Here is a 72089-nt window from a genome sequence, read left to right as displayed (position 1 = left end):
TGCTAAAAACACTAACAACAGTCCCAATCCAAAAACGGGTTTGTATACAATATCTTCATACACTTCATTCTCCCAAATTGAAGAACAACAACTTATCAACAACATCAATAACAATATCAACAATTATTATACATCATAACTCCATTAATTCCACTCATTTAAATCCAACAAAACAGCCCCCAATCCATAAATTGCAATAAGGCAACAAACGAGTTTATAATGCTATTTTCTCCGTTCTAATCCGTTAAAACTCCAAATAAACACTTTAATAACATAAAATAAATCTTATACATACCTTATCAGTAGCTCAACCACGAAAATATCCTTCCCCAAGGTCAATATTTAGCTTAAAATGACGATGACAACTCGCACTACACTTTTCTCTTCACGAGCTTTGGGATTCGGAGCTCAGATTTTGATCAAATCTTGGTTGTTTTTTTCTCTCTACTCTCTTCTCTCTTCTCTCTCTTTCTCTAGGAGGTTCTGGAAATTCTTGGTCTGGAAATGAAGAAGGGAGGCTGAAAATATCCCTTAATGGGATAAGGGGTTGGGCCTGACCCGACTTGGAATCGGGTTGGGCCAAATTTTGCTGTCCAGCTTGACCTTTCTGTATTAAAATGTCCTTACCTCTTTATCCAGATGTCACCTATAAGCCCATAATATATGGTTGGAAAGGTACTTCAATTATCTACAACTTTCATTTTATGAGTTTTCCCAAATTCCCAAATTCGGATGGGGTTACGACCTCCCGAAGTCAGGTCACCCGAAACATAACTAAAAAAAAATATATCTTTTTTTTTCTTCTAAAAAAAATTTGAGGTGTTACTTTCAAAAAAAGAAAATTTTGGGGTGTTACAACTCTCCCCCCCCCTTAAGAAATTTCGTCCCGAAATTTACTTTATACTTACCTCAAAACAACTGTGGGTATTGAATTCGCATATCCTCTTCTCGCTCCCAGGTAGCCTCTTTGCCAGAATGATTTCTCCAAAGGACTTTTACTAATGGAATTTTCTTGTTTCTAAGTTCTTTTGTCTCATGCGCCAAGATTTGGATAGGTTTCTCTTCGTATGTCAAGTCAGGGCTGACCTCAATGGATTCAACGGGAAGAACATGAGATGGATCTGAGCGATATCTTCTAAGCATAGAAACATGGAAGACATTGTGGATCTTAGCCAATTCCGGTGGAAGAGCTAATTTATATGCAACTGACTCAATCCTCTCAAGTACTTCATATGGTCCAATAAACCGAGGACTAAGTTTTCCTTTTTGGCCAAATCTCATAATCTTCTTCCATGGAGAAACCTTTAAAAATACTTTATCTCCCACTTGATGCTCAATTTCACGCCTTTTAAGATCAGCATACGACTTTTGTCTATCCGAAGCAATTTTTATACGATCCTTGATAACTTTTACTTTATCCTCAGTTTGTTGTACAATCTCAGGACCAACCAATTTTCTTTCACCGACTTCACTCCAACAAAGGGGAGTTCTACACTTTCTCCCATATAAGGCTTCGTAGGGAGACATGCCAATACTTGCTTGGTAGCTGTTGTTGTAAGCGAACTCTATCAAAGCTAGGTGTCTGTCCCAACTACCCTCAAATTCCATAATTCAAGCTCGAAGCATATCTTCCAAGATTTGAATCACCCTCTCGGACTGGCCGTCTGTCTGAGGATGAAAAGAAGTACTAAAGTTCAACCTAGTGCCCAAAGCTTTTTGCAAGCTAGTCCAGAATTTGGATGTAAACCTTGGATCTCGATCAGATACAATAGATACAGGGACACCATGTAGCCTCACAATCTCATTAACGTACAATTCTGCTAAACGTTCAAGTGGGTAGTTCATTCTGATAGCCAAGAAATGAGCACTTTTGGTTAGCCTATCAACTATAACCCAAATTGCATCATGATTTCCTTGAGTGTGTGGAAGCCCAGAAACGAAGTCCATAGTTATTCTTTCCCATTTCCACTCAGGTATCGACAAGGGTTGTAACAAACCAGTTGGGACTTGATGCTCGGTCTTTACCTGTTGACAAATTAGGCATCTAGAAATAAATTCCGCAATGTCCTTCTTCATACCATTCCACCAGTAGTGTTCCTTGATAGTTTGGTACATTTTAGTACCTCCAGGATGCATTGCATATGGTGAAGTATGTGCTTCATTCAAAATTTCTTTTCTCAAGTTGTCATCTTTAGGGACACATAACCTATTTTGATAAAGTAGAACACCATCCTCCCTTAATTTAAAATTAAGCTTTCCTCCAGTTTGAACTTCTTTGATCAATTTCACAAGCTTATCATCTAACTTCTGTGCTTCTTTCACTCGTTCAAGTAGAACTGCTTAACTTGTAAACTAGCAGCAATAGAGCCATCAGAATTAAATGCAAGACAAGCATTCATGGCTCTTAATTTCAGAAACAAAGGCAAATGACTTAGAGATAGACTAGCAAAGGCTTCGCGACTTAGAGCATCTGCCACCACATTGGCTTTACCCGGATGGTAATCAATCGTGCAGTCATAATCTTTAATGAGTTCAAGCCATCTACGTTGTCTCAAATTCAACTCTTTTTGTGTACCCAAGTACTTCAAACTCTTGTGATCAGTAAATATGTGACACTTTTCGCCATATAAGTAATGCCTCCAAATTTTCAAAGCAAACACTATGGCAGCGAGCTCAAGGTCATGAGTAGGATAGTTCAATTCATGTGGTTTCAATTTTCGGGAGGCATACGCAACCACTTTCCCTTCTTGCATCAGGACACAACCCAAACAATAATGAGAAACATCACTATATATCACATATTCTTTTCCTTCCGTTGGTAGAGTAAGTATAGGAGCTTGTGTCAATAAAGATTTGAGCTTTTCAAAACTCTCCTGGCATTTGTCATCCCACACAAACTTGACATCCTTTCTCAAGAGTTTAGTCAAAGGAGAGGCTATAATGGAGAAGCCTTTGACAAACCTTCTATAGTATCCCGCTAAGCCCAAGAAACTCCTTACTTCAGTTGGACTTTTAGGTGGTTTCCATTCGACAATAGCTTGAATATTACTAGGATCCACCTTCCGCCGACACAATATGTCCCAGAAAAGCCACCTCACTAAGCCAAAATTCACATTTGGAAAGCTTAGCATAAAACTTTTTCTCTTGCAATGTTTGCAAACCAATTCGAAGGTGCTTTCTGTGGTCTTCACTATTCTTGGAATATATCAAGATATCATCTATAAAGACCACCACAAATTGATCAAGATAAGGCTTAAACACGCGATTCATCAGGTCCATAAATGCCGCAGGAGCATTCATCAACCCGAATGGCATCACCAAAAATTCATAATGGCCATATCGTGTCCTAAAGGCAGTTTTAGGGACGTCTTGTTCCCTTACCCGCAGTTGGTAATACCCAGACCTCAAGTCAATTTTTGAGAACAAACTAGCACCTTTTAACTGGTCAAATAAATCATCAATCCTAGGCAGTGGGTATTTATTCTTAATTTTTACCTTGTTCAGTTGCTGATAATCAATACAAAGCCTAAGAGTCCCATCTTTCTTTTTCACAAATAGAACAGGAGCTCCCCAGGGAGAAACACTCGGGCGAATGAAACCTTTCTCAAGAAGTTCTTGCAATTGATTCTTCAACTCCTTTAATTCTGTTGGAGCCATTCGATAAGGCGTTATAGAAATAGGAGTAGTTCCAGGAACAACCTCTATAGGAAATTCAACCTCCCTTTCTGGGGGAAGTCCGGGGAGATTTTCAGGGAAGACATCAGGAAATTCACACACCACTGGTATATCCTTAAGGCTTGGACTTTCCAGGTGTGTATCAAATATATGAGCAAGATAAGCTTCGCAACCCTGTCTGATCATCTTCCTTGCCACAACCGCAGAGATAATATTAGATGTCAATGATCTTTCACCTTGAATAATGATGTGTGAAAGTGAAAGAGCTCTAAATGTCACATGCTTCTACCTACAATCAACTACCGCATGGTATCTATAAAGCCAATCCATACCGATAATGACATCATAGTCTTGGAAAGGCATTTCAATCAAATCAGCAGGGAAGACTAAATCTTGAATCACCAAGGGACAACCTCGATAGATTTGATTGCAAATAACTTGTTGACCCAAAGGACTTTGGACAAGCACACCACAATCGAGTCTCACAGATTTCACATTTTCAGGAAAAGCCAATGATGAGCAAATATAGGAATGTGTAGAACCAGGATCAAATAATGTAACAACACATAAGTCAAATAAGTGAAATTTACCAACAACCACATCTGCTCCATCTTGGTCATCCCTCTGTCTCATCGCATAAGCTCGTGCTGTAGCTCTTGACCCACTAGCTTGGTTGGCTCCACCTGCACCTATTGCTTGTGTGTTTCTAGATCTTGCACCTCTATTCCCTTGAGAGGGAGTGGTAATAGGTTTTTGAACCGAGCCTTCCGTACGCGGAGAAGAAGTGGGGTTAGGATTAGGACAATCCTTCACTTTATGATCGAAGCTCCCACAATTAAAACAAGCACCAGAAGCTCTCCTACAAGTACCAAAGTGATTCTTTCCACATTGTGCACAAGTGGGTATACGAGTCTTGCCTTGGCCATAGCTTGGAGTGCTGGCAGTAGAGGAACTTGATCTATTTTGCTTATGTTGGGCTAACTTGCGAACAATATTAGCTTTAGAACTGTCAAACCTTCCCTTTTTTTGATGGACCTCCTGAATCTGCATCAGCTTTCCTGAACTTGTGTTCATTTCTACTAGCTTGTTCCTTGTCGACCCTTTCCCAAGTGAGAGCAGCTGAAACTAATTTATAAAAGTTTTCATGTTGTAGGACCGCCACAGATTTTCTGATGGAATTATTCAAATCGTCTTCGAATCGCCTGCACTTATCTTTTTCGTTATTAATAATACCACCGGCATAACGAAATAGCCTGAGAAACTTCTGTTGATATTCAGCAATAGACATACTCCCTTGCTCTAAATTCAAGAACTCTTTTTTCTTTGCATCATGATAAGCAGGTGGGACATACTTCATATGAAATTCTTTCACAAAATCATTCCAAGTAAGAACAGGAGGTTTTGCCCTGGCATTCGGTACACTTACCCACCAATCATAGGCATCTTTTTGTAACAATGAGACAACATACTTAAATTTGGCAGCGTCTGAACACTCTAATTGCTCAAAAACTCTTTCAACCCGTTCCAATCACTGCTCGGCATCTGTAGGGTCAACAGTACCTTCAAACTCAACTCCACCCATTTTTCTCATTTTCTCAAAGTTCATTTCATCAGAGGCAGACATTCTTCTAGCCATGTGACGAAAGAAATCAGCCATTTGCTGAAAAGGGGGATCAATAGCAGGAGCACTATGACTCATCTGAGGGTGTGGCCCAACTCTTGTACCCTGATTATTTCCCGCTTCAGATCCACTTGCACTAGGAGGATTAGAATCAGCAAAATGTTCTCCAACCCCTTCTTGTAGGTCAGGTTGGGCATTGGAGTTATTTAAATCTCACGAGCGGCTTCCATAAGTCTATTAAAAGTAGAAGATGCCACGACTTATTCCTACATAAGGGAAGATCACATTGCATTAGGTACATGTACATGATGCATATGCGCTATATACTAAAAAAAACATGTGACAAAAAGGAACAGTATACCAACAAATCACAACAAAAGTCCTAGAATCACAAACCTAGGCTCTGATACCAACACTTGTAGCACCCCCCTTTGGGAGGATACCACTTACGAAACAAAAGATAATTTTACACTTATGTCGTTTATAAAAAAAACTTATGCCAAAAGATATTCGCAAATATATTTAATAGCGGAAAAAGGGCCATGCGAAAATATTTGAAAGTACGACATTTTTTTTTTCATTGCGCTCTCCGAAAAATTTCTGAGATGAAATACAATAACAGAGTGTCATTTTAAAACGGTAATTCCCTTCTCAAATAGTCAACACATTTAAGAAACTTCGTTTTGAAATTTTATTTTCAAATCAACACCATTGCGGGTCCATAAGATACACAAAACTCAAACTAGGGATTTTCACAAAACTAATATCATCCATTGTACATAATTACAAGACAAAATGCAAATTCAGTATATGGCATGACTTGGGTGAAAACACACCCTAAAATAGCAAAACAAGTCACCAAGTTTAAGTTACAAGCACATGGTCTTGTTTTCCACAAGCCTTCAAAATTTCATACATACTTGCCACACATGTATCATGTACAAGTCCCAAAAAATTTACAAAAACTAGATGCATATGCAGATGTGATCTTCACTAAGGCTCCCAAAAGTATACTCCAAGTGGCCATCTTCATATCTCATCTCGCACATTACCTACGATAGAAAACAACTATCGCTAAGCATAAAACTTAGTGCTGTATAAACTTTGGGCTTGGAGCCATTAAATTCTCCAATTCCCTTGTTCGCCGTAAGTGACTCAATAAGGTAACAATAAGCCCAAGTGCACAAGTATATCAAAGTATCGAATACAAACCTTGGAGAGTTTCAAAATATCATTACTAATATACTAAGGCTCAAGTATCAAGAAAGCTTATAATTCAATTCAAGAAAATTTGTCAAATAACCAATTTCGCCCAATATGTACGTCATGCCATCACACTACGCACAATTAATATCAAGATGGGACGAAGCCTCGAAATCAAGAAGGACCGAAGCCCATATCAAGAAGGGTCGTCACCCAATATCAAGAGAATCAAGAACCATGTTGAAAGTGACTTTCCACTCGTACTAAAAAATGGACGAAAATCCATCGTCAAGACGAAATGTAAATCCAAAGTCAAGATGGGCAAGATCCGAATCGAGGGGCATGCCAATGTCGATGACTAGTCACCATAACAAAAAGGACAAAGTCCCAACAAGAATGCAAAATGATCAAGCAATTCATACAAGTGGGCGATTTAGCAAAAGTCTTGCAATACTTGAGACAATAACCATACAATAATATAAGATGAAGAGTAAAGAAATAACTCATCAAGATACTTCAAAATTCCAGAAAAATAAAGATATTTTAAGTTCAAGTTTATACACAAACCTTGGCGTTTTACCACACAACAAGTTCTACCACAACTCGAGGAGTTCAAATCATCTACGCCATAGACCAATCAAAGTCCACTTCGTCAAATAATTCCTCTTAGCTTGTACAAGAGCATATATACCTTAAATACACAAATAAATATCTACTTAAGTTCAAAAGTACCAGCACATCACAACTAAACACGAAATCAACGAAAATCAGCCCAAACTATCAAAACAGAAATTCTGGACAGCGCTACTGTCTTGTATTGTTGCTCAGTTTCGAAGGGGTAAATGGAAAAACTGGACTTTGTGTCCTCAATGAAAGTTGTATATATATATATCTTAGGGTCTCATAGAAATTTGAATCACCCCTACAGCAATTTTGTACAAAAAGATATGCTCAAAATACTAACAGCAGTCCATGTAGAATGTTCAAAACAGAAATCTGGACAACACCTCCCCCTGCACTTCATCACCCCTTTCGGGTAGCTAAAGGAAAAACTGGGTTTTACAGCCTTAATGAAAGGTTTAGGTATATGAAATAGCTTTCCATAACATCTTGAATCACTCAAAACGGAGCTGTATACAAGGAGTTATGCTAAAAACACTAACAACAGTCCCAATCCAAAAACGGGTTTGTATACAATATCTTCATACACTTCATTCTCCCAAATTGAAGAACAACAACTTATCAACAACATCAATAACAATATCAACAATTATTATACATCATAACTCCATTAATTCCACTCATTTAAATCCAACAAAACAGCCCCCAATCCATAAATTGCAATAAGGCAACAAACGAGTTTATAATGCTATTTTCTCCGTTCTAATCCGTTAAAACTCCAAATAAACACTTTAATAACATAAAATAAATCTTATACATACCTTATCAGTAGCTCAACCACGAAAATATCCTTCCCCAAGGTCAATATTTAGCTTAAAATGACGATGACAACTCGCACTACACTTTTCTCTTCACGAGCTTTGGGATTCGGAGCTCAGATTTTGATCAAATCTTGGTTGTTTTTTTCTCTCTACTCTCTTCTCTCTTCTCTCTCTTTCTCTAGGAGGTTCTGGAAATTCTTGGTCTGGAAATGAAGAAGGGAGGCTGAAAATATCCCTTAATGGGATAAGGGGTTGGGCCTGACCCGACTTGGAATCGGGTTGGGCCAAATTTTGCTGTCCAGCTTGACCTTTCTGTATTAAAATGTCCTTACCTCTTTATCCAGATGTCACCTATAAGCCCATAATATATGGTTGGAAAGGTACTTCAATTATCTACAACTTTCATTTTATGAGTTTTCCCAAATTCCCAAATTCGGATGGGGTTACGACCTCCCGAAGTCAGGTCACCCGAAACATAACTAAAAAAAAATATATCTTTTTTTTTCTTCTAAAAAATATTTGAGTTGTTACTTTCAAAAAAAGAAAATTTTGGGGTGTTACAGTATGCTTTAAGGACTGTCATTTATTTGCTAAATTGAGTTCCTAGTAAAGCAGTTCCAAAGACACCTTTTGAATGTGGACTGGTAGAAAATCTAGTTTGAGGCACCTACATGTTTGGGGTTGCCCGACAGAAGTTCGAGTTTATAACCCACAAGAAACTAAACTGGATTCAAGAACAATCAGTGGTTTCTTCATTGGTTATCCAAAAAAATCAAAGGTTTGTAGATTTTACTATCCTAATCATAGTACGGGAAGAGTTGAAACTGGAAATGCTAGGTTCATTAAGAATGGTGAAGTTAGTGTGAGTGAAGAACCACCTAATGTGGAAATCAAAGAAGTTAGGGTGCGAATTCATCTACCTTGCACTTCTTCTAAATTTGTTGTTCCTGAAATTGTTGTACCACCTAACAATCAACAAGAATAACAAATAAATTATCCTGCTATTCCGGATGAAGCCATAGCTTATGAACCCAAGGTAGATGAATCACAAGGAGTAGCATTACGAAATTCTCAAAGACAAAGGAGACCTGCTATCTCTGATGATTATTTGGTATATTTACACCAATCAGAAATTTACTTAGGAAATGATAATGATCCAGTTTCATTTTCACAAGCCACTGAAAGTAGTAATTCTGATCAATGGATAAATGCTATGAAAGATGAGTTGAAATCTATGGAACAGAATGAAGTCTGGGACCTTGTTGAATTACCTAAAGGTTGTAAAAGGTTAGGTGCAAATGGGTCTTTAACACCAAACGCTACTCAAGTGGCAACATCGAGCATCACAAGGCCAGACTTGTTACCAAAGGTTTCACTCATAAAGATGGCATTGACTATAAGGAGACATTGTCACCACTCTCTAGAAAAGATTCACTCAGAATTATAATGGCTTTATTAGCTCATTATGACTTAGAGCTACATCAAATGGATGTGAAAACTGCCTTTCTGAATGGGAATTTAGAGGAGGAAGTTTTTATGGATCAACTCGAGGGGTTTGCCATTAAAGGAAAAGAACACATTGTGTGCAAACTTAAGAAATCAATATACGGACTTAAACAAGCTTCCGACAATGGCATCTTAAGTTTAACGAAACTATTGTCACCTTTGGATTTAAGAAAAACATTATGGGTCAGTGTATATATCTGAAGGTCAGTTGGAGTAAGTTTACTATGTTAGTCATGTATGTTGATGACTTCTTGCTTGCTATTAATGATCTTAGTTTGTTGCACGATACCAAGAAATTTCTCTCTAACCACTTTGAAATAAAAGATATGGGAGAGGCATTATATGTGATTGGATAGAAATATTTCGGGATAGATCACAAGGATTGTTGGGGTTGTCTTAGAAAGCATATACTAATAAAGTGTTAGAGAGATTTAGAATGAAAAAATGTTCATCAAGTCCCGTTCCAATTCAGAAAGGATATAAATTTTTCTCAATCAATTTTGGAACTTAAGCAACTGAAAGATATTCCTTATGCATCAATAGTTGGGAGCCTAAAGTACGAGACCAGACATCAATTTTGTTGTTGGGATGCTGAGTTGATATCAAAGTAGTCAAGAAATAGACCACTAGAACGCTGCAAAAAAAAAAAGTGTTGTCGTACTTGCAAGGAGCGAAAGATCATATGCTCACTTATAGAAGATCTAATCATCTTGATGTGGTTGAATATTCAGATTCAGATTATGCTGGTTGTGTGCATACAAGAAAATCCACATTTGGTTATTTGTTCCAATTAGCTAGAGGAACAATATCATGAAAGAGTCTGAAGTAGTCTGTTATAGCTGCATCCACTATGGAAGCTGAGTTTGTGGCGGGCTTTGATGCCACGGTTCAGGCTAATTGGCTGCGGAACTTTATTTCAAGACTTGGACTAGTCAACAGTATTGCCAGGCCGCTGAAATTTTTGTGAGAATATTGCAACAGTTTTCTTTTCTAAAAACGACAAGTATTCGAGAGGTGCTAAGCATATGGAATTGAAATACTTTTCGATTAAAGAGGAAACCCATAAACGTAAAGTGTCAGTTGAACATATTAGCACCAAATTTATGATTGCTGATCCTTTGACGAAAGGATTGCCGCCTAAGATATTTGTTGAACATATTGAAAGAATGGGCATTATTGATGGCAATGAATGACTTTTTATGTAATGACTTTATTATATTATGCAATTGAAGCTTTGAGCTCAATGATATATATGTTTCTATTGTTACCTGTTTTCTCTTGTATACATAATGTTGAGAACGATGATGACAGGTTCTGGCTTAGATAAAGTATTCTAAGCATTATCGATGGACCCATTATGTATTTAAAAGGTTGTGTTGGGTAATAGACTAATATTGTAGTACTTGAAAGGGACTATGCCGAATAAAGTGATGTACAACCGCCACGACTCATATTAACTGATTTGCTTAACAACAACGAATGATGATTGGATTTAACAGTAATTGTGCACATGACGATTGCCATGCTTATTAAACCATTAAGTTAATGGACGTGCGCCAAGTGGGAGAATGTAAATTTTTGTGGTCACGTAATCATTTTTGGTTTAATAATAAAAGAAGTTAAAGCATAAATAAATATGGGGAGGTTACCTAGTCGTATAAAACTACCCATATGTCCCACTTCTCACGTTGATGGAATGTGGGAATAACGTCTCTAAACTCTCTAGATTAAAAAGAGTCCTCTCTCTGCCAAATAGAATAGTTGTTTGCCATCAAAACTATTTTGTAAGTGTAAGGAAAGAGAGAGAAATAGCTTCTGAAGAAGAACAGGAAAGAAAAACGCTTCCGCTCTAAAGTCAAGAAATATCATGGCTGATTGGAATATGTTTTTCTTGACTAAATTTACTGTTTATTATTTCATGTGAAAATCATATAGTTCCACGTTCCTAAAATTATCGATAGGATTTTATATAGATTGTTTATGAACCACACTCTAGAATTATGACAGAATACTCTTCTGCTGAAAATTCCTTGATTCCTTTCCAACCAAACATGATATATTATCCCAACCAGAACCATTCAATATAGGATTGCTTAGAGGCCTTCCTTTAGTATGTCTGGTTGTCTAGTTAACTTCCTCATATCAATTCAAAGACTCCTGTTGATGTCCTGACATGCGAGGAGTTTTGACAAGAGATTTGCTGAGAATTCACAATTGAAAAACAAATGTTGATGGTCCTCAATTTCCATCTCACATAGATAACATATTAAGCTAGTTGGATCCCCGTTTAACTAATCCATCTCTAGTGTACGTTTTATATCGGATGGCTACGTATGTCACAAAGATCCACTTTGGATTATCTTGATTGTTGTAAATGATGCTCCTGCATTCGACTTTAGAAAACTGCCCTATGAGTTGATATAGATATCTCTGATGGAATACTTTTCAGCTCTCAGGATCTCTTCAATTTCTAGATTGGCTTCAATGATGTATTTTGCAGCTTGAAGGATTTTTGAATAATCCATTAAACTTGCGTTGCAACTACATTCCATGCTTCTCTTCCCTTCATATAGTATGTACACCCAATGTATCCATAATTTATCCTTCTTCTTGTTAGGGGTCCATAGTTGCTTCAATACTGCAGCTTTGTTCCAAACATATATATCTGCTCCTTTTTTTTTTTTTTGGCCAGTTGAGCTTATCCCAAGCTACTAGAACCTTCCTCTCAACTTCAATTTCACTGGTCGATAGAAATATTTTGCACACTATCTCAATTTTCTACAGAATCATTTTGGGCAATGGAAAAATCTGTTACCAAAAAGCATGCATTGTTAATGAGTGTCTGGCGTGTATATATATATATATATATATATATATATTTTAATTCGTACTCTGTTAAATAATAGTATAGAAAAATGTCGAACCTACATAGATTGGCTTATTTATTCTACAGACGTTTCTTGTTTTAATTACTATGTGAGAAAATCAGAAAGAGTTTAGTTGTGAATTGATTAATTAAAAATTCGTAAACAAAGAATTAGAGAAAATGTTTTTGTTTTCAGTTATGTCCAGTTTGCGGGTATTTGAGTTTGACCTTTGGACACACTCAAAACATAAAAGTCGTAGGGAATTGAAATACCTTTTCAAAAATATATTATGCAGCCCAAACAGACATGTGAGTAAAAAGTTATGCTTGTTTTACAGAATACGTGTAAAATAGAAATCCCGATTCTTGTAGAAGGTGTTAAAGCCCAAGCCTTTATGATAACCTATAAATACAACCCAAAAACGTCCACGAAGAGGGTTTTTCCACCAGAGCCATATATCATCTCTCTAAGGTGAGTTTTTCCTCAAATCCCTAAGTTAATTACCTTAACTAATCACTAGATTAACACCAAAGCATTATATGAAATCGATAGATTGTGAAAACTTCATTCAAGATCAAATATGGGATGAAGCTTTGGGATTTGTTCAAAAAGTTAACACCCTCACACATTTATGGATATATGGCATTATTATTATGTTTTAGACATGGAATACTTGGTAGAATCATGAAATATGATTGATTTAGATGCACTTTATTAAAAACAAAACCCTTGTATTTTTACTGTAGAATTTCCTCCGACCATCCATATTAAATTGACCTTTTCCACTTATCTAACCATTGAATCGAGCCCAAAGTTTAATTGAGTGGTCCCAACATATAGGTCTTAAATGTGAACGGTGAAGATCGGATTTCGAAGTCCGTAAATGTGTGTTTCAAGCTATGAACTGTAGCTGCGAATTTGGTGAATATCTATAGTTTATTGGTCATACAAACCTCAATTAGATGTAGAATGATTCTTTGAAGCGTGGAGCTTGCGTTTGGAATATTTTAACGATAATTTAAGGTATGTCTCTTTAAAAATAAAATCCTTTTTGAATATAAAGGTAATTTATATGTTTCTTTTGCAAACTCTCTTGAAAGATTGATTCTTTATAAAAACATGTTTTGAATGATATGATGAATTGATTTTACACTCTTGAAATCTATTACATGTTTTGATTAATGATTAATGTGCGTGAGGGGACAAGCCCACATTAAACATAGAATGTATAAACCTTATAAGCTGCATGATATGATGAGTTTTTGCAAGGCATTCTTTGAAATAAACATTCTTTCAGACTGCCATAATGAACTTGAAAAACCATTGTTGACTTGGTTTCATTGAAAACTGGTTTTGTGTTTTGCCTTGCTATTCGGGAGGAAGAGTTGCCACTATGGATCCTAGTGTATTAATTGTCTTGCCATTTGGGAGAAAGAGTGGCCACTTTCGGGTTCGCTACCTGAGTTGTATTAGTTGCCTTGCTATTAAGGATGAAGAGTAGCCACTGTAAATCCATATTCCGGTGTATTGCGCCCACAAATGCTGACAAAATCTAGGAGATTCATCAGGATTTGTGGCCAAATTCCAACAATCATAATAATTTGCTTTCAAGACAAGTCTTACAACCGAAACCTCGGAAATTAATCAAAATTTGTGGTCAAAATCATAATTATCACGATAACTCAATGTTTTAGCAAGTCATGCCCAGTATTTAATAACAAATCACAGCAATTCACCCACATTTTACTTCAAGTTCTGACAAACCAAATATCGTTAAACGGTGACACTCGAACCGATTTGGCCATGAATTTCTTCCTACTCTCTGAATTTTTTTTTTGACTTTTTGAAAATCAAAACGTTTGGCTATAACATATTTATATTTGGAATTTTGAAAACACCTAAAAACCATGTTTATACTTTTTTCATTATCAGTATATTCAAACAACCAAATATTCTTTACAAAAGTTATAACCCAACACAACTCTATCTTCAATTCCAACATCAAAATTACAAATAAAGTGAAACATTACTTCCTTCGTCCCATTTTAAGTGTCTTACTTTCCTTTTTAGTTTGTCTCAAAAAGAGTAACTCTTCCTATATTTAGTTAGTTGAAAAATTAAATATCCTACATAGCAAATTTAAAACCACAAAATATAAAAAATATTTTAGTACATTACATACATTTTTAATTTAAGATTATAAGATTAAAAAATTTCTAATTATTTCTTAAAGTTCTTGCCGCTCATACTAAAACAAAAATAAAACGGTTCAGGAAATCGGAACCATTATGGTTAAAAACTAGTCAAGTCCAGCATTATATAGTCCCCTCAATGCGAAGTGCAACTCGGATCACTATATTTAACGGGAGCAGCCAATCAAATTCGAGAACAAAAGATCCAACGGTCCTCGTTTACTCAAACACGTCAACTTCATTTTTCACACACTCACTCTCACTCGTAACACCTTGTTTGGATGGTTGTCACCTATTATTTCATAGATACAATATTTATTTGATTGTTACTTTAATTTTATTGTATCGTTCATCATTACGTAATGACGGAAAAAAACTCATTTTATGTAACGACCAATTTAGTGTTATTGAGCAGTTACCTTATTTATTTTTTCTTAACTTATTATCTAATAATCATATTTTATTCTTTATCATATCTTTTTATCGTAGCTCTACACTGTAATATTAAGTAGCGACGAATAAATGATACAATCTATCAAACATTATATCCATCAAAACAATTGGTGAAGAAAAATATCCATAAAAATAATGCAATACTCCCTTCATTTCATAATAAGTGACATTTTAGGTTCATGCACACCTCTTGAAAAAGTGCTCATTTTTAGAAAATTAGGAATATTTTTACTAGCTTAATCCTAATTGATGTCTAGAAAAAAAAAGCTTAAAGCTTAATGATTCTTGATTATATAAATAAGGGTCGCTTATTGAAATCCTAAAACACTACTTATATTGAAACAAAATAAAAAGCCTAAAAAGTCACTTATTATGGAACGGAGCAGAGGAATAGTATACAAACAGTAACAGCCATCCAAACAAAGTGTTAGTCAGAACTCGTAACGCTCATACACATCAAATTCAGCTAAAGCCCTTACTACAAAGCAAATCAAAAACACAACACACTAATAACTCCGTTACAAATTTAACGGCGCCGGCAGATCGGAAAACCCGAAAATGTTACCGCCGGAGCTCCATCCACGGACTTTCCGTCCATATATATCCGCTTCCACTAGCGCACCTTCACTTTCCTCCACATCTTCCTTTAACGGCGTTGAACGGAACCCTAACTCCGTTAGATCTCGATTCTCACAACCAACAACGTTCCTTCACAACGCGCGTATCGCAATCGCGTTAGTTCCAATCGCCGCTTTCTTAATTGACTTAGGCGGTACACCTGTTATCGCTACACTTACATTAGGTTTAATGATAGCTTATATACTCGATTCACTAAGTTTCAAATCCGGTTCGTTTTTTGCTGTTTGGTTTTCATTAATCGTTTCGCAATTCGCTTTTTTCTTCAGTTCATCCATGTTTTCAACGTTTAATTCGGTTATCTTAGGGTTATTTGCTATATCAGTGTGTAGTTTGGGTAATTTTTTGATTGGTGTATGGATGTCACTTCAGTTTAAGTGGATTCAAATTGAGTATCCAACAATTGTGCTTGCTTTAGAGAGATTGTTATTTGCTTGTTGTCCGATTATTGGTTCGACGATTTTTACGTGGGCAACAGTATCTGCAGTTGGTATGGTTAATGCAGCTTATTATCTTATGGTGTTTAATTGCATTTTCTATTGGCTTTTTTGTGTACCGAGAGTATCGTCGTTTAAAATGAAGGAACACATGAGTTATCATGGGGGGAATGTACCGGATGATAATTTGATACTTGGACAGCTCGAGGGTTGTGTTCATACGTTGAATCTGTTGTTTTTTCCGTTGTTGTTTCATATCGCGTCGCATTACTCGGTTATATTTGTCTCGTGGGCGTCTATTTGTGATTTGTTTCTGCTTTTCTTCGTTCCGTTTTTGTTTCAACTGTATGCGTCGACGAGAGGGGGGTTATGGTGGGTGACGAAAAACGAGCATCAGTTGCAGAGTATTCGTGTGGTGAATGGAGCTATTGCTTTGTTTGTGGTTGTTGTTTGTTTGGAGGTTAGGGTTGTGTTTCATTCGTTTGGACGGTATATTCAAGTGCCACCGCCTTTGAATTACTTGCTTGTGACTATAACAATGCTGGGAGGGTCAGCTGCAGCTGGTGCTTATGCTCTTGGTATGGTTTCTGATGCTGTTAGCTCAATAGGATTCACTGCTTCGGCTGTCGTTGTAAGTGCTGCTGGAGCGATCGTGGTGGGGTTTCCTGTTCCGGTACGTATTTTGCGCAACTGTTCTTTTTAAAATTTACTTTTCTGTGTTTAATTTATATTACTTGATCAAAATCCCTTTTTATATTTCTGTTATTCATTCCCTTTCCATGTTACGATATGTTGTTTCTTGTGTTTCGATTATCTTATTTATTTGTGGTAGCTACTGTTTCTTTTTCTCAGACTGCTTTATCATGACTTTTTCTCTTTCGTTAGTTTCATTTTCATTTTGCTTTGAACTGCTTGTGCTTATCTGATCTTTTCTCGTCATGTTTTCTTTTGAGCCGAGGGTCTTTCGGAAACAGCCTCCTTATCTTCCGAGATAGGGGTAAGGAGATAGGGGTAAGGTCTGCGTGCACTTTACCCTCCCCAGACACCACATTGTGGGATTTCACTGGGTATATTGTTGTTGTATTCCTTTTCCGTGCTGCACTTTGTTATTTGACTTCCTCTGTTATTAAATAGTGAAGTTAGATTAGATTTGCCCCTTTGAACATGGTGTGAATTAGTTTTGGGTTGACAAAATTCTTTGTTGAAGGACTTCTATATTTACTGGTATTATGTTTGCACCTAAGGTGAATAGAGTGGTTAGTTTGTATTAGCCGGCAAGATTTAGTGTGGTTGGTGACTATAAATTCTTAAACTTTGCTAACTTTATTTTGTTTTAGATCTTCATTTATATGCGAAAATGACATGTAATGTGAGATAAACATGAAATATCCAAAGAATTTCAAGAAGACAAATCATAGTTCTCCTAGTTAGATGGGGCACCTTTGGGACGCTTGGTTGTGCTCTGATTTAGGAATCTCAAAGTTCAGTGATAATAACGTTGAGAGTGATGTTACATGCCTTTAGATGAGGGAGTGGCCCCTGGCTATAGTTTTTCATCCACATTGTATCTCCTTTATCTTAAGCTATAAATATTAATTAACTCAACTGGTGCCAATGTAAGATTAGCCGGTTGGATATGTGAATCTTCTTTATCTAGTCCCTATATTTGTTCACATTTTATTCCAATACCAAACAATTTCTTTTAAGAAGAATTAGGGATCCGCTAGAATGTAAGGTTCTCTAAGTCTGACACTTTTTTCTACATTGACATACAAATTTCCACATTGATACAAATCTCTAACCCTGACCAGAGAGGTACCAAACAAACATTAAACCTAATGTAAGTGTTAAAACAACTCAGTTTGGATCTCCATGAGTTGGTATTATCTAAATCGGATATGTGAATTTTTTATATCTAGTCCCTTTTCACGAGCCCATCTTATTCTAATACCAAATAATTTTACTTTAGACAAAGTGTGTATCGTCTAAAATGTAAGGTTCCATAACTATAAGTCAAACTTCTCTATAATGGCGTCGTTTGTTCTGATATTTTTTGGCTGAAAGATCAGTTCCACCGAAAATATAGCTGTTATAGTGAAATGTTGTTATAGAGCATGGCTGTTATAGATAGGTTTGACTGTACAAATCTCTACATTGGCATGAATCTCTAATATGACAAAATGAGATACCAAACAAGCACTAAACATAATGTAAGTGTGAATACAACTTAGTTTGTAATCTCAGTGAGTTGGTAGTACCCAAATCATTTGCTTCCATCATGTAATATTCATAGTTTATTTATTGATTCCAAGAGATTGTAGGTTTACTGAAGCACCTTCATTCATTTTAGGGCGAACTTAAGACCGATGCGTTTGTAGGTTTATGTAGAGCATGGACAAACCATCTTAGATGACAATCTTTTATTCTACCTCCATTAGTGTTACTTGTACCATCCATCAGATATGAATTTTGCTAATTTTCAAGTACATTCTCTCAATAGAAATTTGTCTAGCACAGTAATCTTAAACATCCGCACTTTTACGACCTTTAAGGCACATGTACTCTCATAAAAACATTGTTAGGTTTATGGAGCTCTTTCTTTGGAGCTAACAAAGAAGACAACAATGGCAGATTTTGTTAAACATGTGGGGGCCACAGTTACACTTAACTTTTTTTTTTTCCGCAAATCTGTTAGGTTTAGGGTAAAGGACCAAAATGAACACCTTTTGTTATACATTAAGGACCATTTCAATCAAGTGGGATATATCAGGGAACAAATAAAGTAACACCTATACATTAAGGACCATTTTGATCGTTTTCTCTCGTACAATCATTTTGCAGAACTTTCATTTTATTGGATTTCTTCCTATTGTATTACCACACCCACAATGCTCCATTTGACCCTTTTTTTGTGTTACATCTTCATCTCTCATTGCCAATTTCTGGAACTAAGGCCGGATACAGGAATTGTTTGTATTAGGCACCATAACCGTATCTAATTTCTTGTTGCCCTTCTTATGTGGGCTAAACTTGTAATGCATTTATTTTGTCAAATGTTCATGAGGTGAGGGTTGCCGAAGACTATATAAGGAGAGAACAACTCATTCCCTGACCAATTTGAGATAGTTAGCACCTCCAGCCCAACACCAGGTCTGGACATCTTGGCAAGATAATTAGGTAAAACAGTGATAGAGATAGGTCTGCCTCTGACACCATGTAACAAATATTGATCTAGGGCCTACCACAATCGCAAAAACTAGCTCATGAGGTGAGGATTGTTCAAGATCATATCAAGAGATAACAACTCATTCCCTTGATCACATTGTAAAATTGTCTCTATGTGACCTATAGGTGATGGTTCGAACTGATGAATTGGCCAAATATGTCTGCGGCTGGGTAGACTGCTTACAGATACTCTCTTGAGATGCAGTTCTCCCGGGGCTCTACGTGAAAGGGGATGCTTCGTGCATTCGGGCTGCCTTTTCCCTTGACCACGTGGGACACTAACACCTAATATTGACATTCTTAACAATGTCTTCAATGAACTTGTGATTTCATGGTTAATTTTGAATCTTAGATCCTGCATCCAATTGGTGTATTGCTCTTGGATAATATTTGCTGCTGTATCCCCCCCCCCCCCCCCCCCCCCAACCACCCCCCCTTCCTTTTTTTGGGAGAAACTGGTACTGTACTGTATCTTTCCCTTTTTCCATGCTAGATTTGGTTGTAGGAGGCTTAAGGCATATTTATTTGGACCAGATTAGTTGCCTTTGTTTTGCAAGGACACTGTCAGCATCAAATACCTACTTGTGAAGCTTTAGGTCCTTAACTCCTAATTCAAGAACTTTAGGAGGATGTAAATGTTTTATTTTTTATTTTTATTTTTGATAAACCAAATATCAATCTTGTCTTGCGCCAAGACTGTCAAAAAGTAAGTACACGGTGTATAAGTGGCTAAACACATATATCAATCAATCCATCCCCATCCTTTACACGTGGGTATCTTTTGTTTACGCCAAAAAAGTAGATGAAATAAGAATTTTTTTCGTTCGATTTTTCAATCTTGTCACTATTGAGAAGCAATCTTTTATTTTTTAGGAAGTCGTCGAATTGGATGTTTCAGTGATCTTCTTGCTAGTCTTTTTAACAGATGCTATATTTGCTAATGAAAATGTCAGTAATAAGAGGGTTTTGTTGCTGGGTTTAACTTATATTTACCTTCTTGATTGAGTTGGTATATTGACCTTTTATCAGCCCAGGGACAGGTCAATTCTTAAAAAGAAAAGTGTCTAAGTTTTGAAAGCAAGAGTCTTCTCCTTTAGGCACACAATGAATCCTATGGTGTAAAAGCCAGAGATAACTTAGTTTCAATGTCTATCCATGGTATATCTAATTTTTGCTAGAATTTGAAGCAAGTGTGAAATTAAGCATATATTATTTTTAAGACCGAGAAATCCTTTTAGGGCTAATTGTTAGGACCAATCCCAACCTTTGAAACTTCGGGATAATGGGCCCGCCCCGCTACCATGAGAATGAACATATTTTCATGTTTACATACTGGATGTCCTTGTAGAAGGTAAATTTTAATGCTTCGTTATTTTAAACTTGATATATACTATGTATGTTAATACATGTGGTTTTGTTCTGTTTGGTTCAATATTCTTCGATTTCGTGTATAAAATTAAAGGCCAAGTATTCAGTACAATTACAAATTTATATATGAACCTACAGTTTAATTAAGAAAGACCTAAAACAGTGGTTTGGTTTGGTCGTTCCTTTTCTTTATCCCCTTCAATTGTTGCGCCGACATATCTGCTGTGTATTTTAAAACCAAGTTGATGAATGTAAGTGAACCAAAAAAGCAAAAAAGGATAGCACTCATAGCTCAGTCTCACAAAAAAAAAAAAAAAAAAAAGGTAGAAGAAAGTAAAAAAACGATAACCTGGGTTCACTAATTAGTGGCAGAACTACCCTAAGACTGCACAAAATTAAACCCAAGACTGCACAAAATTAAACCCAAGGCTAATCCTGTGAGCTTGAAATGAAAAGGTAAGCAATCATTTTGGCGAGATCTTGGTGATCAGACTGTAAAAAAAGACTTTCCTTGTGGATCTTTGCCATATAATTATTAAAAATGTATTTTTGAAAAGTTGAGCCGAGGGTCTACCAGAAACAACTTCTCTATCCCACAAAGGTAGGGGTAAGCTCTGTGTACATCCTACCCTCCCAGATCCCACTTGTGGGATTACACTGGGCATGTTGTCATCGTTGGATATTTGAAAAGTTTCACACATTGAAATAGCATAAAGATTGTTGCTTGAATGTGTCTGAGAAGCTCACAGGCATTAGTCCACGTTTCTGTGATTCATACGTTTGACTTATTCTTAACCAGTGAAGAACCAAAAAAATATTTGACATATGTTGATGATCTTTACTTCAATATGCAGTTTGTTCCACTCCCGGCAGTAGCAGGATTTTATTTGGCTCGTTTCTTCACGAAGAAAAGTGTCTCATCATACTTTGCTTTTGTTGTGCTTGGAAGCTTGATGGTTATATGGTTCGTGATGCACAATTACTGGGATCTAAATATTTGGATGTCAGGCATGCCTTTAAAATCCTTTTGCAAGCTCATTGTTGGTAGTGTTATCCTGGCAATGGCCGTTCCTGGTTTGGCTATCCTCCCAGCCCAATTTCGTTTTCTGACCGAGATTGATTTGATTGGCCATGCTTTGCTGCTATGCTATATTGAAAATCGTTTCTTTAGTTACTCTAGCATTTACTACTATGGGTTGGAGGATGATGTGATGTACCCAAGTTACATGGTAGTCATAACTACTTTTATTGGTTTGGCGGTTGTGAGGAGACTTTCCGCGGACAACCGCATTGGCTCAAAGGCTGTTTGGGTCCTAACTTGCTTATACTCCTCAAAGCTGGCTGTGCTTTTTATCACTTCTAAGGGAGTTTTGTGGGTGTCAGCTGTCCTCCTGCTGGCTGTTTCTCCTCCCCTGCTTCTTTACAGGTGTCTCCCTGATCCAGATTGATGTTGCCCTTGCCTCCCCTCAACACCACCCCAAGAAAAAAACAAACCCCACATATACTAAAAAGATTGTGTTCCCTTTTCAGATTTCTAATCTGTTTTTCTTGCAGGGATAAGTCAAGAACTGCCTCAAAGATGAAACCTTGGCAAGGTTACGCTCATGCTGCTGTTGTTGCTTTATCAGTTTGGTTCTGTCGTGAAACAGTATTTGAAGCTCTTCAATGGTGGCATGGTAGACCTCCTTCTGATGGTTTGCTTTTAGGCTCCTGCTTCCTCTTGACGGGATTGGCTTGCGTTCCGATTGTTGCACTTCACTTTTCACATGTTATGGTATTCCCTCCAATTAATTTGTTGCTTTGTTCGTTCCTTTTAAAAAACTATTGGTGATTAGATCAGTGTTTATTAATAGAATAAAATCTATTACCCTAAAAGGAAATGTGCTTAACATGTTGATTTTCTGTTCTGAACCGTCTTAAAGAGAGAGAATTTCTTTTACCATAATTACAGATCGAGACTGTTTGCTTACACATGCCCATTCTCTGTTGGTCTGCTACTCCTTATTTGGGTAGCCTAGTTAATGTTATTTGTTTGCCCTTAACTGTTCTTCAAACATTGGTCATAGAATAGGGATACTTCATACTTATATTACAAACATGTGGAAGTGCAACAACCTGATAAATGTCCTCTTGTTTTGCGTAGAAGACCAGTTTTTCTATTCGCTTTAGTTGGAGATGTTGACTGGATTCAAGTAATTAAGAGATTCTTCTTTTTATTGCAGTCTGCAAAGAGATGCTTGGTGCTGGTGGTTGCAACAGGTTTGTTGTTTATCCTGATGCAGCCACCAATCCCCTTGTCATGGACATACCACTCGGACGTAATCAAAGCTGCTCGTCAATCTGCTGATGACATTTCTATTTATGGCTTCTTCGCAACAAAGCCTACGTGGCCCTCATGGTTGCTTATTGTTGCAATTCTGCTCACTCTGGCCTCTGTTACATCCACCATCCCCATTAAATATGTCGTTGAATTACGGACATTTTATGCCATTGCTATAGGCATTTCTCTTGGAATTTACATATCAGCAGAATATTTTCTCCAGGCTGCAATCCTCCACGCTCTCATCGTTGTCACCATGGTCTGTACTTCAGTATTTGTTGTTTTCACTCACTTCCCATCTGCTTCAAGCACAAAGCTTCTGCCATGGGTATTTGCACTTCTTGTGGCTCTCTTCCCTGTGACATATTTGTTGGAGGGCCAAGTTAGAATAAATAAAAGCATCCTTGGAGATAGTTCAGCCCAAGATATGGGGGAAGAAGACAGCAAATTGGTAACCCTTCTGGCTGTTGAAGGCGCAAGGACTTCCCTTCTTGGCTTATATGCTGCAATCTTTATGCTTATTGCGCTTGAAGTAAAGTTTGAGCTGGCTTCGCTGATGCGAGAAAAGGTAACAGATAGGAGTGGAGTTAGACACAGCCATTCAGTTCAAAGTAGCTCTACTATTGTTCCCCCGAGATTAAGATTCATGCAGCAACGCAAAGCCTCTGCTGCTCCAAGTTTTACAATCAAAAGAATGGTTGCTGAGGGTGCCTGGATGCCTGCCGTTGGTAATGTTGCCACGATCATGTGCTTTGCTATATGCCTGATCTTGAACAACTATCTCACTGGTGGTTCAAACCGTTCTATTTTCTTCTTGGCACCGATCTTGCTGCTACTTAACCAGGATTCTGATTTTGTTGCGGGTTTTGGGGACAAACAGAGGTACTTCCCTGTTGTAGTTGTTATCTCTGCCTACTTGGTGCTAACTACCCTGTATAGCATATGGGAAAACATATGGCATGGGAATGCAGGGTGGGGATTAGATGTGGGAGGTCCAGATTGGTTTTTCGCGGTCAAGAATTTGGCACTTCTCATACTAACATTCCCAAGTCACATCCTTTTTAATCGCTTTGTCTGGAGCTACACAAAACAGGCCGACTCTATGCCATTGCTGACAATACCTCTTAATTTGCCATCAGTTTTGATGACAGATATCATCAAGGTTAAGATATTAGGACTCCTTGGAGTTATATATTCTTTAGCCCAGTATCTGATCTCTAGACAACAATATATTTCAGGAATGAAATATATTTAGACAGACATCAAAATTTTGTACTATATGTTCTTGAAATTTTCAAGTGAGGTATGGAAATTAAAGATTTTCTTGCCATTGAAAATTTGTCTGTTATTTGATGGATTGTATGTTCCCTTGGGTTCCGTATGTTGTTCCAATTATGAGTTCGATCTCATATGTGATTAATCAGTTGATGGCATCAAGAATTTTCTTGTGATATAGCTCTGGATGACTGGTGAAAATCTTCGTGGTTTACTGTCGAGTTCTATTGACATACACGACTATTCTATTTTTATTTTTATCTTAATTACGAGTAGAGGCAATGAAAGTTAAATTCATACCTATTATGCGGCAGTGGGAGACATCCACCGGTATCACTGGACCGTATGCATCGGTGCTAATGTTGCTGTGGATCTTTTCAGTTTTTTTTTTTCTGTGTCATAGATATGCCAAATTTTTAGAACTTTCAGTTCTTGTAGATGATAGTGTGAAAGCTTAAAGGTATGTTTATATTGTTGTAGCGAAAATTGGAGATATTAGATGGCAGAAATGAAGAATGAGTCGGATAAAGATCGTTTGTCATATTTGTGAAAGTTACTTGAAACTTGTTCGTCTTGTCTCCATTGCTTTCATTTGAAGCAGACATCGTATCCACCTGAGTAACCTTTGAAACATAAATAGCAATATAACTTTTGGAACTTCATAACAAAATCTGAAAAATGTTAATAAAGCATTTCGTTGGGAAACAAATTTTGCATAGTAAATTAAACTCAAAAGTAATCATCATATAAATAAGGGAAAATGTGCAAATATACTTCTCAACTTTTGCAATTTAGAGTAGATACCTTAGTTAAAAAAGTGGTGTATACATACTTCTGCCGTTACATAATGGTGCAAATATACCCTTTTTGCTAATTGTTTTTTTGTAAAAATTATTTAGCTTATTTTTTAATTCTTAAAAAAAATGTCACGTGGCTTTAAAAAAAAAGTCAACTCATTTTTTTTTGAGTGGACATACTTTTCTAAAGCCACATGGTAGTTTTTTTTTTCTGGTGGGTCGAGTCTGATTCGTTTAAAAAATGGATAGAATTATTTTTTTAAGTCGCGAAGATATTTTTTTAAAACGAACCAGACCCGACACACCAGAAAAAAATTACCATATGGCTTTAGACAAATATATTTATTAAAAAAGTGGGTAGATATTTTTTTAAAGCCATATGTCATTTTTTTAATTAAAAAATAAACTAAATGATTGAAAAAAAAATCCGTCAGCGAAAAGGATATATTTGCACCATTTTGTAACGGAGGTATATATACACCACTTTTTTAATAAGCGGTATATTTGCTTTAAATCAAAAGTTGAGGGTATATTTGCACCTTTACCCTACGAAAGAAAAGGGACAGCCTAATGCACTAAACTCCTGTTATGTGCAGGATCCGGGAAAAGATTGAACCACAAGAATATTGTACGCAACCTTATTCTGTATTTCTGCTGTAATCATCATATAATTGATCATGATAACATTTAGCATATCTAAAACTATTAACGCATGCATATGCAAGGTCATAATCCTTGAGTTCTTCTAAAATCACGCACTTCTTCAATAGAAAATGAGAAATTTGCAGGATTGTCCTTCGCTGGGGTGGTCTTTAATTTTTGTCCCTCAATTTGGTAGTCTTTAATTTTTATTCTCTGTCTTTGCAAATTCCGCCTTAAGTTAGAATTTTAGTTAAGCATGGACAGATTTGCAAAATTCTGCCTTAAGACGGAATTTTCAAAGGCAGAGGACAAAAGTTAAAAACCACCAATTTGAGGGACTAAACTTAAAGACCACCAATTTGAAGGACAAAACTTAAAGACCACTGAAGGGCAATCCGCGCAAAAAAAAGATGGAAAATCATGCTAAGTTAGAGATATCTTATTACATGTGTTCCAATTTATGTGAAGGAGTTCGGAGTATGAACATTAAAATATTTAATTTTGAATATGAATTTGGATATAGATTGTTCAAAATTCTTAAAATAAAATTTATATATTTGAAGCTTATACGAAAAGTATTACGAGTAACATAATGATTCGGAATATTTTAAAAAAGTTTGAGAAAATTATAATAACAAAATATTTGACTCTCCAAACAGTAACACCTCACGAAGTATTAGTTATCTTACGTCAGTCACAATCTCTTTAGTTGCTTTATGTGGGATTTGGCTCCACTCATTTCCCCATCTCACGTGGATGTGTGACACTTGTTCGATGTAAAAGTCAAAGGTCCAAACTTATTTAATTAAACTAGTGTCCTAATCATAACTAATGAATATATATTTCCGTTTAAATTCATTGACATACACGACTATTCTATTTTTTATAGAAAGGAGAGACAATAAGAATTGAACACATACCTATTACGCTGGAGTGGGACACTTCCAATGGCATCATTAAACTGATAGCTTTAGTGCTATATGCATGGCATTTGTTAATGTTGCTTATAGATTTTATTTTTCAGTTTTTTGTGTCGTAGAAATGCCAAATTGTTAGATTCTTTTTTAGGTCTCTTGAAGTTGATAATGTGAAAGCCTAAAGGTGTGTTTATATTGTTATAGCAAAAATTGGAGATCTTAGATGGCAGAAATGAAGAGTATTGAGTCGGATAACCATCGTTTGCCATATTTATGTGCTGTGAAAAATGCTTCAAACTTGTTCATCTTTGTTTTCATTTTCTTTCATTTGAAGAAGATGTTATATCCACCTTAGTAAGCTGCGAGACATAAATATCAATATAACTTTTGAAATTTCATAAGAAAAATGTTAATGAAGTACACAAATTCAGATTAATCGGATCAGTCACTTTCAAATATCATATGCATAAAGCAAAAAAGATTATATGTATTTAATTTGCCTGAATTGATCTAAACAACTTTAGATTACAGTAGAAAGTTGATTTAGTTGAAAGCAGAATGTCAGGAACATGAACAAATTTCAAGAATATTACAAGAAGATTAAGATCATGCAATAAATAGCAATTTATCCTATTTCCAGTAACTGAAAGTAAAAATCTATTCTTCCCTTCCTCAGGTCCTGGCTTCATTTGCCTCCTACTATTACCATGACACTTACAAGATTAGAACTTATCAAAAACAATGCTTAAAACAATGAGAAAATGGAATTTTCTTTCTTTTTTCCCCTTTGTTAAGGAACAACTAAAATATGGTTTCTGAGGTAGGCTCTTTTTTACTTTTTGGGATGCAACCCGAGGACTTCCTAGGGGTCAACCATCCGAGTACTACTCTCGTCCAAACATGCTTAACTGCGGAGTTCTAATGGGATCCTGTCCATTAGTGCTGGTATAATCTGATCCAGGCCCTTTCTCACTTTGTCGGTCAATCCCAACCGTCGATCTGTACTTATAACAATGTGCTGCATAAAGAAAAGCAGCGAAATTGATGAGACTCATGATAGTGAGGAGCCAATATAAGTAGTCGAATCTTCCAGTGTTAATATTCTGGGATAGCCACGATTCTCGTCTTTCGCCTTTCCCCCCGGTGACCGACTTGACAATGCTGTTCAAAATTGTGGCTGCAAAGCAACCTAGTCCACCAGCCACAGCAGCATAAGCTGAACCAATACTTCTCATTGCATCAGGTGCCTCTTCATATAGAAATTCAAGTAATCCCACTATGCAAAAAACTTCAGCTATTCCAATTAGGCAATACTGAATTAGTAACCAGTAGGCACTAAGGTCAGACATAGGAGTCAAAAAACTAGCCTCATAACCATGCTGTATTGCATAAGTTCTCCGGTACCTGTTGTTTTTTTAAAGGATGGTGCAACACAAAAAGATTAAAAATGATTGAAATTGTCTCTTAATTTTCATTAAGCATGGAGGACTTTAAATAGCCAACTTTAAAACAGAAAATATGCAGAATAAAGTTCAAAAACCTAACATATCTCAACTAGACTTATCTAACTAAATTTAACTTTTAATTTAAACGAAGACTCCTACAACTAAGCTACTTAGGACCCATTGGGCCACAAAAATTATTCACTTTTTTCCTGAATAATTTTTCACTTTATTTGAAAATCAGTGTTTGGTCATGAAAATTTCAAATCCAACATGAAGTTGTATTTCAAATAGCTTATAACCTGTTTTCCAACTCACTTTTCACTTTCGTAGTTGTATTTAAGTATATTCAAATATGAACATTCTTCCAAATATTTTTTGCAAAAAGTATAACCAAGCACAACTCCAACTCTATAAATTCCAAATAAAGTGAAAAATATCTGGAATCTATGGCCAAACGTCCTACTTACACAAAAACTCCTACAACTAAGCTACTTATTATTCTAGTAAATCAGCAGTAACAAAAGCAAGTATTCAACAATACCTCTCGAAGACACCAGCCCACGCCACTGAGAGGATAGAGACCGCCAAGCCAATGCCAACCCTCTGGAGCTGAGAAGCACCGTGGGGGTTGCCGGTGATCCGCCTGGATATTGGAACGAACACGGAGTAATAAAGGGAGAGCAGGAGGAATATGCTGAGGCCGGGAAAGACTGGCATGCAGGTGACAGGAAGTTTTAAATGTCCCATGTGAGTGTTCAATGTGTAGGCTTGTTGGACAGATAGAGTCAAGTACTCCGTTAGGATCACGCTCAGCATTATTGTGCATGCTGGAACTGGAATAAGTTTTATCAGGATTTTAACTTCTTCTACTTGAGTCACGGTGCAAAGCCGCCAAGGATTGGCAGTGTCATCTTCCTTTAGTTGCAGTGCTGCTTTGTCCAAACATCTGCATTGAACATACATTATATAGTGGAGGAAATCAGGACTAGTCCGAGTGTCGTATCACACATGGTACTACGTGTTGAAAACTTAAGTAAATAAAGGTGAGTTCTATCTAACAACTTAAGTTTTTACATGAGACGGTCACACAATCCAACAATATGAATGTCGACAATATGTCTCAGGATATTATAGAAATAAAACAGATAGCTGCATTATCTCTAAAAGATTTGCAGAAAATCAGTTTATGAGTAGCTAAATTTAGGAAGTTCAAATAGTTAAAGAGTCTGTGGGCTTGAATTGAGGAGTTAGTTTCCACTTTGTTTGTGATTTGGTTTTGCAGATAAGTTAGTAGCATATTTTTGATTCTCAGTTAGGAATTGAAGCTATAAATGTATGTTTTTGAGTTATTAATAAAATATTTACCTTTGAGTTTTGACTGCATAGCCAGGATTTTTCTCTTATACCTTCTCTGTCATTTCCCTAAATTTCGTTGTTGAAAACCAACATGAAAAGAAGTGAAAAAAGGAGCAACCCTTGAAATTTACCTGAAATCATCGGTATGAGCTATCTTGTTGCTGCCCTTGATAGCAGATCTTTTACCAGGAAGTTCATACAAGCCCACAAACTCACTGCTTTGGAATGAAACATTCCTCTTGCGAAAGGCAGCAATAAGAACTTGGGCCACACGCGTAAGAGGACTACCTCCGGGCAACCTATGCCTATACAGAGGAGTACCAGCAAAGAACAATAGGTTGGAAAGGCCCATAGCAATTGCCAATGACCCAAAAGCAGCGCCCCATCCATGTTTCATTTGAATATACACGACTGCTGTGAATGCCACAATCGCCCCAACTGTGACCGATAGGTAAAAGAAGTTGAAAAACCTGTCCAAATGTGACCTATAGTTTCTGCTTCTCTCATCGAATTGATCAGCCCCGAATGATGAGACACAAGGCCTTATTCCTGCTGCTCCGAATCCCGTTAGGTATAACACTGTGTATAAGTACATCATTTGCCAAGATTTCGCAGGTTCACAGTTGCCAAGAAGAAGCGCAATCTGATCACACTGATCCTGATTTGGCATAAATACCTTTATGGTTGCTAATAACGTTATTCCTGTTAATCCCTACATAACCATAAAGAAGTAAGTAGCTGTGATGATATTCACTTGAATGAAGTATTCATATCAGGGGCTGAGCTAGGTTGTAACAAGGGGTTCAATTGAATCCCCTTCACTCAGAAATGACATTGACTAAATAAGGAAATAACATTTTTTTTTGTTTTATATGTATACAGTCAAACCTCTCTACAACAACCATTTGTCCCGATATCTTTTGGCTGCTATAGCAAAATACTGTTATAGATAACTTATAATATAATCGGTTCCACAGAAAACATGGTTGTTATATGGAGGATGGTTGTTATAGAGAGGTCTGACTATATATTATCCCTTTGACATAATACAAAGGGGTTGAAATACTACTTTAGGCCACAGGTTCAAATCCTAAATATGACATTATGGTAAATTTTTTGAATCCCCTTAGTTATATGAATTCCTTGCTCGGCCACTGGATCAAATACTAAATAATCAAATTAAATCATTGATTATTACCGCAAGATAAATGGTGGTAAAGATAGCAATAGTCCAGTATCTACCAAGGTAAGCGTCAGCGATGAAACCACCCAACACGGAGGATGCTTGTGATATGCCCAAGAAATTGTTAACAGCATTGGCGGAGCTAGAGAAAGGCCGGTGCATAACATAGAACATGAAGGCCACCATGTTGACAGATAGGCCAAAATAAGCCATTCTCTCTGCCATTTCATTTCCAAATATGAACAAGGCAGCTATCCATCCACCTGTTTTGGATATATCTGGAATAGGCTTCCCGTGGATATTCACGGGAGTAGCTCCTCCTATTCCGCCACTATAACCACGTCCAAAAGCGGTTCTTCTATCATCCGATTCGAGGAAGTAGATTCCGAGCTTTTTTGTACCCCGTCTCGAATCAGAAGAATTCGCTCCTAATTGAACTTCAGGTGACTTGATTTCCCTCTCTTTACCTCCCATCCTTGTAACTCTACAAGCTCCCTCCCTTGGCCTTGATCATACACACTTCATATACACCAATTGAAGCTGAAAAGGAGAAAGATGGTAAGGAATTATTATGTCAAGATTTGGGAAGAATTAGTTGAATAACATCCTAAAAAGATTGCCTCCATGTTTGCCTAGAGTTCAAAGTATAACAAATTCAGGATCTAGATTCGGTGGATTCATGAGTGCAATTTTATTCTGTGTAAACATCTCAAAGTTTTATTCGCATATGGATATAGTTCGAGTTGAATAACATCCTACTAAGATTTCCTCCATTGCCTAACGTCAAATGTATGCATAACGCGAATTTAGGATCAGATACGTGTGATCTTATTCTGTATAAACATTTTGAAGTTTTTTCTACATATCTATGTAGTTCGAGCTGAAGCAATGGATTCAGTTGAATTACAAAACCGCCCTAGAGCCGCCTCTGAACATATCTGAACATAAACATGCAGTTAAAACCTTAGGTGAACATGTTACAACTTAAATTTTTTTCATCTCCTTAGAAACTTCAAAACTTACAATCTTGGGACTGAGGCATAGTTGTAAAAAATTCAAGACATACTTGACAACTCTATAAATAGTGTCATATATAGGAAAGTAAACAAAATGGCTGTAATAATTTGTAGAAATTTGGTAGAGAAGTTTTAACACTTCCTTGCAACGTACTCGAATAACTTGAGAGAAACACTTTGAGTTGCTAATCCAAGGTAAGTAACATACCTTGGATTAGTAAGTAACACCTTATTCTATATAAACATTTCAAAGTTTTTGCCGCATATCTATTATAGTTCAAGCTGAAAACAATGAGTTCAGTTGAATGTGTACATATAGTTAAAACCTGATGTGAACATGTTACCACTTACCTTTTTATCATCTGATTAGAAACTTCAAGACTTACAATCTTTGGGTTTAGGGTATGTATCGGACTCCACAAAAATGTTTCCGCACCCATCGGATCCTCCAAAAATACACTATTTTTGGAGGATCCGACACTCAGCCGGAGACATTTTTGACGAGTCCGAGCAACATAGGAATTAGGCATAGTTGTTGTAGAAAATTCAAGGCTTGCTTGAAAACTCTATAAATAATGTCATATACAAGAAAGTAAACAAAGGCTCTAATGATATATACAAATTTGGTAGAGAAGTTCTAATACTTCCTTGCAACACACTTGAAATGCTTGAGAGAAACACTAGACTAATGAAGGCAGAATATTTTTTCCCCTAGAGCTCAATCTCTAAATAGATACAATTGAGACATGCATCACTTACAAGATCACAAGATAAAAAATTATAAATCCTCAAACAAAGATTTTGAATATAGTTCTAAATTTTCTTGAAGAATGTGAGAAGCAAAATAGTATAAGTGACAAGTAATATACCTTGGACTAGCAACTAACAGTGTTGAAGATTTTGACTAACATTTAGAGTTGGAGAAAAGTCCAAGTAGTGATGGCTTAGGAAAGTTGGAGAGTAGTGATAAAACCAAAGATTGTTGAGTCATCTTTTTCAGGACAGATAAGAAATTAAAGCAGAAGAGGACTAAATATGTATTGCCAGTTTGTTAGGTAGCTAGAAAGTAAATGTACTTCTCCATCAATTCATTTATTGAGGCTATATTTGAATGATTTATGAGTGAACACTTACTATTTTCTATTCCATTATATAATTATAAGCATTATAAATGCAAGTCCTATAAGAATATTAAATATAAGTAATGTCACCATGTGTATACGCAATACATCACAGTGGTACGCATAAGCTGAGGCGGACTCGAGATTTAAATTCGACAAATCCAATCTTTAAAATTTTTAGTACTAAACTTATTGTATTTTTAAATTATGAATTCAGAATCTAATATTTATTGAATTTTGTGATTTTTGAATTTATATTTATGCTTCAAGTCTAAAACATTGGATTCAGTTGACTCCGTAGCTCAAAGGTTCCATCCGCCACTGTGTATAAGAATAGAGTTTAAGTTTATATATTTTTTAAAACCATTACATTTAAATTGACTTACAAATTCTTCATAGTAACCTGATGTACTAACTTAGAAGGGTTATAATTTGTTGTAGTCAATTAAATTACACTGATAACGGAGAATAGTGTACAGTCTTACCTCTCTATAAAAGTCATTCTTTATAATAACATTTCACTATGACAATCAAGTTCGTATAATATACTCTCTATAACAATAGTTTACTATAGTAGCTAAAAAATATTCAAACAAACGCCACCATTATGAAAAAAAGTTTGACTTTATAACTTAAGTTCAGAAGAATAAGAAGGCAAAAAAGTAGGAATGCAAATTAAATGAGGGGATCATACCGCCCCAACCAACACATGGATCATTTATTAAGCCAAAACAAGTCAGCAAGCAGTAAGCAATTGTCCCACTCATTTATTGCTTCTTTTTTTGGCTGAAGATTTATTGCTGTTTTTTTCCAAATACAGGTGGTAGTTCCCTACTTCATCATTCTATTGGACTGTTGGGCTTTCAGCCCAATGCTAAAGGCCCACCCAAGTTGTAGACTGTAGGCCCACCTGGTGCCTGACCTTTCAAGTAGAAATTTCACCAAGTAACCAGTTTTAGGACCGCTATTAAAGTTTTATTCAGTACTTGTACATTATTTATTATTTAGTCATAATTTAAAAAAGGGGTCAGAGACCATGCATCCTGAAGTTCAGCTTTTAAGTTTAAAACTTGGATACTATGAATTTCGTGAAGTTAAGTTTCTTAGCTCAAAACTCCAGGATCCTAAAGTTCAATTTTTCAGTTTAAAACTTCAATATACTGTATCCTGACGTTCAGTTTTTCAATTCAAAAATCCTGAAATTGAAAAATAAGCACAATTAAGGAGTTTCAAATTTTTATAGGTGAAGTTTCACATGTAAATTTGAAATTCCATGACAATGACTATTTTTCAATGACAAGATTGAAAAGTGGAGGGGTTTATCCAGACCCATTTGCCGGAATATCACATAGTATGTGTAAGGTTATTTTTTTATACGAATATCTATTAGATGGTTTTTTTTCCTAGCAAATATATAGTAGATGATTAATCCGCTTGAGTAGGAGTTGACCTTCCCATTCCCAGAATTTGACTGGAATACCATGGCTGTTGGTGTTAAATGCAAAACAATGGTACGATTGTGTTTCAGCCAGTTTCTCTTGAACATTATGAACACTATAGTTGTATAGTTGTCTTACCGCAGTTTGTGCATTGTTCAAGTCCTCATAACCTCTGTTTCTCTTTAACATTACTGTAGTACTTTTCTTAAGATCTTCATTTGACGAGAGAAAAAAAAAACTAAATCTCAATCCTGTTTCTGTTCCCTTTTGCTGCACCAGCAGAGGAGGGAGGTGCATTGAAGAGATCAGTAGAGCCAATGCTGGAGAATCTTTAATCCCTTCGTCGAAAAGTTACACTGTATATACAATGTCAATATTATTTTTTAGGCATATATAGTAGATGTTGAATCCCCTTAGCTTCTTCGTATGTTTACTTCTTTATTTTTAAATTCCCATAGCGAAAATTCTAGCTCCACCACTACATGAGACACTCATAGCTAGTTAATTAGTAAGTGATTTGTTCTTGGAATAATACTTGATAAGATTTTCAAGTCTGCAACTGTAAAATTTTGAAAACCAGTCTCCAAAATACACAGTAATCAACAATCTTATTCACAAACCAGAGAAGAAGATATCCTGAAACATCACTTTCTCAAGAAATAGTCAAAAATCTATTAACACAAGTGATTTTACATCAACATGACCCAGACACCATATTGTTATCACAGTGCTTTCCAAAATGAATCTATCAACAATATGATGTGTTCAGACGAGAAAATAAAAACTTAAACCTCTATAAGGAACGAATCAGTCTTTCATTAGGATGGTATTCCCTTCATCCACGTGGAAGTTAATCTTGCAGCTATATAGGGTGCCTTGGCGAAAATTGAACAAAAAGGAACTTTAATTTGGTACGATTTTGATGAGCTCAATATCAAACAGGAGTGTCTTATCAATCAATCCTTGGTTCCTTAGCACAAAATCCAAAGCTCTTTGTCCCTGTAAAAATATAAGAATCAAACTTTTGAAGAAAAAAGGATCTGTGCGCCATAGAACACAGATATAAAAGGAATTGAGATTACCGAAAATGTCGTTGGTCTTGGACCTTTCTTGTTATAGTCATTATCAGGGTATCCCAGCTCCGGAGGAACTATGATTCTGCACTATTCCAAGGAGAAAATGAAATAGAGAATACACGATATTTTCCTCATTGCAAAGATAGTAATACAGAAGCCATGTAGTAGAATCGACAACGAGATGCGACATTGTTGTCACGCCCCAATACCAGGAAACTCAACATTGATGGGGAAAAATTAGCTAATCCGAAATCCCCCTAAATTAGTAACACTATCAGTTGACGAAGATCAAATCTAGCATGCAAAGAGAGACCACATTGACCATATAGATAAAAGATCAACATCACCTGTGAAGACTCAACTACCGCTCTTTAAGGCACTTCTGCTCATCAGGTAACTGTATTCAAGTTGAGCCCATATTTACGAGAATATAGAAACATTCACGATGAGCTATCAGTAAGATTATCCAAGGGTGAATTTAGAGTGTTGGTTGCTGGACCAGTAGCTTTGGTTCAAACTTTGCATTGTCTTAAAAATCCATTGAGTATGTACAAACTATTACTCCCTATGTCCCAACTTATGTGATACACTTTCCTTTTTAGTCCGTCCCAAAAAGAATGATACATTTCTATGTTTAGAAATAATTTAACTTAAAACTTCCTCTTTTACCCTTAATGAAATGATTTACAGCCACACAAATATATATGGCTTGTTTTAGACCACAAGTTTCAAAAGTCCTTCTTTCTTTCTTAAACTCCGTGCCTAATCAAACTATATCACGTAAATTGGGACGGAGGAAGTAATTTAGAACCAATAACTTAAAAATATTAGAATCCAGAACCCATAAGCTTCAAACCTCTGCCTCTAAGACTATCAATGTCAAAATCCCAACAATGATACCCCAGTTTCAAGGGGCGAGGTGGATTTTTGACACTCGGTATTTTCAGAGGCAGAAAAAGCCAAAACTCGTGGATACAATGATGAACTAAAGGTAAGTGGAGCTGTTCTTAGTTACATAGAGCTATATCACCTTCTGATACCACCAAGTGCCATGCCAGTAATAGCTTCCTCGAATGCCGGAATGACCTGAACATATGATAAACAGCAACTCTGTTGGAAACCTTTCTCACAGCCTCAAAAAGTACCAGGAAAAAGGACAAGCGTAATAGACAAGTTTGGTGGAATCAGTATAATTTGATTGTCCTCATTTATGACGTCACCAGATGCATGACTAATGAACAGACGAAATTTAGGCATATAGCACTACTATTAAATCAGCATTGTCTGGAGAGCATCAGATGGTTGTCGAAAAAAGTCAAAAACTCACCTCTTGAGATCCTACTCTGAATTTGAAGAAGTCCTTATCATCCCCCTGCAGCATAATGAACCATGACAAACATTAGACCATATAGTATTACCAATATTGTTCCCAAAACTGTGCAATAATCCATAATTTAACCACATCAATCTGGATTAATACCTCAAACGAACCACCTTTTGTCTTGTTACGAGCTTCAAATATCCGACCATAATAACCTATTGTGTAACCATCCCAGTCAACCTAAATTCAGTTGTTAAAGATCATAAATTAAAGCATCCAATAGAAGAAAAAAATGCATTGACTCCAAATGATCCTCAGATTAACGTAAGCTTGGAACCACAGCTGTCTCAATTGCTTCCTTAGAAGTATTAATCCAATGAAAACACTAGATAATGACTTATCCAAAAATTCCATTTAAATGCCAAACGTTTATTAAAGACAATAAGAAACTTGTTTGGACCAGCTTTAAGGACTCCGCCAAGTCAATTGATTAATAAACCTTAATGTTTTATGCAATCATTCTCGCTAAAACCAGACATTGAAACACAAAAAAAAAAAAAAAAAAAAAAAAAAAAACCATGCAAGAGATAAATTTGAGTGGGCCATCAGAGGCTTACCACCACTGTCTCTCCGATCTTCGGAGTGGAGCCACTTCCAACTCTCAAATCCTGCATGTTTGTCAAGACTCAATCAAAATCCAGGGCAACCTATAGAATTAAAAAAAAAAATAAAGTTCCTTATGTATAGCTCATATTAGTGACCTTATACTGGAGACCTGATTGAGTTTCAGTGTAGTCAGGATAGCTCATCTTTGTCTTCCCATAGTCCTTTCCTCTCAATGCAGGCACTGTATATCCAGAAAGTAATCAAAGAATCAGTTTCTGGAGCAATATCTAACAACCCCCCCCCCCCCCCCCCAACCCAAAACAAATTTACAGCCAAAATGTCCCAGTTCTTTCTTAAGGACAATCATAGAATGTCAAGCTACTCGGAATTAAATAAGAAAATTCCTTTTAACTCAGTGGTAGCAACGCCATGGTAAGGCGTAAGTCATCGGTTCAAATCTGATACGGGGCTTTATAAACCTCCAATCTAGTATTCATATTTGAGGGGAGAATTGTCTTTTTATTTGTAATTAAAAAATCCCAATATATGTGGCACCTTTCGCTTCCCGAGAGTCAATTTGACTAATGTTTGAAGCTAAATTTGATTAGATCAACTTAATACTATAAAATTAAAATTTACATATTCGAAACTATACGAAAGTACTATAAGTTGCAATTTTCTCATGTCAGTATGATGAAAAAATACAATATAAAATATTGGTCAAAGTTTATATAGTTTGAATCTCGAAAAATGAAAAGTGACATTTAATTGGGACAGAGGGAGTACAAAATAAGCACTATTATCGATGTAACGGCAACATCAAAAGGACTAGCATTCTAGATCTACAATACAAAACCATATAAGTTAGTAATGGCCAATCTACAAGACGAATAAGTTGTGAGGTGAAGCGAAAGAAAAAGGAAAAAGTAAAACATCTTTAGAGCATCTTAAATCAGGAGTAGTTACAAATCCATGCAAAGCCAGGTTTCTTGCTCTCCCATAGCAATATGTACAATTGGAAAGGGAGAAAGGAGAATCTATTTCAACGGCTTACCCTCAACTTAAAATTCCATTTATTGTTTTTTGATATCGGTAACAACCTGTATTCACAGTAAAATTCAGCTTCAACTGAAGCTGAATTGTAATCTTAACAGCAAAAGTATAAGGAGCACCCAACAAAAACTTGATGTTGTTCAACCTTTAAGGTATTCTTCAACTCTTAGCACTGAACTCGATGTACTTTTGGGATTATGGATTCATATTTTAATATCTGTTGAAATTTTTGTGTGTTTTCACATATGCCATACTGTGTTTCAAAAAATATTGGTTCAGTTGAACCCATCGAAATAGAGTCCATCCCCCTCTGAGTCGTCACGTCCCACATCATCAAACTAGTTGAGTTTGGTGATGACTGATGAGACATAGTAGATTAATAGATTGATCACTGTCAACAAGTTTCCCAGCCAATAAATGAAATGGGCTTGCTAGTAGGTCCTTAGGAACCTTAAGCAGTATTGATAATATGCCGAAGCGTATGCAGCCCTAGTCAATGGGTTCATTAAAACCAGTATTTTTGACAGGAAACATAGATATCCAGTCAGACTTCTCTATAACAACATTTCGCTAAAACAGCAATGTTTTCTATGGAACTGCTCTTTCATCCTATGCTATTTTATACTTTTTCTATACCAGTATTTCGCTATAGCAGCCAAAAAATATCGGGACAAAACGATGCTGCTACAGAGAGGTTTTGACTGTATACGTAAAAAAAATCACTAAAATTTCAACAAAATCATTAAATCTAATAACCTTAAAGGTTAAACCCATCATTATACATCCCGTGTAACAACAGAAATAAAATGTCAATAGGAGTAGATATTACTGTCAGCAAATTCAGCTGCTGCCTTTCTAGCATTACAAATCGATGCTGCTAAAAATCCCACGGATGACAGCAAAACTTGCCTTCGATCTACTACCACTCGACAATCCAAGCTTTCAGTAGCATCTAAGTCCAGTTAAAAGAAAATCGAATTAAATTTCACAATATAAAATGAAGAAATAAAAACCACAAAAACTTAAAAACATTACCAACCAGAGGAACTGGATAAGTCTACACTGGGTTCAGTAACTGACATACATACAATCTGCCGTTGCCCCAACTAATAAAAAACACGGAAAATTATTAGTACATTTTAAGCATAATAAGAAATTCAAAATTCCACGTAAAAAAAAAAACTTCCAAAAGGGGTGAAATTGAAAAGTAAGCCAATAGTACATACAATTTACCGTTGCCCCAACTAGTAAAACCCATAAATTATTACTCCCTCCGGCCCAATTTATATGACAATCTTTCCTTTTTAGTCGCTACCAAAACGAATGACACCTATATTTAGCAACAATAATTTAACTCTAAAATTCTCATTTTACCCTTTCTAACCACAAAAATTTCTTTGGCTTGTTTTACACCACAAAATTTAGAAGTCTTTCCTTTCTTTCTTAAACTTTGCTAGCTTTTGGCCAGAGATTTTGGATTGTCTTCGAAAAATTTTCAAAATCCAAAAACTGCTCCAGACCAGTTTTGGGTTTTTTGGACTTCGCACTCACAAAACTTTAATTTTTTTTTTGCCCAAGTAAAAATGCATATCCAAACACAACTTCAAAATTTTGAAAGTTCCAAGTTTCAACTTCAAAATCTATGGCCAAATGGGCCTAGTCAAACACCGTCATATAAATTGGGACGGAGGTAGTACATTTTAAGCATAATGAGAAATTGAAAATTCCAAAAGGGGTGAAATTGAAAAGTAAAAAAAAGAATATGTTACCGTGGATGAAGAAGTCTTGGTAAATATTGATGAATTTTGGGTACGTGGGAATGATCCTAATGATGAAAAGGACGCTGTCGTCATTTTAGTAAAATCTGCTCTAACTAAAACCTGATGTTTTCAGATATAGTGAGGGAGAGAGAGAAGGTTCTAGATGAAATGGGTATGAAGGATAGCTTCGCGGGAAAGAAAATAACGGCCTCAGATTTTTTTCTTCTTTATTTATGATGTTCATTTGACCATCTTACCCTTTTAAAGCTTCTCTATCTATAATTCCCCCTTTTTTTTTTGGACACATATATATATATATATATATATATATATGTAACATGAGTAAAAATATTTGTGGAAGAGCATTAATATAACCGACATGTAACTATCACGTTAACACGTGGCGTATAATCTCTGCCCGATCAGCTAAGTCATTTTGTACCTTGTCGAGGTACAAGGTACAAAATTAAAAGTATGAAAGAAAGAGAATAGAAATCGGATGAAAAAGGGAAAGGGGCGAAGATTGAAGAAGATGGCAGAAAGCATGAATATATGTGATCCATTTTAATTTAGCCACAAGTGGATTATACTAGGTATATTGTTGTCGTCGTCGTTCAAATTTGATCATCGGTAGCGGTAGCTCACTGTTCTAACTTCTGATTAGTATGCATTCACAATGATTAGTATGAGAAAGTTCTTCACTCCGATAACTCAAATTCGAACGTCTTGAGTTCCAATCATCTCTCTCCATAATCCTCCATGATATCTTGATATGTGCTAATTAAGCTTAAACATATTTTCGCGAAACAATTTTTATACCCACTAATTTAAGATCGTGATACGTGTATGCTCTCAGTCACCTCTCGTATTTGTGAATGATTTAAGGGCAAAGGGGCAAATATACCCCTCAACTATAGGATATGGAGCAAATATATCCTCCGTTAAAAAAAAGGAGGATTTATGCCCTCGCCGTTAATGAAAAGAGGCATATATACCCCTCAACTATAGGATATGGAGCAAATATACCCCTCGTTACAAAATTGGTGCAAATATACCCCTGTCGTTTTAAAATGGTGCAAATATACCTTTTTCACCGACGATTTTTTTTTTTTAAATTTAGGTTATTTTTTAATTAAAAAATATCACGTGACTTTAAAAAAAAGTTTACCCATTTTTTTGTGTAGACATATTTTTCTAAGGTCACATAGTAATTTTTTCTTTTGATAGGTGGGTCTGTTCGTTTAAAAAAATATCTCCGTGACTTTAAAAAAAATAAGTCTACTCATTTTTTTAAAAGAATCAGACCTTACCCATCAAAAACAAATTACTATATGACCTTAGAAAAGTATGTCTACGCAAAAAAATGGGTAGATTTTTTTTGAAGTCAGGTGATATTTTTTAATTAAAAAATAACCTAAATATTTTTTTTTAAAATCCGTCAGTGAAAAGGGTTGATTTTTTTTTTAAAGTCACGGAGATATTTTTTTTAAATGAACAGACCCCACCTATAAAAAAAAATTACTATGTGGTCTTAGAAAAGTATGTCTATGCAAAAAAACGGGTAGACTTTTTTTTAAAGTCACGTGATATTTTTTAATTAAAAAATAACCTAAATATTTTTTTTTTAAAATCTGTCAGTGAAAAGGGTAGACTTATTTTTTTTTAAAATGGGTAGACTTATTTTTTTTAAAGTCACGGAGATATTTTTTTTAAAAGAACCAGACCTTACCCATCAAAAACAAATTACTATATGACCTTAGAAAAGTATGTCTACGCAAAAAAATGGGTAGATTTTTTTTAAAGTCAGGTGATATTTTTTAATTAAAAAATAACCTAAATATTTTTTTTTTAAATCCGTCAGTGAAAAGGGTTGATTTTTTTTTTTAAAGTCACGGAGATATTTTTTTTAAATGAACAGACCCCACCTATAAAAAAAAATTACTATGTGGTCTTAGAAAAGTATGTCTATGCAAAAAAACGGGTAGACTTTTTTTTAAAGTCACGTGATATTTTTTAATTAAAAAATAACCTAAATATTTTTTTTTAAATCCGTCAGTGAAAAGGGTAGACTTATTTTTTTTTAAAATGGGTAGACTTATTTTTTTTAAAGTCACGGAGATATTTTTTTTAAACGAACAGACCCCACCTATAAAAAAAATTACTATGTGGCCTTAGAAAAGTATGTCTACACAAACAAATGGGTAGACTTTTTTTTAAAGTCACGTGATATTTTTTAATTAAAAAATAACCTAAATATTTTTTTTAAAATCCGTCAGTGAAAAGGGTAGACTTATTTTAAAAAAAAAATGGGTAGACTTATTTTTTTAAAGTCACGGAGATATTTTTTTTTAAACGAACAGACCCCACCTATCAAAAACAAAATTACTATGTGGCCTTAGAAAAGTATGTCTACACAAAAAAATGGGTAGACTTTTTTTAAAGTCACGTGATATTTTTTAATTAAAAAATAACCTAAATATTTTTTTAAAAAAAAATCGTCGGTGAAAAAGGTATATTTGCACCATTTTAAAACGACAGGGGTATATTTGCACCATTTTATAACGGCAGGGGTATATATACACCAATTTTGTAACGAAGGGTATATTTGCTCCATATCCTATAGTTGAGGGGTATATATGCCCCTTTTCATTAACGGCGAGAGCATAAATCCTCCTTTTTTTTAACGAAGGGTATATTTGCTCGATATCCTATAGTTGAGGGGTATATTTGCCCCTTTTCCCATGATTTAATGTGCAAACCATTCCCAGCTCAAAAGTTGTGTTGGACTAACAGTAATTGGTATTTGACCAATAGATGCATATCATATTTGCGAAAGTTCCTTTATAAAAAAATCTAATGAGAAAGTTGTGTTAGTGTCAGCACAAGACTAAGATTGGCAAAACCAACCTATAATTTGCCTTGAAAAAAAGAAAGAGTATTTGAGCGAACAGAATCCAAATAGAACGACATGGTATTTATTATATTCATATAGTAAGCATCAGTTTTGGATTGAGGCATAGCTGATTGTTTGACTCTTAATGACAACCTTTTAAAAGTTATTGCACTTACATCTACAAAGTGATGCTATGAACTTATCAGCAAACATTTACATAAAAATGTATATTTAGGAGAATAATAGAAATATATACCCAATTCAGCCACAGTTTCTAGTTTCACAGGGAAAGTGTCCAAAGTCATCAGTTACTATACGAAATACAGTAATTTCATCCTCTATTATACGGACACCATTCATACCCTTACTAATTTACCTTTGATCCGTATAAAGTGAATAAATTTCATGTCTCAAAATGCTTCAAAGAAAAAAGGTCCAAATTTACCCATTTATCTTCGACCACGTAAAATTATTCTCCGTTACACTTTTAACTTTGAATTCCATAAGAGTCAAGGGCAAACACAGAATGATTTGCCAAAAGAGAAGGTATGAACAACCCCCAAAGCATAATATGATGGAATAAAACTAAGAAATATCATATAAAATATGGAGGGATGATTTTGACCCTTTTCCCCGTTTTATATAATGAACTACTTGTCTCAAACTTTAATTGAGCTTTCAGAGTATTTGTACGATACCAATCTGGGATTTTCAAATCCTGCACCTGGAGCAATCAAGAATGTTGAAAACCACGTAATACAAACCAATATCAAATTTCTTATCAAGAAAAGTATTACCGCCAAATATCCTCAAGATTATACATTACAGTGCAGAAAACTCAAGTCAACAAGACTTATCATTTATTCAGTCATTAATCTCCTAGCAAACTAAACTTGTTTTACAGGTTCACTAACTTGAGGGTGTTTGCCTTCTCCTGCAGACTGTCAATCAAGCTATCAAAAGCCTTCTTGAAGGAATCCACACCCTCCAATTCGAGCTGAGACCCAACAAAGCTCCAGTCAATGCCCAACTTCTCGAGGGCACTGTAGATACCTTCAGCTTCAGATACGTTTGCATCAATCGTCCTTGCAACAGAACCGTGATCAATAAATGCTTGAAGAGCTTGATCGGGCATCGTTGAAACCTAGCATACATTTTAATTAGAGGTCAACCATCATGCAAACACAGAGTAATAAGGATTATTCGCACAGTATGGCCTTCTGCTGAGGCCATTCTTTTAAGTTCTCCCCCATTTGCGCCACCCCCCCCCCCCCGGGGGGGGGGGGATTGGTGGTGTTTCGCTAGGCTAATGGGAGACATAATTTAAATAGTGGCCTAAAAAAGGGCTATTTTTGCAAATGCCTCCCCGAATAGAGTACTTCATTAGAGGCCAATTCAAGAAAAGTGATTTGATGTCTTCCACAAGGCATTGATCAAAATCACCACAAACAAGAAGGTGAGAAGATGTACCATCCGCACCACTTGGTCTTTCCTGAGGCCACTCTTTATTTTTCTCCCCCTTAGCCTGAAGGGTATTATTTCCCCTTTAAAAGTAGTAGGATAAATTACTCTTTTCGCAGATAAATATAGCCTGACAGGCTAGAGAGAAATAGAATTTAAATAGTGGCCTCAAAAAGGGTCATTTGTGCAATGCCCCCAAGTAATATTATTGCATTAGAGGCCAATTCAAGAAAAGTGATTTGATGTCTTCTACAGGACCACAAACAAAGAAGGTGAGAAGATGACTCACTGTGTCAGGTCCAATGAGAGGATCCACATATAAAGTGTCGGGATATGCTGGGTTCTTAACACTAGTTGAGGCCCACAATACCCTCTGTTTCTTGGCACCTTTCTTTACCAAAGCCTCCCATCTGGGACCAGAAAATTTCTTCTGGTAAAGCTTGTAAGCCAGAGCTGCCTGCGCATTTGCAGCCTGTAATGAAAGCACAACAACATAAGGTTATCCGAAACTTGTATTTCTCTAACATCCTAAAAAGTAGTAGAAAAGTTCAAACATGTAGTAGGTACCTTCCCACGAAGATCAAGAGCCTCTGGAGTTCCGATTTTCTCAAGCATCTTGTCGACAAGTGTGTCAACTCGGCTGACGAAAAATGAAGCAACACTTGTGACTCTGGAGAGATCACTTAGCCCAGAGGCCTCAAGGCCATCGAGGTAAGCATCAATGACTGCTTCATATCTTGCAAGAGAGAAGATAAGCTGCGCATGCACATAGGATCCACTTCAGTATTCAACAAACCAATAAAATACAAAAAGGCAATGGAAGAAGAATCGCATGAAACATAAAAATGAAATAAAAATAATGAAGGTTCTTTAAACAGCAACAATATAATTCTCTTTATCAGCATTCACTAATCAAGTGCTATGCAAATATCTCTTTAAAGCACCAGAAGACACCTTCAATCTCAGGCATGAAGCGACAAGTTGTCAATAAAGGCAACAAGGAATCAACTTACCGTGACATTGACACTTATTCCGAGTGAAATGACTTCCTTGATGGAAGGAAGGCATGGAGCAGTAGCAGGAATTTTTATATACACATTGGAACGTTCAACCTTCTTATGAAGCCACTTTGCAGCCTCTATAGTGCCCTCTGTATCATCAGCAAGTTTAGGTGAGACTTCAACAGAAACGTACCCATCGCCACCATCTGTTTTATCGTAGATTGTCTCAAAGAGTTTGCATGCATCTTGGATGTCCTTTACCACAAGTTCCCAGTACACACTGTCTATATCTTTTCCAGCTTGTACAAGTTCCCTGTAAAGAGCAGTGAATGAAGATAAGCAGAGTGCAAAACAGGGAAAACAAACAGGTCTAGACGCAACGTGAAAGAAAATTGTATATTCATTTCCGGTAATACGTTGTTGAAAGAAAAAACAAAAAAAAATCCTACATAATTGCAAGGCCATGAAACACTAATACTATGTGATTAACATCGACAATGGCGCATTGATATTATACCCAGGTGCCCATCATAAAGCTCCAGGCATGAGCCAGAGGATGGAACGCTCGTACCAAACCCAATCTTTGTATGAATACTTGACCAAACAAGTTACAACACCCATTTGGACAAAAAGAAACGTCCATCATACTTTCCCAAGATCCAACACTCATAACTTTCCTCATTCTGTGTCTCCTCTCCTCATTTGCTCTTCAATTTTGACATTCAAATTAAATCAAACAATAATCACAAACATTTCAAAGGCTAGATTTACCTAAACTGATCATTGTAAGCATTTGATGTTGATATAGCTTTCTGGAAAATCTGCAATCACCAAGCTAACAGTTAGGTAAGTTGAGCGTCTTGTAGAATAACAAGTAGAAACTAGAAACTGTAGAAATTTTATCTAAATAAATCTTCAGCAGTCACATATTTTATCTATAGGTAAACAAAATATTAATGACAACAGGTTCCCTATCCCTACAGCAGAAGGGTTCAGTAAGGAATAGTTTACCGCAGGATTGCTGGTTACACCTCTAACACCACTCTCAATCAATGGAATCAGATCTGTAACAGGACGACATAGATTGTCGTACCATGGGCTTTGGCCTTGCCTCTCATAGAGATCATGGAGAGTTGTTCTCTTCACTGAGCTTCCATTTCCATCAGTTTGGGAGCATTTGACACTGCCAAACAAATTGATCGTTAATATTATCCATTTTTTGCCAGTAGAAATCTATAACATGCGATAGAAAGACAAACTGTGGCAAAAAATTGAAAACCCTGATATTCGATAGTTATATCCATGATACTATTAGCTGTTTTAAACACTTACATTGTTGACCAGATAAAATAAGGGTACGAACCTTTACTACCCACATTATACGAAAAAGAAATGTCATCAATTTCCTATCCCAACAATTGCGAGAACTGTTATATTTGTACATAAAGAAGTCAGTTTCACTATCTTCTATGTGTAAATATTGACCACTGGGGTTAATATTAACTTCCAATCTTACACAAATTACAGGCCACAAGTTTACAGAATTTAATCCCTTTTACTTTAAACATCCTAATCAGCTACAAAATATTGGCTGACAACAAAGTTTTGAAAGCAAGAATAAGACAAATATACCTAGAACAGCTGCCACATAAACTTGATAGCTGGATCAGTGAATTTAAACGAATGGCATAGACAATTAATTCAACTAACGAATCAACCACATCATAAGGGGTTAGCTATATGAATCCACTAGCTTTTGCTCTATTAAGGTCCATTTCACGTAGAGAACTAATTAGCAAGTAAATCATACTTAAAAGATTTAGCCATCATTTGAAGCAGATCAGAAATTACTAAAATATGTTTGTCTTGCAAAAGCATATAGGACTTGGAAAGGTACATGCAAACTTTTGAAATATGACTTATGATGTTGTTGTTGTTGTTATTGTAAAAAATTAGGCTAAGTATAAGTAGAAGGGATACAACAAAAGAGTTTGAGGGGTCATTCATTCAAGTACTACTATCGCCAAGTTTTGAGTTCTGATGGATCTAAGATTAAAAAAAAAAAAAAAAGAACGTCCCTTTCCTTTTTTTTTTTTTTTTTTTTTTTTGATTAAGCACCGGGTGTCCGGGTCTCTTTGAGCCCCGACTAATCCCGGGGGTGCACAGGCCCTCGGCAAGGAGTTTCCCGCAAGTGCACCACGGGTAATTCAGGGTTTTACCCCAGTCCGATGGCCCTCAGAAATTGTTTGCACCCAGTGGGTTTCGAACTTGAGACCTTGAAAGGGAGCACCCCAAGGCTCAAGCCAATTACCACCAGGCCAACCCCAAACCTCAGAACGTCCCTTTCCTTTTTTCAAGAGCAAAATCACTTTTTGGCTTAAAATGAGCTCTAAGCAATCAAGAATTTAGCTTTAGTGAAAAATAAACAAACTATTCCACTAGCTTTTCCCGTTTAAGCACCCTTAAATAAAAATTGTCAGGAAAATGCTGAAGCTTGTAAAAAGAAATATAACAGGGATCAAATCCGAAATATAGAAAACAGAAACGGACAACAATAAATAAAATAAAACAAGTAACACCAAATGAAACTTCACCTACATGTAAAACATAGGATCCAAAATTCAAACAAAAAGAGGGAAGGTTTTAGCAGGATACATAAAAATAACCTAACTTACAAATAAAAATAATCCAATTTTTACGAAACTCTAAATGAATAGCGAAGCATATAGCCAGCCAACCAACCAAGGACAGAGCTAGGGACCCAACCCTTTAACCAGAAAATTACACTGTATACAAGGTCACATTTGATTTTTATTTATATATATATATATAATAGATATTAATATTTTTTTCGTGAAAATTATGGCTATGTTACAGCAGTCAACCCCAACTTCAATCTAATTTGATTGACTCTACAACAACAAAAACTGCACGTGTATAATAAAAAGAGAAACTTTACCACAAGGATCCTCTGTTAGAAGGGTTGATAACAAAGGACAACTTAGAACCAGAGACTCTGTGATGAAAGGTGGTATTGTTACTGGTTCGAAGATCAATAAAAAATTTAGGTGTTGATGAAGATCTGGTCCCAAATGAAGTTGATGAAGAGTAATTAAGGCATGGATTTGAGAGCTTAGAAATGGTAGCCATGGTTTTGATTTTTTATTTTTTTTTTCTCAAGAAAGAAATGAGCAGAGAAAATGGGGTTTATAAGTGATGGGTTGGTGGGTTGTTATACTTTATTACGTTGATTTTTGGGGCTGTTTGGTTGACAAGCCAATTGTTGTCAGATATTATTAAGTGTTGTTTAGTAGGCTGGACAAATATAAATAGTGCTAGGATAAAAAATTAATATTATTTTATCCCTGTTTTGGTTACTAATCTACTAATCGTGCGAAAAGTTATTCCAATCAGATGGTGAAATAGTCGTATCAGAATTAGTTATTCCTGAAAATGACAAAAATACACCTGAAATCCTTCAAGCCCCTTTTTTACAAATAAGGTGGAGATATTTTGTAAACAAACAACTTTTTCTCAAAAATTATGTAATGCATGTTATTTTTAATAAAATAAACCAATCAGTCACTAAGAAATAATATCAGGATAATTAATCCCACCGTAACTTATCCCAGTATAACTAATCCGAACATAATTAATCTCACCATAACTTGTCTTCAAATCAAACGAACCATGAATGTTGATTTCTCGGATGATCACTCAACTAATATTTATTTATTATCTCAGTATAATTGATATTCTTGCTTTTAATCCAATCTAATTTGATTGATCCGGTAAGCAGAGACGGATTTAGGTATAATTTTTGGGTCACGTGAACACATGGTAACTCAACTAAACTCGATATATTACGTGTATAATTCTAAAAATATATCTAATATTAATCGAATAAACACATAAACAAATCAGGCTAAGTGGAGCACTAATTAGGGGCTCTGTTTATTCCCACAAGGTCTCGGGATTGAACTCGAGCTCCTACACGTTTTATGCTCTTTTTTTTTTTCCCACAACAGCCTTTTAACTTTTCTTTTTATATTATTCTAAATCCCTTTTCTTTTATAATTTTTAATTACCAAAAGTAAAAAAAAACATGTTTCTTTTTTTATATTACGTCTAATGACTTTTTTTTCCCTTTATTAAGTCCCAAAAGACAAAAAAAAAATAACATGGGCGTTAAGCTGCAACCAACCAAAAGTAAAAGAAATCAAAAAACCCCGTAACTAATAATGAACTCATGCTCTTGAAATTTTGAATTCGCATGCATGTAGCAACGCAAAAACTTGCACATGTTTTAAAACAAGGAATAAAGAAATAGAAATTTTACCACAAGGATCCTCTAAGAGAAGGGTTGATAACAAAGGACAACTTAGAGTCATTGACTCTGTGATGAAATGTGGTACTGTTACTGGTGCGTAGATCAATAAAAAACTTAGGTGCTGATGAAGATCTGTTACCAAAGGAAGCTGATGAAGAGTAGTTGAAGCATGGATTTGAGAGTTTAGAAATGGTAGCCATGCTTGATTATTTTTTTTTTTTCAGAGAGAAAGAGAAATGGAGTTGGTGGACGTTACAGTTTTCACAATGGACGATATAAACGAGGAAAAGAGTTTGGTGCGGCTGAATTATTATGTTTATTTTAGGGGGCTGTTTGGTTGACAAGCTAGTTGTGTCATCAATATTGTAATGCAGGGATTTGTTTATACGGTAAGGTAAAAAATAATGAAGATTTTTGTTATACATTGCTACCTCGAGTGGCGGAGCCACCATTTTTAGTAAAGGGGTTCAAAAATATGAAGAAGTAAACATACGAATAAGCCAAGGGGTTCAACATCTACCATATATACATAAAAAATAATTTTAACCTTTAATATACACTGTAATTTTCTGTCAGGGGTTCATCCGAACCCCCTTGGCTACACTTGGCTACGCCCTGGCTACCTCCGGTTCATTGTAAGGGTCCATTTAGCCTTTTTATTTTGATTTAAAATAAGTATTTACTTACATAATAAAAAAGGAATTGATTATTTTGACTCAAACTTACCCCTATTTAGATAAATGAATTTTTATGTAATCAATAAATTATATTAATTAGGTCGTATTTAATTAAGTATAGTTTAGTCAAAATACTTATTTTTTCTAGAAGTTATATTTTTTTAGGAGTGTGCTAAAGGTTAAGTTGCACTTATTTTGAACTGGATAGAGTAATATAGAGATTGTTATACAGAGAATGATAGTCATATTGTCATCCCCAACTTATGTCTTTTCGCTTATAAGCATTTTTAGTTTGATCAAACTTTTTATTATTTTATTCATAATAATTTTTTTAATTCTCAATATATCTATTGCCAAAGTAAAACCCAACTTTAAGTTCACTCCATATTCGTCGTTCACATTTTCTTTACAAGGATACTTATAAAAAATATATATATATTTAAGGGTATTTAGTCTTTTTAATAAAACTACTTATTATTAACTTTAGGACTTCTATCAAAGCATATAACTATTTATTTAGAAAATCAATTTCAACACTTACAAATATTTTTCGACATTTACAGCTTTTCAGCTACTTATAATCACCTAAACATATTCGAATACACATATTCTCAACTAATTGGTAGTGCCTATATAGATACGAAAATCATTTGATCTTGGTAAGTTTTGCATCAGCTATGCAAGAATAAATTTATTTTATGTCAATCAAACACTGCATTAATTATTATGTGAATATTATTATATTTAGTCCTCCAACTAAATATTATTATTGTTTTTGTGTTGAAATTTTTTGTTGGAACTATCTCTCATTATGTCTTTAACCAAACAACCCTTAGGCTTAATTTAGTGTTTGGTAAAGTTCGGAAATTAATAAAGAAAAGATAAAGGGTTGTTTTCAAATTGCGATTGGCTTTAGGTAGTAGGTAAAAGCCAATAAAGAAGGGAGGTCTTGGAATAATAATACATTAATTAATTAATACTGACTGTCAAGTGTCCGTGTTATAAAGAACTATTTCAGTGGTAGGTGGATTTTGAAATAGTTTACAAATTTCATTGTAATTCAGGAAAAAACAAAGATAGGTTTCTAAAAAGTCACAATGTATTATTATTTGTTAAGATAGGAAAAACTATTTACTCGATCAATATTTAATATAATCCTGGTGCTCTTTGTATATGAGCTTTTTAGCTTATCCTACTATAGTAAGTTTTAATTTTTCATAAAGATAATGTAAGCCTTATTTTATACTTACAGGATATTGTATTAATCTCATATAATTTAATACAAAACGTTCTACAAGATTTTTACAACATTCCTATCAAGCTAGTTTGGACGTGTTATTATGATTAAGAAGATGCTCGTAGGAAATTTATACTCACACTCAAATGACTCAAGGTTCAAATTAAAGTAAGAAACACATCACATGTATTTTATGAGATACTAGATTTCTTTTCATGTCCTATTCTCTTCATTTCCTCAAATTCTTACTTAAAAGGGTAATACATATCTATTTTGCATTAATTGTCTAGATTTAATTAATTAAAACAAGGTCTTGATGATGAACTGAAGATAATGAGTCTTCCAGATGAGAAATATAAAGATTCTTACCCTAAAAATCACTTTGGCAATGATTGTTAAGAGGAAAAATAAACGAACGATATTATGGAACTAAACTCTAAAAGATCTACCTCACAGAAGCTATTTTGGTAATTTCACTTTTAGGCTAATTAAACAAGAACAAGTCATACAACAAAAAGTTAAGTTTTTGGAGCTGAACATATATCCACTAATTCCATTTTCTTTTAGTTTTGACTTGTGCTAACGTAGTGGTAGTTTCACATACGGCAATATGAGCTCATCAATATTGTTACAACACATGAATGAGAGTTGACTCAAGATATAACGTATTGATGATTCATTGAGGAAATAAAGAGAACAAAAAATGGAGAGCGGTCAGATTAGCTATGAATTTCTATAACTAATTGCTACTTTCTCCGGTTTAAAATAAGTGTTCACTTAGTTTTTTTCATATTCCTTAAAAAACATTAACTCCTAGAAGAAGAAAAAATAGCTATTTTGACTAAACTATCCTTAATTAATAAGGCTCTTGTTATTTGTTGCCTTGAGTAAATAAGAGCAAATCTGAAAAAATAAAATTAATTCCTTCTTGATTTTGTAAGTGGACACTTATTTTGAATAGAAGGGAATAATATATTAACACCAGTTTGATAATTCAAATGTATGTAAAGACATGCGTTGTATATTTATTGGTCTGTTTGTTATGGAGGAAAATGTTTTCCTTTAAAAAAAAATCAAAATAAGTGAATTTTTTAAACTTATTTTCTAATATTTCACAAGTAAGAAAAAAAAATATTATGTAACACGTCGTGCATTCGGGCTGAGATTTGGCTCGTAAGGCGAGGTTATAATGAAAATAAGAGTAGTGTAGAAAGAGTGTTTGAAACCCAATCAAGACATAAGAAGAGTCCTTGGGCAAAGTAAATTCGGAAGCTACCCTACGGAGCATGTTTTCAAGTGTGTTTACACCAGGTCTCACTTAAAGTGAGTATACGGAAGAATCTATACCGAATTTGGGAAAAGTTCCTTTTTGAAAGTTGTAAATCTTTGAAATACCTTTCCAAGGGTATATCATGTAGGTCAAACGAACATCTGTGCAAAAGGTTATACACGTTTTACTAAAGAGCTATCAGTGGTGCTCGTCCACGGGCATGCAACGCGTGCAGACTGACGTCCCAAGGCCATGTCTCGCGCAGACGGGTAGCGAAGCAAAGTCCATTGCATGCGTGTTCGCGTGCTAGTGTGTGCGCAGGCAACGCCCGCTGCTGGGCACGCAAAACGTCCTTCTTGACGTGCGATCTCTGCAATCTTTTTAAGTGCGTTTTTCCTGATTTTTCATTCCATTCTTCACTTCTTCAAACCTTAGAACGAATTTTCTCTCTTCTCCTCATCCTCATACATTGAGGTAAGTCCCTCTCATGTATTCCCAAGTGAATTTTAACGATTATACATGAATTATAAGCATATGTTAATAACTTAGGGTTTTTAAGAAAACCCATCTCAAGGTTCAAGATTCAATATTTTGGAATTCTTCTTCAAAGAGTCGGACTTTTCTCAAGTTTTTGGATCTATTAAGGTATGTAGGGTTTCTATCCATGTGTGGGAACATCATTGTTGTTCCATACGCCATATTCTTCCATGATTATACAAAATTTCACCAAAACTAGTGTTCTAGACATGTTTATAATAACCCTAAGCTCATGTACCATGATATACTATGTTTGTATTGATAATTCATTATTGTATTCTTGATATTCTATTTTGATTATTGAGAATCTGTCCAAAATCCATGAAAACCCATACTTTGCATTCCAGGGTTCTTACATATAAGATATGAATTATGAGGTGCTTCCATACAAGTATATTATGTAATTATATATTTATGTTATATTATACTTACAATTCATGTTTACAAATTGTGTTTGAGAAAACCATGGGCTCAGATGCCACCTATTGTCATGTTCATGTTTTTGGGAGTTGCACAGATTACCGAGAAGGCTCAGATAGCCTGAAATTACGCTTGCCACCGTAGGATAAGGATCGCTCTGCCCAGTTATGACAATTCCTCCATGTTTTATTGAACGGATCCTTTCATGTCATGTTTATGTCTTATACCCCTGACAAGGTATGAGATTGCTCTACTGATTTCATTCAGTTGCTTTACATACCAGTACAATTCGAATGTACTAACGTCCCCTTTTGTTTTCCTGGGGGCCTTCATTTCACGATGCAGATTTACAGGACAATGGATCAGCTCGTCAGCACACTGCTCATATCAACTTTTTGGTAAGCCCCAATTCATTCGGGGTTTACTCAGTATTTATATTTCATGTTAGTTTTGCAGTTAAGGTATGCCGAGGCCTTCTCCTGGTAAACAGTTTAGCAGTCAGACTCATGTCAGAGGTTTCATAGACTAGTCCAGTTATGTCATGTCAGATGTTCAGAGTTGTATAACTAGTATTGGTTCATTACTTATTACGTTTTCAGACTATTCTGCACTCATGATAAATTATTATCTTCAGACTTATGATTTTTAATCCCCGCGTTTATTACAAGTCATGCATGTTTTATTATGTTCCGCATCAACTCATGTCCCATTTTGATTCAGCAAGTCATGCGGTTCGCTCGGTCATATACAGTCAGGCATCGAGTGTCGTATTACGCCCAGGCTATAGTTCGAAGCGTGACATATTATCCCGAAAACATTTACATGTAAATCTACGAAAACATTATGCGGGTGATATGGGATAGGTAGTGGGGTCGTGAGGGTTTGTGAGTGGGATGGTCAAAGAATTGGCGTTGGGAGTGAGAGGAGACAATGAGCTTGAAATGTCATTTTTTTCATTTTCAAATAATTTATTTTTCTTGAGAAAATATATTTTAAAATATTTGGTCTAATCAATCATGAGAAAATTTAGATATATTTTTCAAAATATATTTTTATCCATACCAAACACACCCAAAGGGTCAAATATGTTTCGCAGCCGTACTGCAAGCAGGAAATAACATAGTCAACAGCCGTACCTAAACCCAAACATCCAGTTTGAACTTTGAATGTAAATTAATAGCAGCGCTAATATTTAAACCAACAATGATACAAAAATAAACTTAAAGAAGAATTTGGGCTAAAATTTGGGAGGATTTGGCGTGTGTGGAATGAAAAATGAGGGGTAAGCCCCCTTTTATAACTTTTCAAAATCTGCCTTAACCGACCTAAAAATTACTCAGCGCGTTCGCATGGGCTTTGGGTGCGCTCGCGTAGGCTTATTTTACTGTCTACGCGTTCGTTCAGTAAAAGGTCATAACTCTTGATCTCGATATTGTATGAGGGTCCATGACCTATGGTTGGAAATCTATTTCAATTATCTACAACTTTCATTTTTGGTGTGTTTCCAAATTCCAAACTTATAATGGCGTTTTGGCCTCTTTAAATTAGATCATCCGAAAACGTATCCTTAAAGCATCCTTTTGGAGGGCTTATGCTCATATTTAGCTTAAGGGTCCTTCTTAAGACTTGCTCAACTTCCCATGTACTACTCATATAACTTTTTATATGTCCTTTATAAAATCCCGACATGTGGGTCCCATCTTAACTTACAGTTACGAGGGCTATTTATCAAGTAAAGTATAAATTGATTTACACCATACGGTCTCCAAATGTCATATATAAGTTATTCTTATACTCAAATAATATAATCTTCATCCCTAATCCTTGTATAACTTTACTCTCCCTTGAGCTCATACTAAGCCGTCTACAGTCTTGGTAACGCGAAATTTTTCGGGGTGTAACATCCTTCCCTCCTTAGGAACATTCGTCCGCGAATGTTGAAGTACAGTTTGTGCCGATGTTGATATCAATATACTTACTTGCACTTGCTAGCATTTTCTTACTTGTTTGGAGTCTTACTCACGTGATCGAAACTAAACTTATGCCAATCACCCACCTTATGTTCTTTTCCATAGTTTCTTTAAATTGCATATCATCAGATTAATAAATCATAACTGTGGTTTGCAGAATTATGAAGTTATCTCAATTTCTTGAAGCGATGATCCTTTCGTACTCATTTTGTTATTACCCGAGATGTCACCAGTTGCCGATCTGATCTAATCTCAATCCGATTGACTTCCAATCCCTTCAAAACTTGGTCTTTATGACTTCAAACACTTACACATATATCCTTTTTGAAACTTATCATGATCAGTTCATATTATTTCCAAATCCTTATATGAGATTTTATAACTTGTAGGTGTCCCTCGTTGACTCATTAAAGGCTTCATAATTTTTGAGAATTTCATAACCCTCCGGTAAACTGTTGGAAATTCGCTATAACCACAATGATACAAAAATAAAAGTTCCAAGGCATAATATTCTTCTGGTAAAACCCCCCTTATTCAATGATCCTATCGAATTCGTAAGTAATCTAACACACCCCAGGGCTATCGTAGGAAACATATAACATATACTTATATCATATTCAGAGTAATTGTCCTATTTGTCCTTAATGATAATTCCAACTCAGCATTTCGACTCAATTTACCATATATTTTCCTTCAACTGGCCCGGAGTATCACAAACACACTATTCTTGCTTACCTCTTACTCCTCTTTTTAAGTACCCAATTGGTTTCATTCTTGACATATAAATACTTGCAGGTTACATAACCGTTCTTCTATGATTCGTGTATGAACATCTAATCTTATTCGTAAACTTCCCTTACATACCAAAACTCTTTTGTCTATGTGTTGTAACTTATCTCCTCATACTATTTTCTTTCCTTTATTTGTCCCTTGATTATCACATCTTATATTCTACTATAGAAAACTTTATGTCCCTTCTTATTTGTTACTTATATATCGCAATATCATTAACAAACGACTCTACTGTCAATACCTTTGACTTTATTCCAGTATAGCATCGCTATCCTTTATAATATTCCTTGAGTTATTTGCTCCCAATGTCATGTTGTTCAAGGTCTTCACCAATGATTTTCAGTGCAGTCTCAGATACCCGCTCGATTCTTGTTCATTTATTTACTAGCTATTAGACTCATTTCTGCATAACTCTCACTTTTTGTTTTAGAGTCTATATCTGTCACATCTTAGGATCCATCGTTTCAATCTCTACACTTGTATTTTCCTTACTCGCCCCCCCCCCCTCCCCTTAAGGGTCTTACTTATACCATTCTCAAACCCGTTAACTCACTTCCAATCTTGAATTCATACATCCCTTTCCTCAATTCCCTTATTATACCGCATCATATTCATGCCATTTCCCATAATTTATAGCTACGGTAATTCATGTGTGAAGTCTTAACATACTCATCTTATAGTTTTGTAATCAAGTAATACAACTAGCATGGCAATCCAAACAAGGATGTATTTTACTTAGCTCAACCGTTAGTTACGAGTCAATGTCTACATCCACTCCAATTAACAACTTCTGTCCCATAGGGATACTCGAAATAGTAGTATGTCTAGCTATCCGTACCCTCCATGTAATGTCACTTATCCCATTCTTCAATACTCAGAGTTCACTTATAGCATCATCTTTCCCTTGTCTTCCCATCTCAAGTTATTTCTCTCTTTCCCGTAATCGACTTATAGTAACCGTAAATGCATTTTCCCTTAAACCCGCCATCTATGTTTTCAATGATCTAAGTCTCATGCGCAACTAATACCCCTTATGCCTCATACTCTTTTACTTTCGTGTTGCACTCAACATTGATTTCAAAACCAATCATAATTATAACGTATTTGTCGTTGATGATAGCCTTGCTTTATCGCTTTATCGTCGTACAGTAAACTCATAACTCATGGCCACATTTTTCTTTCCAGCTTATTCCTTTATATACTTTACTCATTATGTATTGGTATAGGATATTAGTAGGAGATACATCTTCCTTTTCTCATAATACGACTACTTCTTAAGCGCCCGTACTTCGCTTATTTCCTTTTCTTTCTATACCCATACTTATTCCTTTACATTCTTTCCTCTTCAATTTATCTTATTACCTCCCGTTTTATAATCAATCCCTTATTCCTCAAACAAGGAACCCTATTCTTAACTCAGTACCGCCTTGTCCTTTAGAATATATTACTTCTATACAATCCATTCTTCGCTTCCAAAACTTATTCTGTTCATTCTGATCATCCCCTCTCATCCTTATTAGGCTTATCCTTTTCCTAAAAATCATTCTATTTCATTATTCATCTTTCCGTAGTCTTGGTCTTTTACATCCAGCCAAAGATATCACTTGTGATCTCGATTGTACAAATCACAAACTGTTACTACTTTGCCATATCACTTTTCTCTGATTTCTTTTTCAACCTAACTTCATTTTTCCTTTTGCTTGCTATCATTTCTATCATTGCGAAACCTCTATGTTGGACTTTCCCCTAACAAGGTCTTATAAGCTTTCTTATCTACTGCCCCATGGCTCGCTTATTGGTTTCACATTTGCATTCACTCTTTATTCATATAGAACATGTCACATCTTTAGTTGTTTTCTCGCTATACTTTACTTACTTTGTATTACAGTTCTTGCTACGTTCTCATTATATCCTGATCATAATCAACTCTATAGAGTGCCACTTCTTGATCTCATTCGCAAGCCTGCTTATAAAATAGAATAAAACTCGTGAAGTAAGCATACATAACCTGTTACTCTTTATAATCAGCCCTATTACACTTACCACATAAGTTGTTTGACCAATGTATTCAAATTCATTATAACCCTTCGTATTTCGTACCCCTGTCTCAGTCATGCTGTTACTTTATTTTTCTAATAGACTTGTCGTATTTTACTTGTGCTTATCCATCCAATCAATACTTTAGTATCACACTCTATTGGAGTTACCCTTTCTCTTCTATGTCATGTTTTAGTACTACCAGTCTCCTTAATTTACTCTAGTATTTCTCTTTACCATATTAATGTCGGTCTTATAATTACCGTTACTATCAATTCAACAACATTTAACTCATCTCTTATAGTCGTCAACGATACTCCTAACTTAATCCCATCCTGCCATTACTTTTTACACAACATCTTTTCCTCGTTAGGACATATTGCAAGCTTATATCTTATCTCCTTTAAATTCTAGGAAAATTTCAGCAGAGTTTCCTCTATATTTCTTGCTGTCCAAAACCTGCACGCAGCAAATACCAACAATGCCTCACAGGGCTAATATATATATATATATATATATACACGACATATCTCAGCCACACAGGGCTCCCAAGTTCAAGTAAAAGTACAAAGATGTCGAAACTTACCTCATATATCACACCTCAAGATGTACTTGATCCTTTAGAGATTTGCCCGGTTGTACCTTCCTATTTACTTTCCCTTTCATTCTTCAGCTTTACATTTCAATCATACTCAATATTCTTAGCTTATCCAACATACATCTTTCGTACTTACATTTGTACTGATTCATTCAATTTGTTTAGTTCACAAACTTATAACTGAACTTATCATCAGGAGATACATTTAATCAATTCCTCTGTTGCACTTACACTGACTTACCTCTATGACAACCAATCCATTATCATATAAATACATATTCTAATAACGTAGCCTCAACGAAGTGACTTACCTCTGTAACTTCCAATATCATCACTCACTTTCTTCTGTTGATACCATTCTTCTGCTGAAATCAAGGGTTAGTATAAGGAATTTCATTTCCTATAGCTTGGCTCTATCGCACGATCTTAGAAATGAAAGAAGAGTAACCATCCTAAATGCCTTGTAGCCTCCTGTTTATAAATGTGGCGCGCTTCACACCCATAAACAAGACTCTATTGGACACGGTCTGTAGACAACCCTAGGACATAACTGCTTTGATACCACTTCTGTCACGACCCAAGCCGATGAGTCGTGACGAGTGCCTGATCTCTAGCGACCAAACACCCCTATACTCATATCTGAATAACATTAAATAACAAGGGCCCATAAGTAGCTCAAACCAACTTATACTGACTCATGAAAAGATGTCGTCATAGACTCTGCATAATTTGTACATACATAAGATGGAAGGAACGATGCCAGCCGACTAGGCCGCTACATATATTGTACAACAATAAGAGCCGTCAAGGCTACATAACATCCCAACTATGTACAACTCTCTACAAACCTTTAAAGGAGTACAAGCTGTAGAAGGGATGGGACAGGGCTCCCATCATGCCCATACATGCATATACATCCCAAAATAACGTGCCAAAATAGATCGCAGCTCTGGATCGAGAGGAGCGCACCGACAACAGATAAGGGGAAATCTTACTGAGCTGGATCCTCTCTCTGTCTACCTGAACCTGCGGGCATGAACGCAACCCCCCGAACAATAGAGGAGTCAGTACAGATAATGTACTGAGTATGTAAGGCATAAAAGTAATATAACATAAGAATCATGAACTGAATCTGATATCTGAAACCGACTGACTGTCTAGCTGCATCTGTATGATTGAGTATCTGAAAACATTTGCATAAATCTGTATACTGACAATGCCTCTGTGGGCGCATAACATACATGCTCTCAATGATAATCATGCTCATGCATATATATAGGTCATAGTGCCGAGGAACGTACGACCCGATCCATAAATAATTGTGTCGAGGAACGTACGACCCGATCCATATATAATAGTGCCGAGGAACGTACGGCTTGATCCATATATAATAGTGCCGAGGAACGTACGACTCGATCCATATATAATCATCAAGGTGCACCAACTGATCAGGTGGTAATGCGTATATAACGCCTATCCATTTCTCCATACCCCATATACATATAATATACGCGTATATAATGCCTTCTGGTCACGGGTCAATATGCATATGAATATGAATGCAATTGATAAATGAAATGAATACATAAAACTCTCGGAATAAAATGATGCCACACTAACTCAGGTGGACAACTGCTGAGCTAGCATTACTAATACATGAAATCTCGAGACCCATGAACAGAAGGAACATCATAACAGGGGTACATGATCATCAAGACTGAAGTACTCCTAGTGCTTCTAAGAGTAGAGTAATATGGAAGCTCATTTACTCGCTTGTTCGTTCATATCATAGGATCATGCCAAAATGAAAGAAAGGACGACCTTAACATACCTTCTTGTTCTTCTTAACTACTTACGTTTATCCTTCCGAGCTCGCAAATCTACATTTGAGAGAATTCATACTATCGTTAGACTTATCGTCGTATACTTATATCAAACTTTCAAAGTAAACTACTTCATATCCTGCCGAAAATTAGGCAGCATCTCCCCTGTTTATATGCCTAGCCCGAAATCATAATCCAATAACCAACAACCAACAACAACAATACTAACATCAACAACAACATCATCAATACCAGTATGCTTCATAAAACATCCCTTACGATGTTTTTCCAATTTTCTCAACTAAACAACTCGTTATACGAGTATTTAATAACTTTATCTTTATAAACAAACCTAAATCAATATCAATAAAGGAAGATTCATACTTTTCCTCCACTAGAACCACAATATCTTCACTTTCCACCTTGATTTCAAGGCAAGACTCGCCGGAATATGATTTTATAACCGCAACTATACGCTGTCGGAACCTAAATCCGGAGATTAAACTTGATTTGGGCTAAAATTTGGTGTTTGGGAGTTGGGGGAAAGTTTCCAGAATTTTGGAGAGGATTTGGGGTGTGTGGAATGAAAAATAAGGGGTAAGCCCCCTTTTATAACTTTCCAGAATCTGCCTTAACCGAACTAAAAATTACTCAGCGCGTTCGCATGGGCTTTGGGCGCGTTCGCGTAGGCTTATTTTACTGCCTGCGCGTTCGTTCAGTAAAAAGGTCATAACTCTTGATCCTGATATTGTATGAGGACCCACGACCTATGGTTGGAAATCTATTTCAATTATCTACAACTTTCATTTTTGGTGTGTTTCCAAATTCCAAACCTATAATGGTGTTTTGGCCTTTTTTATTCAGATCATCCGAAAACGTATCTTTAAATCATCCTTTTGGAGGGCTTATGCCCATATTTGGCTTAAGGGTCCTCCTTAAGACTTGCTCAACTTCCCATGTACTACTCATATAACTTTTCATATGTCCTTTATAAAATCCCGACATGTAGGCCCCACCTTAACTTACAATTACGAGGGCTATTCATCAAGTAACGTATTAACTGATTTACACCATACGGTCTCCAAATGTCATATATAAGTTATTCTTATACTCATATAATATAATCTTCATCCCTAATCCTTATATAACTTTACTCTCCTTGAGCTCATACTAAGTCATCTACAGTCTTGATAACGTGAAATTTTCCGGGGTGTAACACTAATGTTCCATCTTGCCAAAGCCTAACTTCAACCCTCATGTATGCATTTGAACTGCTTTCAAACTCAGTTCAAATTTAGACACGAGACGTGAAGTTTCTAACTTCAGGCCCACTAATTCAACTTCAGAGTTGATTTTGAGACTATTGCCTGGATTTTTTCGGCTTAAGAAGGTTGCGCGAGAATGAGAATCACTTCAAAACAGAGGAATGAGCGTTTTAAAGTGGGGATGTAAAAGCTCTACAACATGTTGCGGAGGCTTCGACCGTAAGAAGGTCTTTTAGCTTCCTCAGGGCAGCATGGCCGTGTGAAGCTTAGCTTGTTTTAGCAGCCATGTGATGATTCAAGTTCGCGGTAGGCGTAGTAGGAGCCAGTTAGATTTTTAATTTTTTCTTATAAAGTTCGGTTATTCTTGAAATAGAGGTCCTAAAAGCCGCTGTTTATGCACTTGGCTCCTTAATTGGGAGTTTGGGGCTTATATCTGTGGGCCATATGAAGTAGCCCAATAAATGACATAGAGCCTGTTTGGATGGGCTTATGCCTATAAGCTATTTGCAGCTTATAAGCTAAACAAAATAAGTTGGGGTAGTCTAACTTATTTTTTTTGGCTTATAAGCTGTTTTCAGCTTATAAGCTGCTTTAGATAAGCTAAATCAAATGAGCCAAATTATTTTTTTGAGCTTATTTTAAACATAAAATGACTTTAGGCTGATCAGCCAAACACTCAAAAAAAGCTGAAAACAGAACTTATAAGCAAATCCAAACGGGCTCATACTAGTGAGGAAATATCTTAGAACACCATTATCTTCTAACATTCTCATATCTATTGAGCGGGAAAAGACACCGACAAAGCGAAGAAGGAAGAAAAGCACACAGACATAATCACACTCGTAGGAGAAGCTAAAGAGAGGGCAAACTGATAATTGAAGGAACAATTTTACTATACAGAGAAGTCATTCTCGGCGTGTAAGTTATTTACGCCGACAATGTGTTTGTTAAAATGCCTCAAATACTAAACTGAGCTAAGTGCTTCTCCTATGGACCCAATGATGTTAATTTTTTGTTTGCAGTGATGCGTTTCTGAGCAAAGGGAAAGGAAATGAGTTGGTGTTGTTGTAATAGTGTTTGCACTTCAAGTTCTAGACAACTGTTGGCGACTAGTGATTTGTCGAGCATACCCAGTAGAGTATCAAATGCGGTAGGTGTTTCTGACTCTACGCCCTTGTCTTTTCTATCTTCTGTATGCCTGTGTTAAATAGTAGTGTTTATATTGCAGGGTTTGAAGCAGAAGAGAAGCCTTCGCGGGGTACCAAAAGTTTTTGCTTATTATGGCCTTAAAACCCCACCTTATAAGCTTGTAAGTTTTACTGTGTTTTGTTGGCTTTTGATAGATAATTCCAAAAAAGAATAATAGTAAACATAAATCACACCAAGATATGCAATGTCCTAATTAATGGCTACTGATTTAACATATACGTTGTAGGATGCACTAGAACCATATATGAGTCAAAAGATGCTCGAGGTACATTGGGGAGAGCATCATTGCGGTTATGTTGAAGCTCTTAACAAACAACTTGAGAAGAATGACATGCTTTATGGATGCACCATGGACGAACTTATCAAAGTAACATACAACAATGGAAATCCATTACCTGAATTCGGTGTTGCTGCCCAGGTAATGGCCTCAAGACTCTATCACGCCATCTTGCATCTTCATTGAAAAATAATTGGTTGTTCTTTTAATATTATGTGTAGCCAACATTGTGAGCTTATGAATATTTATCTCCAATAGTTAAACGAAATGTCTAAGCAAGTTGCTTGCTAGGAAAACCAGATATTATTGTTAGATGGGAGTTCTCCTTCTGCCTTGCTAGAGTCAACCAAGTTTTTCTTTGACCGGAACTTCTTTATATGCCTTTTAAATATTTTAAGTTGTTAATTATTGTGATTTTTAGTACTTTTTACGTAGTTTCTAAATATATAAATTTTATTTCAAAAAACTTAAAGCTTCTATGTTTGAATTCACGGTCAAAGTTTAGAAGTTTGAATCTCGAAATTCCAACTGTGCCACATAAATTGGGAGTAATAGTTTTCATATGCGAAAAGATTCTCTATCTATAGATCCCGATGCAACAGACAGGTGGAGGGTCAATCGGTGGAACCCATGAGTTTTAACCCGGAAAAGTATTTTGATACGTCAAATCATATAAAAGAAAAGGTACAGCATTGTCAAAGAGACCCGAAGAGATACAAATAAGTTTGAGAGGAGCATAACTAGTAATGTTACCTTTCAACACATATTAGTTTATTATGTGCTAATAATCACTCGTGCGATGTTTTACATAGTTTTCACTCCATAAAATCGTGTGCCGACTTTATAAATTACATTCTCATTTGTAATCCCCTATTCTGTCAATGTCCTAATTTACTCTTGAGGTTTTTCATTAGACATCTCAGTTTTTCGAATCTCCAAGTTAAGCCTTTTGTATTTAAGTTCGAACAATGTGGTTATAGCTTTTCCATGTGAAAGTTGGTCCTAAATTCTCGTTCAGGCTGCTAAAACATTCTTTCCTGGATCTGACTTGGTTCTCTTCCTCTATACTTCAATTTCTCCCTCCTTCGCCCACTCTCACCCTACCCACTATTGTCTGCAACTTGTGTCTTATACTCTTATATCAGATATGTTTCGACAAAAAGTCACTTCTAAATGGAAGAATGTTAAAAAAAACAAAATCATTAGAAAATTCTCCATGTTGACTACTAGACGTAAACGAAATAAATTAATGTGTCCTCTCACGGGTTTAGCTTTTAAATAAGTGGTCATACGATCAAACATGGTAGATCTTACATTTGAATCTCACTGCCACCATCTATGAAATATTCCATGCGCGTGACCCAGAAAATGAGATCTAGGCCCGAACGAGAGGATCTCAGACATGAAATGAATAAATAAATAAATGTATTCCATCTCTAACAGCTTAAACTTTTAGATGAAGTTATCACAAAATTGATCAGTGAGTACTCCATTGTCTTAAAGACTAGTTGCTTTGGAGCACGTAGTATAAGCAAGAGTTGGAATCTACACGTTTTGCTGCATGCCATGCCACACATCCCATTTCATGGTCTTTAGTTCAGCAAAGATCCCCTGCATGTTTGCTATCGAAGAAGAAGACTTTTTTTTTTTTTAATGAAGGAAGGAATTACATTAATAAAGCATCAAGAAGATGTAGATTTGCAAAGATAACAAAAGAAGATGTTAGTTTCTTGTCTGTCCTAATGTATACTTACTTTTCGCCTATGGACAGAACACGTTACCTAACCTGTTCTATGAATGAGTTTGCGGAATAAAAATCAACAGGAAGGTAAAGGACACAATATTTTTACATGGAAACCACCCGGCTTAAAAGGTGGTAAAAACCACGGCCTACAGACCTGTAGGATTTCCCCAACAGCTTCACTACAACAAGAGCCAACAGTTACAATTACACTCTCTGTAACCTAACTTCTAAACCCAACCTTGCTACCCAGCCTCTGACTAGCAAGCTATCTCCAAGTAGTAAACTTCCTACTTGGAGTTACAATAGTTTGTATCTACCTTTTATGCTTCTTAATAAGCGGATAAAGATTCAAATCGATAAACCAACCTAATACACAAATCTAGACTTCAGAACTAGGGAACATTATTTAGTAAAACAGCTCCATCGATCCTTCTCTGTGTACTAGGGATGCAACCCCGGATTCTTGAATATGCTGGATATATCTTTTGACAACACAATGTTCTGAATTCTTTCTTTGTGTGTGCACAAACTTCTTCTTGGAAAGACCTGGGTATTTATAACATTATGCTCCGCAGGTCGGTGAACACAAAACCCTTTCCTAGTCAGTCTATGACACGCACGTAGGGTTTGTGTAGTATTTGGATTCTTGTCTTATTGAGTCCGCTCCTTGTACGTGTAGGAGGCTTACTAATCCCTACAAATATGGCAATGAATCGTTCATATTTGACTGCCAAGTTCTTTCCATAATTTTGCAAATCCTAGTTGCTATAGGACTTGCCCTGGAACATGTTCACGAACCTATTTCATCCACCTGGTTCGTCTGCCTCTGAATCTCTGCACTGTCTGAGATAGAACATGTTCTTAAACCTGTTTCATCATCCCTTTCACATTCATGCTTCTGACTTCTTCTTGAGTCTGCTTTTGGTATGGATGATGGAACATGTTGACAGACCTGTTTCATTGATCAAGTGCTATTCTGCTTCTGTCTGCTTCACATGCATTTATTTATTGCTGGAATAAATCATGCCTTCAATCTTGACTCACTGTTTGACTTCTGATTTTGTTCTTGCTCTGTGATGGAACATGTTTGCAAACCTAGTTCTTCTGTTAACTGGATTCACATGCTTTGTCTACAATGGCTGAACAATTTCTTCCTTATGAACATTGTCTTCTGAGTCTGAGTCACTTCACCTCTCCTCTTCTTTATTACTCACCACTGCTGGTTATTCATCCACTGCAACCGATTCCTCCACTGTACTTGATGACTCCTTTGTATAGAGCAGTTTGCATACTTGTTCTATTTCTTCAATGAACTGCTTCTTCCACCGAGTCATCTTATCTCCCTTTGCTGCATTGTTCAGTTGTTCTGTTCATAAATCCATTCATGCTATACACTAAACATCTCTGTGATCAGGCCACTTCATTCTCTCCTCTTGGACTGTGGTTGTCTGTATCTGGTACATGTATTTTGACCAGTTCCATTCACCTGTGCACTCATCATTCCATCTCCTTTGCTCAGCATCTCTGATCTGCTTCTATGTAATGGACTTCTAATGGAAAATGTCTATGGATTTGTTCCAACCATCATACCTCTTTCTCCTAGATCATTACATCATTGCTTTGTACTCTGAGCAAACTTCCGCTAGGTCAACTCTTCTCATTCCTCTTCCATCATCATTGACACTTATCTTTGCATTCATTTCATTACCCTTAGTTCAGTTGCCCTTTGTTCAGTTAGTGTCTGATGTGTATGTGAACCTGATTCATATTTTTGCTCTTCTCTGCAGTTTCTTCGCTCCTTCAGCTGATTTACTAGTTCTGAATCTTTACTTTTTCAATCATCAAAACAGTCTTTACTTTGTCAATCATCAAAACTTCACACATGGATTTATGCCAACAGAAGATACTAAGTTAACTCCTCTACAGTATCTAAGCTAAGAGCAGGGAGCTAACAAAGTCCAAAATTTTTATCCACACTATTAACAGGAGTGAAAAATTTATCCATACTATTAAAAGAAGCCTTTTTCTTGTATTATGTAAATCTCTCTGATAAGACAACTTTTTGTAGGTTGTACTTTTTCGCTTCTTATTGTGCTTTTTCGCTTCTTATGGTGAACAACATTTTCTTTTATTCTGAGTGAAAATACTCTTGGAAATTGATACTACTGAATGTTCATGTATGCACATGAGTCCCAGGAAAATGCTGATATAGAGGAATACCAAGCAAATTATAACCATAATAGGGGTTTTGATTAGGCCGAATTTATCTTTTAATACCTATAAGCAAAAGTTTGAATGCCCTCAGTTGGTATTCCTGCCATCTTAAAGGAATCATCTCTTCAGTTGGTATGCAAGTCAGGAGCTTCAATTCAGTCCCGTGTTAGTCTCATTAAAGGAAGCATCTCTTTTAGATGTCTTGTCAACTTGTTAATGTTTGATGACACATTTAGTTTTTTGGTACTCATCTATATGTTGGTGGAGAAAAGGAGTTCAATGCGGAGATATCCCAAGTAGGAGGGGTTTAGCTATATTTTGGACATAGGAATAATTTTCTTGGATTTGTATTTAGATATGTAAATTACTGTTGAAAGTGGCACCGAGACAGTTGGAGGCCACAGTAAACTTGACTGGGAGCATCATGTGTCTACCAATAAGAAGAGAGAAGACAGAGGGAAGACCTTTTGCTGAAAGATAAATGTATAAAATGGAGTCTACAAGTAAAAATATTGTCGGACGTAGCAAGCTGGATTCTGATTTAAGAATCATTCAAGCATCAAATTCATATCTCTGAGGATTTTGTGGTTTTCCCCAAAAAGAATTTTCTGTTGAATTTCTCTCTTTAACTTTTTGAATTTTTCCAATCAAGAAGATATCGAGCTTCTCTTTCACCTCATTTGTGTATATTCTGTGAACCTAAATTTAACAAGGACAAACTTGTGGATCTTATTCTTTCCAGGTATGGAATCATGATTTCTTCTGGGAATCCATGAAACCGGGAGGTGGTGACATGCCAAAATTAGGACTTCTTCAGCTGATTGAGAAGGATTTTGGTTCATTTACCAACTTTAAGGAGAAGTTTATAGAAGCAGCTCTCACATTATTTGGCTCTGGATGGATTTGGCTCGTCTGTAAGTTGCTAAATATAGCTAATGCTCTATATCTATTTTACGCTTGTTTACTTTCTTCTTCAGCTGCTCTTAATGTAATGAGAAAGCTGTAGTATTTGGGAACTAGAATTGATGTTCTTTCTGCACTCTTCTTTTGATGTTGTTTCACTTCTCCTTGTTTATGTGTTTCTCCAAACCATATCATTAAGCAACTTCATTCTGGGACAGCTAGTGGTCAGTTGTATAACTAGACCGTTTTATAAGGATTACTTGTGCTTTTTGTTTCTCAAACTCGGACTTAAATTTCCAGTTCCCATCATTAAAATTGAGAAAGATCAAGCTTAGATTTTGGCCTGAGTCTCTTCTACAGTGTGTGTACAGACCGAGTTCAGAATGAAGTTCTGGACTTCATCTTGTCTGTCGACTCAATTCTTGTATAATCATGACAGTTTGGTTGATGAATGGTTATTGCAATTTCTAGTCATAGACATGGTCATTTTTCTCAACATTCAAATATTCACTATTCCTCTAGATCCCCAGTTGGAAAGTCTTTATAGGCATTGTCAACCACAGTTGAACAGTCCATGCAGGCTCTTTGATAACACCTTCAATTTGATTATTTCAGTGAACAGAGAGGAGAAGCGTCTTGCAATTATTAAAACATCAAATGCTGTCAACCCTCTTGTGTGGAATGACATCGTGAGGATTATCTTTCCTAATGTTCAATAACTTGTAAAACTTCCATAGAAATTACATATTATTGTTTACCAGTACTGGCATGTTCATTTGGTATCTCTTTGATTCTGCAGCCCCTGATCGGTTTGGACTTGTGGGAGGTGAGTTCTGTATTTTGCCCTTATTTCCCCATGTACCCTGAAAGAAATCACAAACCTTTTAGCGTTTGCATTCCCTGTGCTAATACAATTATGTTGAGAAAAGATACATTCATTATTACTTGTTCTTCCTGTTTTGCAGCATGCTTATTATCTGGATTACAAGGTGACCCATAGTTCTTCCTTTCTGCTTTCTGCAAAGAGATTCTTTCTAATGTGTCTGTCTTTGTTTCCTCTCTTTTCACAGAATGATAAAGCAAACTATGTTAATGTGTTTATGAATCATCTTGTCTCTTGGGATGCGGCATTGGGACGCATGGCTCGAGCACAGGCCTTTGTAAATTTAGGCGAACCCAAAATCCCTGTTGCATGACATGTCCCTTTAAGCAGTTCTTACAGCATATCCGTGTGCAAGAACAGGTATTTTAGCAGTAAACTCTCTGCATTTGCTTCGTTCCTTGGTGGAAGGTGCATTGTTTAGGAACAAGCGCGCTGAGTTGAGATATATACATACACTTTCTGGCAAAGTAATTCAGAGAACATTTAACGGAAGAACATATTAGATGTTAGATTTTTTTCTACTGCGGATCAGCACAAACAGATTACTGCACTAGGAATTTCATTGTTTTCGCGTAATTGCTAGCTTGTAGTTTGAAATAGGTGTAGGCGACTGATTATCAAGCAATAATATAATGAGACATAATTGTGTACTGAATGACTCCTTTAGACTGAGCAACTGGCTTTACATAAATCAATGGGTCAATATTGTTTCAGTTGCATGATATAATTGTCTACTTTGGATAAAAAATGAGTTCTCAGATCAGTAATAGTAAAACGGAATCAAGGTGGTATTTCAACTTCCTCACCACCAATGTTTCAACTCTTTATGATACAAGCACTCCCCCCTTTTTTAGATTAAAAAAAGGCTAGTGCAGTGCACGAACAATCTCGGATTCATGGAGGGTTTCAGAAAGGGTCGCTTTCTAAAGGGGTGTAATGTCTGCTACTTACTATGATGCATATATTAGTGGTTGATTTTACGACTTACGTTCATTACCTATAACTCATATGAAGACAACTTTCTCATATATATATATATATATATATATTTTTTTTTGCTTCTATTGAAATTTGAACTGAAGACGTCTCACTTTGTTGACCGCTAGACCACAAAATGCAAGTTTTACTTGTTCTAGTGTCTTTCGGGTATAACCGTTTATATTGAAGTGGTCTGAATGATTTTTTTATTTTATTTTATTTTATCTATAGAAGTAGTTTTTTAGGGAATTAAACAGCTATAGTAAGTTGTGTAGGGTAGTTATATGTTCAACTTTACGACGTTATTAAGATGGCAGGAAAACAAATCATTAAACTACCTCCATACCACACGATCTTTCTTTTAAGCTGCATCAGTACTGAAGGATTCATCATTCCATTTGTTACCTTAGTTCCATTGGTGTCTAAACATATCCAGGAGTATTCAAACAGGGACCAAAAACCCTGAGGAATGTGATATAGAGCCTCATCCAGAACCACCCGTGCAAGTTTTCCTGCATGTGGCTAGTTCGTGCTTTCCAAGACCCTGCCTGTGACTCATCACGGGAGAAGAACACATGCAAACTTGGAAAAGGAGGAGCCGCTCTCGTCCCTAAATGACATTCCAATCATATTTTACCTTCTTTCTAACATAAAATATACGTGATGTAAGCATCAATTGTTGATTTGAATATATATAATTTAAAAAAAAACAATAACACATTCAAAATAGCGGATCAGAAAATATCACACACCTATATTTATGCATGCAAATTGCAAGGTGCAAGGTGCAAGGTGTGGTCATCAACCATATTATTTTACTATTTCTACTATTAAAAAGAGCCGGTTGTGCACTTTTTCGTCGTCTGTTTCCAAAAAGAATTGTGGGCCCCACCCATATATATTAAATAAAACAACAACTAATATAAAAAAAAATGTGGGCCGTTCCAATTTAATAAAAAAGAAGAAGTTGTGGGCCTATTAAATAACAACTAATATTAAAAAAACAATGCAAATTAATAATGTAAAAAAAAAGTGCACCCCATATTAAAAAATCAAACAATATTCATGTAATTTCCAAAGTATCTCATTAAGTCAATAATGATGGATTCATTGTCACGTGCGTATTCATAGCAAACACTAATATAATAAAGTTTTAGATAGAAACACAAACTACAATGTTATATTAATCGTGTTTTGAACATAGTATATGTATATATATTATATGCATAAAAATAATACAAACTAATAATGTCAAAAAAAAAAATGCATCCCATAAAGGGTGGACCTCATACTAAACAACATCAAGCAATATAAAAAAAAAAAAGTGAACCCCATATTAAACAAAAAATGTCAAAAAAAAAGTGCAAACTTTGTATTCGTAGTAAACACTAATATACTAAAGTTTTAGATACGAAGTACAAACTATAATGTTATATTAATCGTGTTTTGAACATAATATATATATGCATAAAAACAGTGCAAATTAATAATGTCAAAAAAAAAGTGCACCCCATATATATATATATATATATATATGCATAAAAATAGTGCAAATTAATAATGTCAAAAAAAAAGTGCACCCCGTATTAAAAAATCAAACAATATTCATGTAATTTTT

General features: G+C 35.8%; 4 protein-coding genes and 1 pseudogene across 7 annotated transcripts; 2 read left to right on the top strand and 3 right to left on the bottom strand.

Moving 5' to 3' along the window:
• The first annotated feature begins 15408 nt into the window (after positions 1-15408).
• Positions 15409-24396, top strand: LOC132615340 (uncharacterized). The gene is made up of 4 exons (XM_060329924.1): positions 15409-16705; positions 21480-22051; positions 22180-22399; positions 22848-24396. The coding sequence occupies exons 1-4, from the start codon at positions 15518-15520 to the stop codon at positions 24198-24200; spliced, it is 3333 nt and encodes a 1110-aa protein (XP_060185907.1). The 5' UTR covers positions 15409-15517; the 3' UTR covers positions 24201-24396.
• Positions 24397-27417: 3021 nt separating this feature from the next.
• On the bottom strand, positions 27418-27535 carry LOC132616247 (5S ribosomal RNA; annotated as a pseudogene).
• A 7190-nt stretch (positions 27536-34725) lies between these two features.
• On the bottom strand, positions 34726-40166 carry LOC132614547 (peptidyl-prolyl cis-trans isomerase FKBP19, chloroplastic). 2 transcript variants are annotated; one of them, XR_009572336.1, is made up of 11 exons: positions 39962-40166; positions 39232-39298; positions 39022-39144; positions 37295-37380; positions 37151-37201; positions 36693-36773; positions 36540-36584; positions 36243-36298; positions 35560-35609; positions 35219-35294; positions 35120-35135 (listed from the first exon to the last, which is right to left on the bottom strand). XR_009572336.1 is itself a non-coding variant. In XM_060329016.1 (10 exons), the coding sequence occupies exons 1-10, from the start codon at positions 40043-40045 to the stop codon at positions 35040-35042; spliced, it is 765 nt and encodes a 254-aa protein (XP_060184999.1). In that variant the 5' UTR covers positions 40046-40162; the 3' UTR covers positions 34726-35039. The 2 variants fall into 2 exon arrangements, 1 of the variants encoding a protein (XP_060184999.1); XM_060329016.1 differs by lacking the exon at positions 35560-35609 and having other exon boundaries at positions 34726-35135; positions 39962-40162.
• A 3433-nt stretch (positions 40167-43599) lies between these two features.
• LOC132613883 (uncharacterized) lies at positions 43600-49886 on the bottom strand. Of its 2 annotated transcripts, none has more exons than XM_060328173.1 (7): positions 49647-49886; positions 46319-46490; positions 46079-46128; positions 45320-45620; positions 44874-45062; positions 44596-44778; positions 43600-43989 (listed from the first exon to the last, which is right to left on the bottom strand). In XM_060328173.1, the coding sequence occupies exons 1-7, from the start codon at positions 49835-49837 to the stop codon at positions 43744-43746; spliced, it is 1332 nt and encodes a 443-aa protein (XP_060184156.1). In that variant the 5' UTR covers positions 49838-49886; the 3' UTR covers positions 43600-43743. The 2 variants fall into 2 exon arrangements, with proteins under 2 accessions (XP_060184156.1, XP_060184154.1); XM_060328171.1 differs by lacking the exon at positions 49647-49886 and adding an exon at positions 48267-48548.
• A 13087-nt stretch (positions 49887-62973) lies between these two features.
• LOC132614989 (superoxide dismutase [Fe] 3, chloroplastic-like) lies at positions 62974-70206 on the top strand. 2 transcript variants are annotated; one of them, XM_060329543.1, is made up of 9 exons: positions 62978-63181; positions 63286-63413; positions 63492-63572; positions 63699-63890; positions 68450-68621; positions 69226-69299; positions 69410-69436; positions 69576-69599; positions 69681-70206. In XM_060329543.1, the coding sequence occupies exons 2-9, from the start codon at positions 63315-63317 to the stop codon at positions 69804-69806; spliced, it is 795 nt and encodes a 264-aa protein (XP_060185526.1). In that variant the 5' UTR covers positions 62978-63181; positions 63286-63314; the 3' UTR covers positions 69807-70206. The 2 variants fall into 2 exon arrangements, with proteins under 2 accessions (XP_060185525.1, XP_060185526.1); XM_060329542.1 differs by having other exon boundaries at positions 62974-63181; positions 69576-70206.
• The last annotated feature ends 1883 nt before the right edge of the window (positions 70207-72089 follow it).

The sequence above is a fragment of the Lycium barbarum genome, chromosome 10 (assembly GCF_019175385.1).
Source record: "Lycium barbarum isolate Lr01 chromosome 10, ASM1917538v2, whole genome shotgun sequence".
In the NCBI taxonomy this organism is placed as follows: domain Eukaryota; kingdom Viridiplantae; phylum Streptophyta; class Magnoliopsida; order Solanales; family Solanaceae; genus Lycium; species Lycium barbarum.
Note: the sequence above shows the minus strand (reverse complement) of the source record. Positions and strands in the feature narration are given on the sequence as shown.

Coding starts and splice junctions, on each gene's coding strand:
- LOC132615340 (XM_060329924.1), top strand. CDS start 15,518: ATGTTACCGCCGGAGCTCCATCCACGGACTTTCCGTCCATATATATCC. Junction 22,052..22,179: donor CCTCCCCTGCTTCTTTACAG/GTGTCTCCCTGA, acceptor TTTTTCTTGCAG/GGATAAGTCAAGAACTGCCT. Junction 22,400..22,847: donor TTCACTTTTCACATGTTATG/GTATTCCCTCCA, acceptor TTTTTATTGCAG/TCTGCAAAGAGATGCTTGGT.
- LOC132614547 (XM_060329016.1), bottom strand. CDS start 40,045: ATGACGACAGCGTCCTTTTCATCATTAGGATCATTCCCACGTACCCAA. Junction 37,381..39,021: donor AGCAGCTGAATTTGCTGACA/GTAATATCTACT, acceptor CTGGATATACAG/TGCCTGCATTGAGAGGAAAG. Junction 36,299..36,539: donor TCAGAGTAGGATCTCAAGAG/GTGAGTTTTTGA, acceptor TCATATGTTCAG/GTCATTCCGGCATTCGAGGA.
- LOC132613883 (XM_060328173.1), bottom strand. CDS start 49,837: ATGGCTACCATTTCTAAACTCTCAAATCCATGCTTCAACTACTCTTCA. Junction 45,621..46,078: donor GCTTACAATGATCAGTTTAG/GTAAATCTAGCC, acceptor TGCTCTTTACAG/GGAACTTGTACAAGCTGGAA. Junction 45,063..45,319: donor GAATAAGTGTCAATGTCACG/GTAAGTTGATTC, acceptor GTGCATGCGCAG/CTTATCTTCTCTCTTGCAAG.
- LOC132614989 (XM_060329542.1), top strand. CDS start 63,315: ATGAGTTGGTGTTGTTGTAATAGTGTTTGCACTTCAAGTTCTAGACAA. Junction 69,300..69,409: donor CTCTTGTGTGGAATGACATC/GTGAGGATTATC, acceptor TTGATTCTGCAG/CCCCTGATCGGTTTGGACTT. Junction 69,437..69,575: donor TCGGTTTGGACTTGTGGGAG/GTGAGTTCTGTA, acceptor CCTGTTTTGCAG/CATGCTTATTATCTGGATTA.